This window comes from Crinia signifera, chromosome 2, assembly GCF_055691185.1.
Source record: "Crinia signifera chromosome 2, ASM5569118v1, whole genome shotgun sequence".
NCBI lineage: Eukaryota > Metazoa > Chordata > Amphibia > Anura > Myobatrachidae > Crinia > Crinia signifera.
This window is the reverse complement of record NC_139218.1, coordinates 208,975,664-209,047,752: the sequence shown is the minus strand read 5'-3', so window position 1 is coordinate 209,047,752 and position 72,089 is coordinate 208,975,664. Positions and strand designations below refer to the sequence as shown.

General features: G+C 42.4%; 1 protein-coding gene across 1 annotated transcript; it reads right to left on the bottom strand.

The window, feature by feature from the left end:
- Positions 1 to 27,434: 27,434 nt before the first annotated feature.
- On the bottom strand, positions 27,435 to 63,474 carry MACO1 (macoilin 1). Its single transcript, XM_083173639.1, has 11 exons — positions 63,156 to 63,474; positions 53,195 to 53,336; positions 46,311 to 46,437; positions 43,838 to 43,961; positions 43,185 to 43,363; positions 41,967 to 42,450; positions 35,214 to 35,372; positions 34,919 to 35,101; positions 34,704 to 34,824; positions 32,542 to 32,716; positions 27,435 to 29,434 (listed from the first exon to the last, which is right to left on the bottom strand). Exons 1-11 carry the CDS (start codon positions 63,233 to 63,235, stop codon positions 29,232 to 29,234), a joined length of 1,977 nt encoding a protein of 658 aa, XP_083029765.1. The 5' UTR covers positions 63,236 to 63,474; the 3' UTR covers positions 27,435 to 29,231.
- Positions 63,475 to 72,089: the final 8,615 nt, after the last annotated feature.

Genomic DNA, 72,089 nt, shown 5'->3' with positions numbered 1-72,089 from the left:
CATATTTGCACATAACGATTGCATAACTTGCGGTTCGTCTGGATCTACAGGTGACTGCTCAGGAGCTAGCCTTTCAGGCTCTCCAATGCCTGACACAAAGACTGGACATTCTTCAAACCAGGTTGCAAAAAGACCAGGGTCCTGTAGTTACATTGGCGCCATCGCCTAGACCTATGTCCCTGCAACAGGAGTTACCGCTCACCTTCAACTTCCTACTCCAGCTAAAGTTGTAGGGGTATCATCAATCAATGTGAGATTCATTTTGAGCTTCAATCCTCATATTTTCCTACTGAAAGGTCTAAAGTGGCCTATGTGATATCTCTCCTTACTGGTTCAGCCCTCAATTGGGCATCTCCCTTATGGGAAAAATCAGATCCTCTACTAACAGATTATACCCAGTTTATCGCCACCTTCAGAATCATCTTTGATGAACCAGGGCATCTCAGTTCCGCTGCTACCGAAATCCTAAGGTTGTGCCAAGGATCCAGGACAGTGGGTCAATACCTAATTCAGTTCAAAATACTAGCAGACACTGTATAGGCATAGGGAAGTATTCAGTCCGGTCTAGCAGATGAGTCGGCATGGAATGCGGAGACCTTTTTAGCGGCATTTATGAACGGACTCTCAGACAAAATCAAAGATGAGCTTGCTGCTAGAAACCTACCTTCCAAACTAGAAGATCTAATCTCATTATGTACTAAAATTGATCTGAGGCTCAGAGAGAGGAGTCAAGAGAGAAATCGATCTGACCCTAAACCTATTTTTCTTGCTTCCAAGCCATCTTCTTTATCAACGGAAGAACCCATGCAAGTTAACCGTTCTAAACTAACACCAACTGAGCGTAAACGTCGCCAAGATGAACGCCTTTGTCTTTATTGTGCTGATCCCCAGCACTCCATCGATTCCTGTCCTAAGAAGCCGGGAAACGCCAGAACCTAACTTGTAAAAGAGAGGGCAGGTTAGGGGTTGTTATTTCCTCTCTAAACAACAAAGACTGTATTCTTCAAGTTTCCTTGCAAGTTAAACATCAGCTCAGACAGTTGCCAGCTCTTCTCGATTCAGGAGCAGCAGAAAGCTTCATCATCACTGATGTTGTCAAGCGTTGGCATCTGAAAACAAGGTTTAGGATATGACCTGAAGTGGCGCGCTGCTGCCTGAGAACTGTACTCAACACTGGTTATCACCCGAATAACCCTCCAAATACCAAACATACAAACAGTGGGGATTTCCAAGTCTCTTGCGCAATACTTGAATGAAGTGAGTCTGAAGGTCTTTAATCTTCAGGTATTTTCACACTTTTTCAAGGGTATTCTCAGTTATACATAAAAAGAAAGAGGTAATCAATGGTTACACACAACTCAGTCCCAATTAAGAGAGGAGATGATATGAGGTAAGTAGATGTAAATGTATGGGCGTGCCCCCACTCACGGTAAGTAGGGAGATGTACAGACACGTATCGGTTTCTTTTCTTCTTTTCTTTTCTCTTCTTTTTCTTTCTATTTCTTTTTTCTTTCCTCTATTTTCAACTTTTCTTTTTGGTGATTCTCCACTGAGTGGATTGGTTTGTCTCCGTGAAAATGGAAGTGAAAATTGGAGGTTAATGAATAAATCTGTGAATTATTTCAAAGACACCCCTTGTAGATCGGATATAGAGAACAGTGGTGATCGTACCTTACTCACCCAAGAATAGAGCAAGATACATGTGTAAAGGTATCTTTTTAGATGTAACTGTGTCGACCAAGGTGGAAAAAATTGTGGGCGGATGATGGGTATATACCCGTAGCGTGTTCTTTTCTTGTGTGGAATTCTGTCTCACAGTGGAACCAGATTTTCCTCAGGTGCAAGTATTGAGTGAATGAAGATGATGAAAAAATTAATATTAGTGGATGCGTATTTATTATTTATCTATAACCTTATACATGGAAGGTAAGTATAGGATGCAGGTGCCTTTAAGTATTTAAAGGTGAAAATAGAGGTACTGATGGCGTACCATGACTCACACTCTGGTGTGTAGAGGGACACCCAAAAATGTTTCTTTTAGAGAGGATAACTGACTCCACCACGTGTTGTGCTCATAAAACTTGATTATGTATGTACCCAAATTTTAATCCAAAGGATAAGTGACATGCGTACCAAAACTTACAGCAGTGTAAGCTTTTCACCACCTATAGCGGTTTCTTTAGCTCTGAGTGGTGATCCGTTTGTGGGGCTATTTTTCCTCCCAGTTATATTTGAACCAGAAAAAGAGATTTTACTTCATAAAAATGTCTTTATTATACCATAGAAAAAATAAATAAAATGTCCTCCATCCCAACAATGGAAGGATCACAAGGAGTTCCAATTTGTCCACAGATATCCACAATAAAACCGAAAAAATCCCCAAAAAAAATTAAAATTAAAAAAAAAAAAATCCAAAAAATATAAAAAAATTTAAAAATACATACAGTATATCCAAAGTGTCCGGAAAGGAAGGTGATGGCTGCTCACTCTCCACAGAATAGTCGACGCGTTTCGGTGTCTAGGAACACCTTTTTCAAGTGGGGGTACGCCCATACATTTACATCTACTTACCTCATATCATCTCCTCTCTTAATTGGGACTGAGTTGTGTGTAACCATTGATTACCTCTTTCTTTTTATGTAAAGCGTTGGCATCTACCCACTACACCGCTTCACCGCCCTGTATACCTTACTGCAGTGGATGGGAGTCGTATACTGGGAGAGACTGTCACACAAAAAAAACAACCTTTAACTCTGCAAATTGGTCTACACACAGAAAAAAATACAGTTCTTTGTCATTCCCAAATCCTCCTACCCAATCGTCCTGGGACTTCCCTGGTTACGTACCCATAATCCCAGTATAAATTGGGTAACTTCTCAAGTCCAAACTTGGAGTACTAATTGTACAAAATCATGTTTTAACTCTTTGACACCAACCCATCAAGTCTCTCTTCAAGTACCAGAAGAGTTCTCTGATGTTTTTTCTAAACAAGCCACTGATAAATTGCCTCCTCATTGTTCATGGGACTGTTCTATCGAATTAGTACCACGAGGTCGTACTTACCCTTTGTCTGTACCTGAGACACAAGCCATGTCAGAGTACATTGAGGAAAACTTGGCCAAAGGTTTCATACACCCTTCATCATCCCCTGCAGGTGCGGGCTTCTTTTTTTGTAAAGAAAAAGGATGGAGGACTACGTCCCTGTATTGACTATAGGGGGTTAAACGAAATCACTATCAAAAATCGATATCCACTACCACTCATCACAGAACTTTTCGACAGAATTAAAGGAGCTACAATCTTTACTAAATTGGATTTTCGCGGAGCCTATAATCTCATTCGCATCCGTGAAGGGGATGAGTGGAAAACCACGTTTAACACAAGAGATGGACATTATGAATATCTTGTCATGCCTTTTGGTCTAAGTAATGCTCCAGCAGTTTTCCAGTCTTACATGAATGAACTGTTTCGTGATCTCCTTTAGAAACATGTGGTGGTCTATCTCGACGATATCTTAATATTCACCAACAGTGTTCAAAAACATCGAGAGATTGTCAGGGAGGTGCTTTCCCACCTCAGAAAAAAATTTCTCTTCTGTAAATTGGAGAAATGTACTTTTGAAGTGTCATCCATACCTTTTTTAGTTTACATTGTATCGGGGTCCAGTCTGGAGATGGATACAGCAAAAGTGGAAGCCATTCAGTCATGGCCTCGTCCTCATACTCTCCGAGGTATCCAAAGATTCCTTGGATTCGCAAATTATTACAGGAAATTCATTAAAGACTTTTCCACCATCGTTGCCCCAATAACTGCTCTCACTCGCAAAAATGCCAAACCTTCCAAATGGGATACTAGAGCCGCTGACGCCTTTTTGTTACTCAAGAAGAAATTCATCTCTGCACCAGTGTTGACTCAACCAGATTTCTCTTTGCCTTTTACTCTCGAGGTTGATGCCTCTGCCATTGGCGTAGGTGCAGTTCTTTCCCAGGTGAGAGCTGACGGACAGATGCACCCATGTGGATTTTTCTCCAAGAAATTCTCCCCGGCAGAACAGAATTATGCTATAGGGGATCAAGAAGGGGCAGTTCATGTTATTAACATCATTACTGATCATAAGAATTAGCTGTATTTGAAAAATGCCCAATGTCTTAATCCAGTCCTTTGAGAAGGAATAAAGGACTGGCACACTACTTCAACTACAAATGGGTGACTATTGACCTCCTGTCCGTATTATTTTAATTACCTTCCTGATTTTAATTTTTTTATTGATTGCTTTTTTCTTATAAAAGTGTTATTCATATTCACACCTGACCAGATTTCCTTGCATATATTATATCGTACACTTATACTTTAGTGTTTGCGCAATCGACCTCCTTTGTTTTTTCTTGTACACTCTAGCATATATCTTTTATATGTAATGCAATGTCTGTATGCACAATGTTATGTGTATTGCATATGTTTACCTTGCATTTTCCTATGTGCAAATTGTAATTGCATGTTTATGTTTGTTTACAGTTTTACCACTTCACTTCAACTATATGCAATTTACTTCAACTATATGCAATTCATTTCAACTATATGCAACTATATGCAACTCCACTTCATTTCATGTCTATTTATTTATTTATTATTTATTTACAGTTTCTTATATAGCGCAGCAGATTCCGTTGCACTTTACAATAGTAAACAGTGATAAAACAAACTGGGTAACAACAGACAGACTTAGAGGTAGTACCTTCTTTCTGTATTTTCTAACATGCACGTTGTCCTATCTGTATTGAAGTCATATATAGTGGATAAATTGACATATGGGGATCTATACAAAATTGTGCAAGTGATCTCTTTAGTTCTATCACCAGCCTATGGGCAAAAACACTGTATAGGCATAGGGAAGTATTCAGTCCGGTATTCCGACCGTCGGAACATTCCAACTGTTTGAACATTCCGACAGTCAGAATCCCGGGCTCAGCTCGATTAACACAACAGCGGGAATCCAATGTTTTCGGCTGGCGAGTGTCAGAAATTTGTCGTGTCAGCAAAACTGCAGAGGATTCTCGAAAAACGGTTGTGAATTCTATAATTCCATCTGTGGAAATAGCGGCTGAGATTGAATACCGCCTTTAGTTTGGTTGGTACCTATAAGTAAAGCATTTTTTTATTTGATAGAAAATTAGAAGCTAAAATATTCTTTCATTTTATTTTTGTTGTAACAACAATTGTAGACTTATTATTTAATTGCTTCCATAAAACAATATCTACTTTGAGAATATTGGTCTTCATTTGTTTTGACAATTTTAGGTTTTTCGGAGTTTGGTAACTTTGGAAATATAAGAAACTAAACAGTATTTATAAGAATTGCGAAACAAGCCGGCTTTGTGTCACGTGCTTTGATCACATGACCTATGTTAACAAATCACCGGCCATATCATACGGAAATAAGCCGGTTGTGATAGCCATCAAAACCAGGCGATCGGCAGCATCTAATATCTCCGCTCGCCCGGATCGTTGATGCCTGCTAATATGTGGCAAAACCGCTATTCTACTCCCTTTCTACATATGTGAACTATAAGATGAAATGCCTTCTTCACTTCCGGGTCATGTGGTCCGGATTCCGATTACATGACCCGAATCCACCTATGACATAATTGAATTCTCACAATAAAACTTTATTTATATTTACAATTATTATTATTCAGACCACTTTGACATATGAATTACCTTTTGATGTATTAACCCCTTCCCGACATTTGACGTATATATACGTCATGGCCGGGAAGTACTTCCCGACACATGACGTATATATACGTCATGACTTCTAACTGTCACTGCGTCTAGAGACGCAGTGACAGAGGGACGATGTCTGCTGTCCCTGACAGCAGACATGTCCCTGCATGCCCAGGGGGGGCTGCGATGCAGCCCCCCCGTCGGCGATCGCTGTGATTGGCTGTTCAGTGTGAACAGCCAATTACAGCGTTTTCTGTGTCACCGGCGAATAACGTTCGCCGGTGACACGGGATCGGAGGTGATTGGTGCTGTAAAGTACAGCACCAATCACCGCGGGGTGTAAGGGTGACACTGGTGTCACCCCACCTCACCCCGCCCCCAAAGGCCGTGATTGGTCCGTCGGACCGACGGACCAATCACAGCCATGGAGGGGGGTTTAAACTAACGGGGACTACACTGCAGACGCCATTCCGGTCTGGAATAGCGTGCAGTGCGGTCACCGTGCCCAGCTGTCGCCATTTACTGACCAGAACCTTGCTCAATACTTACCTGATCACTGCTTGGGATCTTGCTTCATCTTGTGACATCCTGTGCTGTGTTGTGCTGTGTTGTGCTGCTGCAGTGTCATCGAGTTAGAGAGAGAGAGAGATAGAGAGAGAGAGATAGAGAGGCCTAGTGACAGAGAGTGCTATATTTTGTGCTGCTGCAGTGTAATAGAGTTATAGATAGAGAGATAGAGAGAGATAGAGAGAGAGAGAGAGAGAGAGAGAGAGAGAGATAGTGACAGATCGTGCTATATATTTTTTATATAACTGACTGCTGCCCCCCCTTTTGTGCTGATCAGTATAAATTAACTGATCAGCAACTTTTTGGGGGCGCAGGGTATTTTTTATATATATATATATATACCTGTCAGTGCTGCTGCTGCAGTGTCATAGAGTGATAGATAGTGAGAGATAGAGAGATAGAGAGAGATAGTGACAGAGAGTGATAGAGACTGCTATATTTTGTGTCTGCTGCCCCCCTTTTGTGCACCCCCAGCAACTTTTTGGGGGTGCAGGGGTTATTTTTCATATATATAACTGTCAGTGCTGCTGCTGCAGTGTCATAGAGTGATAGATAGTGAGAGATAGAGAGATAGAGAGAGATAGTGACAGAGAGTGATAGAGAGTGCTAAATTTTGTGTCTGCTGCCCCCGCCTTTTGTACTGATCACTATATCTGAGGTGATCAGCAACTTTTTAGGGGTGCAGAGGTTTTTTTTTTTTATATATACCTGCCAGTTGCACTGTCAGTTGCACCAAAGGTTGTGCACCTGCTGCCCCTCACTGGTAATCAGTGTCGCATCACTGATCACCTTTTTTTTTTTTGTGTGTGCTGTGGGGTCTTTTTTTAATTTTTTTTTTACACACACTGTGATTTTGGGGGTGTCCTGTGGCCGCTGTGCGCTGATCAGTGACGTACATCACTGATCATCTTTTTCGGCACAGGGTTGATCTATTTTTTTTTTTTTTTTTGATCAAATTCCTGTTGCCTTTGAGCGCTGTTCAGTGACGGACGTTACTGACCAACATCTGTGCTCAATTTTTGGCGCAGGACCTTTTTTTTTATTTTTTTAACCCCTTCAATTTTTTTTTTAACCCCTTCAATTTTTTTTTTTTTTAACCCCTTCATTTTTTTTTTTTGTATAAAGTATTTTTTTTTTCTGCACTACATACACACTACACACTACATACCCCCCTGGTTGAAATAAAGTTTGTACCCCCCCTACACTATACACGTGTTGAAACATTTCACTACCAGTAACACAAAAATTAAAATGGCATCCCAAATGTCATCCCAAATGTCATCCCAAATGTCATCCCAGTCATCCAGAAGAATGTATTCAGTGGAGGAGGCATATGCCATGCTTGCTTCTGACTCTGACACAGCCAGTGATGCAAGCGGGCAATTTGAAGGATTCGCCTTAAGCTCCTCTTCCTCCTCTGGTGATGAGGGACCCCCTCAAAGACGCCCCCGTAGAGCAGCTGAGACCCACCCCCCAATAATTGATCTCGTATGGACCCCACCACCAGACAATTTTGAGCCCCAGGTTCCTGAGTTTTTGGCCATGCCAGGAATCCAATTTGATTCCACAGGTCTCAGAGAAATTGACTTTTTCAAATTATTTTTCTCTGATGATTTTATACATTTAATGGTGGACCAAACTAATTTATATGCCCAGCAGTTTATTGCTCAAAACCCCACGTCATCATTTGCTAGGTGGACCCCTGTAGATGCAGTAGAGATGATGACGTTTTGGGGTCTGGTGTTTCATATGGGCATAGTAAAAAAGCCAGAAATTAGGCAATATTGGAGTACAGATGTTCTGTACAGCACCCCATTTTACCGTATGGCCATGCCCCGGGCTCGATTTGAGACGATCCTTAAATTTTTGCATTACAACGATAATGCACAGTGCCCACCCAGAGATGATCCCACCTTTGACCGGCTATTCAAAGTCAGGCCGGTCATTGATCATTTCAGTGCCAAATTTGAAGAGATGTACATCCCAGATAAATTCATTTGCATAGACGAGTCCCTTATACATTTTAAAGGAAGGGTTAAATTCCGCCAGTACCTTCCCAGTAAGAGGGCAAGGTATGGCATAAAAATGTATAAGCTGTGTGAAAGCACCTCAGGGTACACTCACAGGTTTAGGGTATATGAAGGGAAGGATTCAAGAATTGAACCGCCAGAATGCCCCCCCTCCCTCGTAGGTGTTAGTGGAAAAATTGTCTGGGATTTAGTGCACCCCTTCCTGGATAAAGGTTATCACCTCTATGTGGATAACTTTTACACTAGCATCCCCCTGTTTAAGGACCTTGGTTCAAGAGGTACAGCAGCTTGCGGTACTGTGCGCAAGAACCAAAGAGGCCTCCCAAAAACGCACATTGCCCAAGTAATGAGAAGGGGTGAAAGCAGGGGAATATGCACCGAAAATATGTTGTTGGTCAAATATAAGGACAAGAGGGATGTCCTTATACTGACAACAATTCACGGAGACAGTACCACCTCCGTCCCTGTACGAGGTACCAGTACCCACACCTCAAAACCTAATTGTATCCTGGATTACAATAGGTACATGGGCGGAGTGGATCTTTCAGATCAGGTACTGAAGCCGTACAGTGCCCTGCGGAAAACAAAAATCTGGTACAAGAAGCTGGCCGTGTATATCATCCAGATGGCACTGTATAACGCTTACGTGCTATTCCGTTCTACCGGCCAGAGGGGGACATTTATGCACTTTCAAGAGGAAGTCATAAAGGGCCTAGTATTTGGGAACCAGCAGGCAGAGGGCCCCAGTACTTCTAGTACTGGCCCCCGTATTGTACCAGGGCAGCATTTTCCGAACGAAATCCCCTCCACTGCAAGAAAGGGCAGGACACAAAAAAGGTGCAAAGTTTGCTATAAAAAGGGAATAAGAAAGGAAACTATTTTCCACTGTGAAACTTGCCCCGACAAACCCGGCCTATGTATAAAGGAGTGTTTTAAAATATACCACACATCTATGGATTATTAGGTTCATCATTTCACCGTGCTTCGGGGGTCTTGCTAATGCCACATAGCACACACCAACATTCCACCAGAATCTGAGCTGCAAAATCCAAAAATCACTCCTTCCCTTCTGAGTCCTGCCATGCACCCAACTGGTATTTTTTGGTCACATATGAGGCATTGCCATACTCGGGAGAAATTGGGGCACAGATTTTGGGGTGCTTTTTCTCCTTCATACCTTATGAAAATGAAAAATTTTGAGCCAGAACTGCATTTTTGTGTAAAAAAAATGTAATTTTTCATTTTCACTGCCCAGTTGTATCAAAATTGGTGAAACCCCTGGGGGTTTGAAATGTACACTATACCCCTAGGTGAATTCCCTGAGGGGTGTAGTTTGCAAAATGGGGTCACTTGTGGGGGGGTTCCACTGTATTGGTGTTTTGGGGGTCTTGCTAATGCGACATAGCACCCACCATCATTCCACCAGAATTTGTGCTGCAAAATCCAAATATCACTCCTTCCCTTCTGAGTCCTGCCACTTTTTGGTCACACATGAGGCATTGCCGTACTCGGGAGAAATTGGGGCACATTTTGGGGTGCTTTGTCTCCTTCATTCCTTCTGAAAATGAAAAATTTTGAGCCAGAACTGCATTTTTGTGTAAAAAAATGTAATTTTTCATTTTCACTGCCCACTTGTATCAAAATTGGTGAAACCCCTGGGGGTTTGAAATGTACACTATACCCCTAGATCAATTCCCTGAGGGGTGTAGTTTGCAAAATGGGGTGACTTGTGGGGGGGTTCCACTGTATTGGTGCAACATAGCACCCACCATTCATTCCACCAAAATCTGTGCTGCAAAATCCAAAAATCACTCCTTCCCTTCTGAGTCCTGCCATGCACCCAACTGGTATTTTTTGGTCACATGTGAGGCATTGCCGTACTCGGGAGAAATTGGGGCACAGATTTTGGGGTGCTTTTTCTCCTTCATACCTTCTGAAAATGAAAAATTTTGAGCCAGAACTGCATTTTTGTGTAAAAAAATGTAATTTTTCATTTTCACTGCCCACTTGTATCAAAATTGGTGAAACCCCTGGGGGTTTGAAATGTACACTATACCCCTAGATCAATTCCCTGAGGGGTGTACTTTGCAAAATGGGGTGACTTGTGGGGGGGTTCCACTGTATTGGTGCAACATAGCACCCACCATTCATTCCACCAAAATCTGTGCTGCAAAATCCAAAAATCACTCCTTCCCTTCTGAGTCCTGCCATGCACCCAACTGGTATTTTTTGGTCACATGTGAGGCATTGCCGTACTCGGGAGAAATTGGGGCACAGATTTTGGGGTGCTTTTTCTCCTTCATACCTTCTGAAAATGAAAAATTTTGAGCCAGAACTGCATTTTTGTGTAAAAAAAATGTAATTTTTCATTTTCACTGCCCAGTTGTATCAAAATTGGTGAAACCCCTGGGGGTTTGAAATGTACACTATACCCCTAGGTGAATTCCCTGAGGGGTGTAGTTTGCAAAATGGGGTCACTTGTGGGGGGGTTCCACTGTATTGGTGTTTTGGGGGTCTTGCTAATGCGACATAGCACCCACCATCATTCCACCAGAATTTGTGCTGCAAAATCCAAATATCACTCCTTCCCTTCTGAGTCCTGCCACTTTTTGGTCACACATGAGGCATTGCCGTACTCGGGAGAAATTGGGGCACATTTTGGGGTGCTTTGTCTCCTTCATTCCTTCTGAAAATGAAAAATTTTGAGCCAGAACTGCATTTTTGTGTAAAAAAATGTAATTTTTCATTTTCACTGCCCACTTGTATCAAAATTGGTGAAACCCCTGGGGGTTTGAAATGTACACTATACCCCTAGATCAATTCCCTGAGGGGTGTAGTTTGCAAAATGGGGTGACTTGTGGGGGGGTTCCACTGTATTGGTGCAACATAGCACCCACCATTCATTCCACCAAAATCTGTGCTGCAAAATCCAAAAATCACTCCTTCCCTTCTGAGTCCTGCCATGCACCCAACTGGTATTTTTTGGTCACATGTGAGGCATTGCCGTACTCGGGAGAAATTGGGGCACAGATTTTGGGGTGCTTTTTCTCCTTCATACCTTCTGAAAATGAAAAATTTTGAGCCAGAACTGCATTTTTGTGTAAAAAAATGTAATTTTTCATTTTCACTGCCCACTTGTATCAAAATTGGTGAAACCCCTGGGGGTTTGAAATGTACACTATACCCCTAGATCAATTCTCTGAGGGGTGTACTTTGCAAAATGGGGTGACTTGTGGGGGGGTTCCACTGTATTGGTGCAACATAGCACCCACCATTCATTCCACCAAAATCTGTGCTGCAAAATCCAAAAATCACTCCTTCCCTTCTGAGTCCTGCCATGCACCCAACTGGTATTTTTTGGTCACATGTGAGGCATTGCCGTACTCGGGAGAAATTGGGGCACAGATTTTGGGGTGCTTTTTCTCCTTCATACCTTCTGAAAATGAAAAATTTTGAGCCAGAACTGCATTTTTGTGTAAAAAAATGTAATTTTTCATTTTCACTGCCCACTTGTATCAAAATTGGTGAAACCCCTGGGGGTTTGAAATGTACACTATACCCCTAGATGAATTCCCTGAGGGGTGTAGTTTGCAAAATGGGGTCACTTGTGGGGGGGTTCCACTGTATTGGTGCTTGGGGGGTCTTGCTAATGCGACATAGCACCCACCAAAATTCCACCAGAATCTGAGCTGCAAAATCCAAAAATCACTCCTTCCCTTCTGAGTCCTGCCATGCACCCAACTGGTATTTTTTGGTCACATGTGAGGCATTGCCGTACTCGGGAGAAATTGGGGCACAGATTTTGGGGTGCTTTTTCTCCTTCATACCTTCTGAAAATGAAAAATTTTGAGCCAGAACTGCATTTTTGTGTAAAAAAATGTAATTTTTCATTTTCACTGCCCAGCTGTATCAAAATTGGTGAAACCCCTGGGGGTTTGAAATGTACACTATACCCCTAGATGAATTCCCTGAGGGGTGTAGTTTGCAAAATGGGGTCACTTGTGGGGGGGTTCCACTGTATTGGTGCTTGGGGGGTCTTGCTAATGCGACATAGCACCCACCAAAATTCCACCAGAATCTGAGCTGCAAAATCCAAAAATCACTCCTTCCCTTCTGAGTCCTGCCTTGCACCCAACTGGTATTTTTTGGTCACATGTGAGGCATTGCCGTACTCGGGAGAAATTGGGGCACAGATTTTGGGGTGCTTTTTCTCCTTCATACCTTCTGAAAATGAAAAATTTTGAGCCAGAACTGGATTTTTGTGTAAAAAAATTTAATTTTTCATTTTCACTGCCCACTTGTATCAAAATTGGTGAAACCCCTTGGGGTTTGAAATGTACACTATACCCCTAGATCAATTCCCTGAGGGGTGTAGTTTGCAAAATGGGGTGAATTGTGGGGGGGTTCCACTGTATTGGTGCAACATAGCACCCACCATTCATTCCACCAAAATCTGTGCTGCAAAATCCAAAAATCACTCCTTCCCTTCTGAGTCCTGCCATGCACCCAACTGGTATTTTTTGGTCACATGTGAGGCATTGCCGTACTCGGGAGAAATTGGGGCACAGATTTTGGGGTGCTTTTTCTCCTTCATACCTTCTGAAAATGAAAAATTTTGAGCCAGAACTGCATTTTTGTGTAAAAAAATGTAATTTTTCATTTTCACTGCCCACTTGTATCAAAATTGGTGAAACCCCTGGGGGTTTGAAATGTACACTATACCCCTAGATGAATTCCCTGAGGGGTGTAGTTTGCAAAATGGGGTCACTTGTGGGGGGGTTCCACTGTATTGGTGCTTGGGGGGTCTTGCTAATGCGACATAGCACCCACCAAAATTTCACCAGAATCTGAGCTGCAAAATCCAAAAATCACTCCTTCCCTTCTGAGTCCTGCCATGCACCCAACTGGTACTTTTTGGTCACATGTGAGGCATTGCCGTACTCGGGAGAAATTGGGGCACAGATTTTGGGGTGCTTTTTCTCCTTCATACCTTCTGAAAATGAAAAATTTTGAGCCAGAACTGCATTTTTGTGTAAAAAAATGTAATTTTTCATTTTCACTGCCCAGTTGTATCAAAATTGGTGAAACCCCTGGGGGTTTGAAATGTACACTATACCCCTAGATGAATTCCCTGAGGGGTGTAGTTTGCAAAATGGGGTCACTTGTGGGGGGGTTCCACTGTATTGGTGCTTGGGGGGTCTTGCTAATGCGACATAGCACCCACCAAAATTCCACCAGAATCTGAGCTGCAAAATCCAAAAATCACTCCTTCCCTTCTGAGTCCTGCCATGCACCCAACTGGTATTTTTTGGTCACATGTGAGGCATTGCCGTACTCGGGAGAAATTGGGGCACATATTTTGGGGTGCTTTTTCTCCTTCATACCTTCTGAAAATGAAAAATTTTGAGCCAGAACTGCATTTTTGTGTAAAAAAATGTAATTTTTCATTTTCACTGCCCAGTTGTATCAAAATTGGTGAAACCCCTGGGGGTTTGAAATGTACACTATACCCCTAGATCAATTCCCTGAGGGGTGTACTTTGCAAAATGGGGTGACTTGTGGGGGGGTTCCACTGTATTGGTGCAACATAGCACCCACCATTCATTCCACCAAAATCTGTGCTGCAAAATCCAAAAATCACTCCTTCCCTTCTGAGTCCTGCCATGCACCCAACTGGTATTTTTTGGTCACATGTGAGGCATTGCCGTACTCGGGAGAAATTGGGGCACAGATTTTGGGGTGCTTTTTCTCCTTCATACCTTCTGAAAATGAAAAATTTTGAGCCAGAACTGCATTTTTGTGTAAAAAAATGTAATTTTTCATTTTCACTGCCCAGTTGTATCAAAATTGGTGAAACCCCTGGGGGTTTGAAATGTACACTATACCCCTAGATGAATTCCCTGAGGGGTGTAGTTTGCAAAATGGGGTCACTTGTGGGGGGGTTCCACTGTATTGGTGCTTGGGGGGTCTTGCTAATGCGACATAGCACCCACCAAAATTCCACCAGAATCTGAGCTGCAAAATCCAAAAATCACTCCTTCCCTTCTGAGTCCTGCCATGCACCCAACTGGTATTTTTTGGTCACATGTGAGGCATTGCCGTACTCGGGAGAAATTGGGGCACATATTTTGGGGTGCTTTTTCTCCTTCATACCTTCTGAAAATGAAAAATTTTGAGCCAGAACTGCATTTTTGTGTAAAAAAATGTAATTTTTCATTTTCACTGCCCACTTGTATCAAAATTGGTGAAACCCCTGGGGGTTTGAAATGTACACTATACCCCTAGATGAATTCCCTGAGGGGTGTAGTTTGCAAAATGGGGTCACTTGTGGGGGGGTTCCTAACTTTTAGCATCTTATGGTGCCTAGAAACCTACATGGTGCCTAAAAAATAATCTCATAAAAAGGAGGCTCCAAAATCAAGTAGGTGCTCCTTCTATTATGAAGCCTGTGGTTTGGTCAACGTGCACACTAGGGCCACATATAGGATATTTATGAAAACAAAAGAATTGGGGGAATCAATTTTTAGTCACATTTCTCTAGTAAAATGTACTGTATTCCTTAGAAAAATGTATTAAAATTGCAAATCTGCAAAAAAAATGAAATTTTGAAATTTCACCTACACTTTGTTTTAATTCCTGTGAAACACCTAAAGGGTTAACAAACTTCCAAAATGCTGTTTTGAATACTGTGAGGGGTGCAGTTTTTGAAATGGTATCATTTATGGGGGTGTCTCACATACAAGTCCCTCAAAGTCACATCAGAACTGAACTGGTCCCTAAAAAAATCAGTGTTTGAAATTTTCTTGAAAATTTGAGAATTTGCTATTCATATTGTAAGCCTCCTAGTGTCCAAAAAAATTAAAAGGAAGTTGAAATAATGATGTCAACATAAAGTAGACATATGGTCTATGTTAGTTATTAACTATTTTGAGTGGTATGATTATTTGTCTCACAAGCAGAAAATTTAACATTTTGCAAATTGCTAAATTTTCCATTTTTTTACGACATTTTGGTATTTTTCACAAAAAAACACAGACTGTATCGACCCAAATTTACCACTAATTTGAAGTACAATGTGTCACGAAAAAACAATCTCAAAATCACTGGGATAAGTGAAAGCAAAAAAAAGTTATCCCCACTTAAGTGAGACATGTCAGATTTGAAAAAAAGGGCTCTGTCAGGAACGCAAAAACTGGCTCTGTCAGGAAGGGGTTAAAGAATCTTAGTATTTTTATTTGACGTTTCTTTTTCTCTGTAGCAGCCACACAGCTGCACTCTATCCCTAATTGAAGTATGGGGGTATAAATATGGACACCAGTGGACATACACTTTTAACTTGCTCCTGATGAAGCTGGGGTTTCCTTCCCAGAGAAACGCTTAGAGCCTTTTTGAATTATAACACCCTTGACACTACAACTCCTGAGGATTACAATACTTTTCCAACATTCCAACTGGCTACGGGATAGACTTTCTCTTCTTGGTCATCCGTTTTTCCATCTTCACAAAGGATTGGACCAGCAGCAAATACTTCATTCCTACCCAGGTTTACTGGAGAATTCACCAGACTCCAACTGCTGTTATTGCATCATTTATCTGGATATCGGCCACCTGGTCATTTATATATCACTGCTATACAATATAGACATCCCTCCCAGTACATTTATCCTGGATATAGGAGATTACTAGTGTCTTAAAGGGGACATACACACATTTTTTTGAACCCAATAATTCCTTTTTTAAATGTGTCCACATTATATATGTTGTTTATTTTATTAGACTGTTTCTTTTATAACATAGCCAGCGCTGGTTATTCGTTTTGTTTATTGCTTACTTTTTAGGGATTGACTATCCCTCAACCAGCCGCAGTTAGCAGCGCACCTTACCATTTCCCAGTATTTATATGAACCCTTCTCCCTCCTATCAATAATCTCTCAGTTTTGTTGTAACATCTGTTCGTGTTGTCTGTCTAGTATAATCTAAATCTACAGTATGGTACTATTCCTAGTTTGTTGCTCCAAGTGAACCTTAGGGAGAACGTGAACCCATAGCTTCTAATTTCCACTAACGTTTTCTCAAATTTTCAGCTGGTTGAAAGAATAATTTCTTTCGGCATGATGTCGAAGAAGTTAACAGTATTTAAATCAAATAAAAATATGAATATATTCCAAACTAAAATTATTAGTGCCTACATGTAAAATGTCTGTCAATTTAAATCTCAGTGTTGGTTAGGAGATTTTTAGATGGTCATAGGGACCAATTTAGTACAGACAGATCTGGCCTTCCACATGACAGAGAGAGGGGGTGACTGAGTTAAGCTGAACTTACAAGCTACAATTACACCCAGATAATTGTACAGTGTATGCAGGCAACCAATCCAATAATATTGATTAGTAGGACATGCCAGATCATTCATTATGTCCATCCACTGCAATATAATTTTAAATTGCGCTGCTGTGGCTGACCAATGGTCAGCCACAGGATTATATGCATTTGCATATTTGCATATGCATTTGCATATTTCGCCCATTCTCACGGGTTATTGCATATTTTAGGAAAAAACATTTGGTATCCCAATTGCACACTGAGTGAAACATAACTACATATTAACCCCTACTCATTTTCATTTGTGTGCTGCCCTGGAGTACTCAGCCTGTGTCGGCATGTTGGGGGCCCACACCCCAGACCCATACCCAGTATTAGGGACCCCCAGTGACAGAGATGCCTTGACGTACGGCCTGGGGGCTTAGCTCTATATCTGCAGATATACGCAACCAAAATCTCTGTGTTATCTGATTAATATGTAGTTATGTTTCACTCAGTGTGCAATTGGGATACCAAATGTTTTTTTCCTAGACAGAATTGCCCCTCCCTTTTGGCACCTGAGTGACACACCTCTGATTGAGCAGCTTACCAACAAAAGTGTTGTGCAGTTGAGAGGCATAGATGGGTCAGCATTAGGAGGGATTGCTGACACCTGAGTGCCATTGGAGAAGCCAGGGGTAGCGCCAGGTAAGCTGGCTCTCAGATGTTATATGCCATTATCATGTGGCCTTATACTGTGCTATTAAGCCCAGACATATATGTTACTGCTTAAGGGATGGGTTTGGGAGTGTGGTCCCCCTCATGTTGATATGGCTGGTCTGCTCCAGGTTAGCACACCCTAACACTTTATTAACACTTATTTTTTCCTATCACATTGTATATATTTTGTATTTTAATCACACCTTCACTTCCCTACATAGCACCTATGTGCTTCTTATTAACCCCTACTAATTTTCATTTGTGTGCTGCCCTGGAGTACTCAGCCTGTGTCGGCATGTTGGGGGCCCACACCCCAGACCCATACCCAGTATTAGGGACCCCCAGTGACAGAGATGCCTTGACAAATGGCCTGGGGGCTTAGCCCTATATCTGCAGATATACGCAACCAAAATCTCTGTGTTATCTGATTAATATGTAGTTATGTTTCACTCAGTGTGCAATTGGGATACCAAATGTTTTTTCCTAGACAGAATTGCACCCCCTTTTGGCACCTGAATGACACACCTCTGATTGAGCAGCTTACCAACAAAAGTGTATTGCATATTTTACCTAAAATCTAGTGATGGTGCATATTTTAGGTCCCGCCCTCTTCCCACCCATGAGTTACAGCACTGCTTTGCCCTGCTGCTGCTGGCCAGTTAGTGGTGTGCAGGCTGGGGCAATATGTGCGCAGTGTGGGGAACCTTGGATGTACGCTATGTCTGACACTGCTCTAGGCTGCCAATCCATGTTGATAAAAGTCAGTCGGGCTGATGCCATTACGAAGCTCCTGAACCTTTGCCTGCCCCTGGCCTGGAACTTTACACCAGAGACAGACTTCTGCAGCAGATGAGGTGGGTGGAAGGGTTGTTACATCACGCGGCGCTGAGGAAATGCCGTGTCACAGTGAGTATGCGGCGCAGGGAGGAAGCCTTCCACTGCGCCGCACTCACATGCTATGCTGACATTTGATCCATCGGCGCTGGAGATGAGGGTCCGTGTAGTTGATGCAAGAAGAGCCTAGGACGCTGCAGTATGATGTAGCAGCCAGGAAGAAAAAATAAAAGGGGAACAGCACTAGACATCTGCAGCTGCTCTGGGCCTATTTTTGAGGTTTATTTGCAACTAATTGCATGCTGATTTTTAAATAAATAAGTTAAAAATATATATTTTTTTTATTTAACATAGCATATTTTAACACTTTTTAATGCATATTTTAAGTATTTTTCATGCATATTTGCATGCATATTTCAAGATTTTTATGTTGCATATAATCCTGTCTCTCATATCATATGCTTCATAGTCAAGGAACATGAAAAGGTTTCTTACTGGCTGGAAGAGTGCAGATATCAGGAGCCATACACTGGGAGATAACTGCAGGGTATCATCTCCTGACAGAAAAAATGCCTGTCGATCTGACAAGATTTTATTTGCAGGTGTATAGTATGCCCAGCTTTAGCGGTGTAGATATTAAATTCGATCATTAGCATTGCCATAGTGTATAAATTGAGATCAATTCGGAGGACAGATGTAGTTGTGCGGTTTGTTCCTGATTCTAGTCAACTAATAAAGTCAAGAGTTTTATGGGAATGACTTTTACAATGGATTGCCTTCCAGCTGCTGCTGCAAAAAAAATGCAGTCTCTCCCAAACAGACATTATGGCAACAGACCACAATTCCAAAGTACTTAGATCTTCTGTCAGCACAAATTTCCAATGACAGAGGCAGTGGGCAGTATTCAATGAGAATTTTGACAATGTGCAGCGAATCCTGTTTAGGATTCGCTGCACATTCGCCACTGCCCGCCGCGTTCCGGAGCCTCGCCGGCTCCAGTATTCAACGAGTCAGGGGCTCACTGCCCCTGACCGGCGAATTTTAACTCCTGCGGCGATGCCGCAGGGAGCCTGAGGACGGTGGCAGGCAGGGGGATGGAAGTCTCTCTGCCTGCCCCAGAACGTTTGGGGGGGAGGTGGGCTCCCCGGGAGCCAGGCAGCACAGGCTGCCCCCCGGGATAGCCAACAGGGGACCGGGTATTCACTACACCCCGTGCATATGTAATGATCGGGTGCAGTGAATATATGAATATCTAATGAGCGGCTCGGCTCCCGGCCCCCTGCTGGCTGCTCTGTGTAAAAAAAAAAAATATATATATATATATATTTTTTTTTTATTAAATATATATTCATGTGCTTACAGCACATGAATAAAAATAGCATGCCCCTTCTCAGAATAAAATTCCTGATTTTTTTACACCAAATGTAAAAACAAAACACTTTATTTTAAAAGTTCACATTCCACTTCACCATAAAAAGATAGCGATTGCTACTCAGTAAATCATGACGATAAAAACCTTGAAATGTATTCGCCATCTGGTCATTGAATAGGGTGATTCCCCGTTTTAGTCAAAAAATCGCCGTACAGCACGAAAATAGCACAAAATCGCCATAAAACATGGCGAATCAGCCTCATTGAATACTGCTATGTGAGTGCATTGGTGGTCTCATGGATGGATGCTCTTGCCAATATCTTTCCTCAAAATGAGAGAAAAACATAGCAAGTGTATACTGTACACTTGCCCATGTCTTTGCCATACCTTTCAACATTGGAGAGTCTAGGGCAGTAATCAATGCTCTGGATTCACCGAGTTTTTTTTCACTCTTTTCACTGAAAATCTGTTTCACCCTATTCAATGTTTACAGTTTGCCGAAAGTGAACAGTGAATGCCGGCCAGTTCTCCGTTTCATGCTCGCTGCAATTCGCTGGTGTGTTTCAATGGGGTTTTCACTGTGATTCGCCGAGAGTGTATTCAATGCCAGGATGGAGAACTGCTTTCACCATGATTTTCGCCATGATTCACTGTTTTGCATTCAACATCTTTTTAAGGTGAACTGGAAAGTGATCTTTTAAAATAAAGGTATTTTTTTTGGTGTCAAAAAATCAGTACTTTTATTGGAACTTGTTTCCTAGCACGGCGCCCGTCGGGTCCCATCGCATACTTTGACTTAAGGTATGCGATGGGACCCGACCGACCCGATTTTCTGGCTTTAAAGACGTTTTTAATACACTTTTGGTCGCATCACATGCCATTATAATGGCATGCGATGCAACGCGACGGGCCCAATTTTTACATTAGACCCAATGTTAAATGCCCCCCAGACCCTATTTTTAATTGTAAACCCACCCTCATGGTTAATTATGTGAAATGCCCCCCCCCCATTATTTAACGCAACGCCACGATCAACGTCATCCCAAAGTGTGGCGAGCGCAGCTAGCCTGCGAGGGGCGGCGGTACGCGTCCTCCGACCTTTTCATACCCCCACTATCCACGTCAGTGTGGAGTCGATTGTATATAGTGTGGCGAGCGCAGCGAGCCCGAAGCGTGGCGAGCGCCGCGTTTCCCGCGAGGGGACGCGTAATACGTCTGAAGTAATGCGCGTCCCCTCGCGGGGCTCCCCACACTATATAAAATCAACTCCACACCGACGTGGATAGTGGGGTATGAAAAGGTCGGAGGACGCATACCGCCGCCGCTCGCCACACTTCGGGTTGACGTTGATCGTGGCTTTAACAATGGGGGGCCATTTCACATAGTAATTACCCATCAGGGTGGGTATACAATGAAAAATGGGGTCTGGGGAGCATTTAACATTGGTACCAATGTAAAAATCGGGTCGGTCGCATCGCATGCGATTTCGGTCGGTCGCATCGACCCGATTTCATACAATTAAAATCGGTGGCACCCTGCTAGGAAACAAGTACCCTTTTATTATGTGAAGGGGCATGCTATTTGCAGCACATGCATATATATTTAATTTTTTTTTTTACATGACGTCAGCAGGAGGCGGGGAGCCGCTCATTATATATTCACTGCACTTGTCCCTCCACTGCCAGATTCTGCTGCCTGTGTCCCCGCCAGCCCTCCTTCTCCCCCACACAGTGTCCTTCCGCCGTCCCCCAGGCTCCCTGCGGCATTCGCAGGGGGGGGTAAAATTTGCCGTCGGGGCAACGAGCCCCTGACGTGTTGAATAGGGGGAGAGGGAGGGCTGGCAGCGAATCCTCCAGCCCTCCGGAACCCGGCAAATGTGCAGCAAATCCTAAACAGGATACGCTGCACATCGTGAAAAATATCATTGAATACTGGCCTAAAGTTGGACCTTTGTACAGATTTATTTTCTATAATGAGTGTCTCTAATTTTACAGATGCCAGGTGGCCACACTGGTCATCAGGCACTAATCTGTACAGGTGTAGTGGGAGAACACTCCCCACCCTTTAACCCAGGCATGTCCAAAATATGGGGGTTATTCTGATTCACTCGGAAAGGCACAATCACTGTCTGATGGACAAAACCATGTGCACTGCAGGTGGGGCTGACGTAACATGTGCAGAGAGAATTAGATTTGGGTGGGGTTTGTACTTCAAAGTGAGATCTATAATGCAGCGTAAAAATAAAGCAGCCAGTATTTATCTTGCACAGAAACAATAAAACACCCAAATCTAAATCTCTTTGCATATGTTACATCAGCCCCACCTGCAGCACATATGGTTTTGTCCATTAGAGAGTGATTGTGCCTTTTCTGAGTGAATCAGTATAACCCCCTATGGCCCTCAAGCTGTTGTGAAACTACAAGTCCCATCATGCCTTGCTACAGTTTTACTATTAGGGAATGCTAAAACTATGGCAAAGTATGCTGGGACATGTAGTTTCACAAGATCTGGAGGGCCATTGTTTGGACATACCTGCTTTAACTCTTTAGTGCCAAGTGAATTTGTCAAAATATGTGTAAAAAATTGCCAAGCAAACATTTTTATTCATCATAATGACCTGTAATGTTTACCTTATATAGGAAATATAATTTTTTTACACAACATTTGTTATTTGAGTTTATATAACAAATGTGAGAAACGCTGGTAATTTTTTGCAGATATTTTGAACAGCTCTCACACAGATGTTGGCACTCAAAGGGTTAAACAAGATCGAATAAATACCCCCATAGGGATAAGAGCAGCAATAGGTTTTCAATATATAAATAGAATACAGTATACAAGGCAGACATCATAGCAGCTTCAAGAAAGCAGCATACAGCAAATGCATTATAAAACTTGTATGATGCCTTGATGTATGCTGCTTTTTTAAAAGTGCTATGATATCTGTCTTGATAAAAGGTCAAGCATGAGCAAAACATTGACATATGACAAACTGTGTAATTAATGTAACGGTCTCATGACGCTTTGCTGAGTGCCCCTCCCTACTAGTCTTTGTTAATTTGGCTCCAGGGAAAGGTCTCAAGCTGGGAGCACCCCTTCATTTTTATTATTTCTGGATGAAGCCAAGATCAAGTAAATCAACCAAAATCACGATGAAGGCTGCAAAAAAAAGAGGAGGAACTTTTAATACAAGTTGGGGATGGATATGTGTATTTTGCACAAAGCTGGAATAAAGCAAAGTTATCGGGAAAACACTTAAAATGTTGACAGAACTACAAGGTGGTTGAAAATGCAAGGATTATTGCAACAGAAACATCTTGCTAAAGCTTGAAGTCTAAACTCCAAAGTATAATGAATAAATCATTTGTATATGGTTTGGCTAGTTCTGCTTTATTGTGAAATGATTGCCCCAAGCTAATACAGGATTACCATACACGGTCCTTCAAGTAGCTGACATCTTTGTTTTAAACTTTGCGGCAATGTACTTTAATACACAATTACTTCTGGAATTCAAGAAAATGTAATATAAGTTGAATGTGATATGTCCTTGGCAGCATTTAAATTGTCCATAAAATTAAGGTTAGGAGATAGCCATGTCTATGACTATACAGATTAATGTATAGAATGTGTTATGCAAGCACTGTCCATTAACACAACATATAGATAGAAATCTGACTTCAGCTGATCCTTCCATATGCTTTTAGGCATGTCGGAATTGAAACCTTGGAGAAATTAAAACAAAAAAACTTTGAAAGGTCAAGAGAACAATTAAAGTTATGTTTGCAAGATTTATTGTTTCTTTGGTGGTTGTTAAATGAGACTGAATACAAATATCTTATGATTAAAATAAAACCAAACCTGCTTTAATGGGCAGTATGTTATTTACAGCAGGGCCTTCTTCCACTGTTGTCATGGAAATCAGACTTTTAAAAAGGCCCCAAATTATTTTGTATAAACGGAAGCAAATCCCAGATGCTAATTGTTTGCACTGTAACAGTCTATTCAAGGCACTGAACAAGACCCAGTCCACTACAAACACCAATAGTAATACATTATTCACATCTCTACTGACCAGTACAACCTACACAATCTCACTCCCCATAACACACAAGCCTATCTTCACAATAGTTTGGTTTTTGGTCCATCACAACAGTTCCGGGGGCGACGGGACATTTTCTGATTTGTACTATAAAAAAAACAAATATTAAAATCTCTCACTGAAAATATCCCAATTAAAACAGATGGGTACATTTAGAACAGTTATTAGGTGAAAGTAGCACAATTAAATGTACTAAATAGCTCCAGAGTAAAAAAAATAAAACAAAATCTAAAAGGTGGCCATACATCAGAAAGATATTGTACCCAATCATACAATCTCAATTGATTGTATGCAGATTGTGTGCACATCTTATGTACACAATCATACAGCAGATGGAATGTATGACTGATTGTATGATGGATTGTGAGTAGATTGAGTTTCCAAAAATCACCAAGTACTGCCAGGGATTTCAAGGGAAATTGTACACAATCATGAGCGCAATCGATCTTAAGATCGATCTTTCTGATGTATGGCCAGCTTTAGCCAAATATAGGGGCGATTTACAGTATAAATTTAACTCTTCGTTGGGAGTTCGACAACTTCAAAATTACTTGAAGCCCAGATTCCAGAATAACTTTGTAATGTTCTAGGTATGACATCTATTTTGCAGAATAAAATTGCAATACTGTTCAAATCTCAATAGCCTTGCACCTATGTCATCACTTCAACATTTGTTGTTTGTTTTTATGTTGGTACATAAAGTGCAAAAAGAAAGGATAAAATAAACCCCACAGGGAACAAAACCACTTTTTTGAAAAATTTTAAACCTTTCAGCTACAGATCTGACACTTGTTCTCAACAATTTAATGGGAGAGTTCTGTCTAATCGCTCATGGGATGGTGCACTTATGGTTTTAATCACAATGTTACTAATGCAAAATCACTCAGCTGGAGAATTATTTTCCATCAATGTAAAACGGGGATAAGAAAAAGTTTTATTTTTTAGTTGGCAGACTAAAAATATAGCACTCCATAGCTCTATTTGATGATAGTGCACCAGGTGCCCTTCCTAAGCAAACCTTACTGCGTTTGCAATGTATAGCAGATGTATGGGCGGCACTCCTGTGTCTTGCAATAATGAAGACAGAGACCTGTTTTGGATAAAGAAATTGAAACATTGAGTTAAAAAGACAGCTTCTTTGAGTCTTATTTATGCTAAAAAACCGAGAGTGCCATCTGTTGGAACATGCGTGCATGAAATTATTGGAGGTCGCCCAGGACATATGATTTTTTTGAAGAGGGAGAGTGTCGAGTATACAAAGAGATTATATATAATCATAAGCGTACACATTTACGTTAAAATGCAGTAGATGCAACTACTCATGGGATCACCAATTTGTTCAACCTGTATTTTCTAGAGCAAAGCAGTAACTCTTTTGCAGAAGCCAAAAAATAAGGAAACATTTCTTGAATCACTGCTTTCATTACAATTATGAATGTGCAATCTCAACTGAAATAGATCCAAAAAGTGTACAAATGCGCAACACAATCAACCCATTTAAAATGTGAGAAGCCAATTTTCAATTGGTAGGATTACTTATCTTCACAGATTCAGTTTAAAATCTTAGCCAATACAAGTGTGTCCATAGGCTTGAAACGCTCAAAAACAGAATCCTAGCTCTTTATTTTTATGGATAAGTTGGAACAAAGTGCTTTTAGAATATGGTAGTGTAAAATACAATTCATGAGCATTAAGGTTTTTTTGTTTTTATTTGTGTTTTTAAAGTTGGTCACGGAGTACACAGCTGGAATAGAAGACTTATCAATGTGATTTTTCACACTGGTTTCTTGGTTTGATTAGAATACTATGACCCTTGAAAATCACTTGCATTAAAACACTGAAGTCTTGATGCAGAGTAAATACCATAGCCATTTGCATAGCTTATTTTGTGTGACAGAGTAAACACCTACAGTATGCACATTTGCTTGATGCTATTAAAAACTTAAAAAGGTGCCCATACATTTGGGATGATTTCACCAAATTCCGACAGATTGGGCTGAGAAATCAGCCCAAATCGGATGTTTTTGGCATCCCATCTGACCCGATGCATGGTCCCATGAGCATCAGGTCGGAACCTACAGATTGAACCTGCAGCAGGTTGGATCTGACATCAGCAACACATCGCGGGTGCTTTTTAGCACTCACGATGTGTTGGCCTGATCTGTAGGTGTGAAGGGGGCAGGCAGCATGAAGTGCCCGGGAGCTGTGGGTGCAGCGTTGTGGGCAGTCCGTAGTGTCCAGGAAACACAGACCGGATAGCAGTGGCAGAATTTGAAAAAATAAATAAATTCAACTCTCAGCCCAGCATTCCCTGGATACTGCGGACTGCCTGCACCACCGCTGCAACCACAGCCCCTGGGCGCTTCACGCAGCCCGGACCACATGCTGCTCAGTTTTGTTTTTCTCCTGCCCCTGCAGCTCCCCAGAAATTACATGGGATAAAATGCATATGATTTATTCCATGTAAAAAAAAAAAAATGGCCCATAAAGTGCCAAATTGTAGTGAGCTCTCCCAGGCAGCTGCTAGGGGAGCTCAGGGGGGAAATTAGGCCCTAATGTGTTGGGGCCTTAAGCCTGGAGAGGGAATATAGGGTAGGATGGCAGCCTTCTGACAAACATGTAGCATAAGGGTATGGATACAGATGCTTACCAGGATAGACCTATTTTTGTTAAGAGCTGATGCAAATACTGCATGATAGTTGGCAAGAATAACTTATGATTGGCTGTTTGCAAAAGCATTACTGACACTGATAAATGCTTGTATGGGCTAGAAAAAAATGTGTAATCCCATACACAAGACAGCCATATAAAGTATAAGAGTATCTATACATTTTATTAATGCCATGCATTTTCTGAAGTGTATGACATGCCTGGCATAAGCTACTTATGACAACTGAGATGTAAAATTTGATATGAAAACTGTAGCACCTTATCAAAAGGAGTAATGATAAAAGGGAGGCAATCTGTACCCCTGTCTCAGAAGGATGCATTAGGTGTAGGTTTTGGTCCTGCCTATTATAATTATATACGTTCAGTGCCTTCTTCTTAACCACTTCACTTGTACTACAAAATTTTATATATATATATATATATATATATATATATATATATATATATATATATATATATATATATATATATATCATTGAATGAGGTAAAGAACATTATAGAACAATGGTACAAAGTTTAGTGGTCAATATATAGGACTATTCGATGATCAGACATTAAAACATGGGCTGATTTTTAACATTTCATTACTGGCTGCTCATCTCTGAAGCTGTGGGATTGGGGGGGTGCTGTCTGATCAGCAGCATGGAAGGCGCCGGGGTTGGGGCGTAGGGGTGACAAGGAAGCAGATGAGCAGGGAGGGTCTATTTTCCAGCAGCCTCACTGTGGTCTTTCTGACTGGTGACATCTGATCCGACCATATCAGGCAAGTGGTTAAAAAGGTGCAGTGTATTATTTCAACCTAGTCACTGCCTATATGTTCTCTACACACAGAGAGAAGCCTTGACGTGGCATATCATACCCCTGCGCAAGTATAAGTAACCAATATCTCTGAATTCTATTATCATGTAGTGTTCAAGATTGGTTACGAATACCATTCAGTGTGCTGGGGAACCAATGTCTTGCTTTACTTACTCAGTATTAACCCCTCCCTTGCATGCACCTGAATGGTATTACTGAACTAATTTGAGCATCTACCACTATCTGTATGTTCTCTACACAGAAGTACAACTGGCAAAAAAAATAATTGAAAGAAAACTAAAAAAAATTGTAATAAAAATGCATTTCAGAGTTCAATTACATTTAATTTTGCATCAAGTTAGAAAAACACTGCAATACTTATTTAAAAAAAAAAAAAATATATTGAAAAACATGGAGACCATGTTTAAAAAGTAGTTTCCTGTTTGCCAAATGGCTGCTTTACAGTATGCTACAAAGTATGAGAAAGGCATTGCTTTTCTTTTTCATTTTACTGAAAAGGAGCCCATGCACTGCTCCGACTTGGCCTGTTTTCATTTGATTCAGTTGGATTGGATGAGATCTGGCCAAATTCTAGGTGTTTGACATCAGGTCTGATCAGATACGTTTTCCGGTGTGCATCGGAGACTGGAGATCTCATGTGCAGCTCGATACATTGGGATTGGATGTATTTGTGTATATAGCAAGTGCTTATTTTTTTTTTTTTTTCAAATGGGATGCATCACATCCGATCAGGTCCAGGTGTGTGCAAGCAGGGCCATCACTAGCACACCCCTATAGTCTGCAGAGTGGGGAAGAGACGGGCAGGAGAGGTGCTCTCCCTGCTTTGCATCAGCAGATTTGAAAACTCCCTTATAAATGAATGAGCAACCGTTGATTGGTTGAGAGCGATAAGCCAATCAGTGGTTGCCCATTCATATGTATGGATGTTTTAAAGTCTCCTCCCAGACCGCCACTACCAAATCTCCCCTGGAGTCCTTTAATATTTGATTTATTGCATGTGATAAACCGTATCTAAAAAATAGCCAAATCGTATGAAGTGCTGCTGGGGAGCTTCAAAGGAAATCAGGTCCAATTTGTCCTTTGGACAAGTCAGAACGTTGTATGGGGACCTTAAAACATAGTTTAGGATGTAAAACTGCTGGGGCAGCTTATGTGGGAACAGCCTCAAATCCTCAGGTGTTTTATTTTCACAGGCTGCAGTGCTATCTAATAGACAGTGGCTTAGACAATGCTGGAAGGTGATGCATGCTTTTGGCAAATCCACACCTATAGTAAGTAGTGATTCCAAACTGCGATGTTCAACAAATACAATGACGGCCCTTTGAAAATTCAAGTAACTAAAATGTCCATACTTAAACCTTATAAATTAAGAGTTAATTTGGTCAATGACTTTATTTTGTAGTTCAGTAAAATGAACTAGGTTTATGGTTTTCAGCGTATTACCCCAATGAAGGAAAGCCAGTACAAAAAAGTAACCTAGGGACCAGACTTACAATCAATATGTTGTAACAATAAAAATGGTACCCTAAGCTGTTATTTTTGAAGACCATGCACATGGAAATATATTCCCATGCTTTAAAATATTGGTGGGGGGGGTAAAAGTGCAATTTATATGGAAACCGCTAAACGGTAATGAGAAAAAATGGTCTGCATTTAAAGTCTAGTGCTCAATCACCCACTTTTGCTTAAGGATTAGGTGGGTGAGGGGGATGGGACCAATGAAGACCAACTGTTCCCTTAAAGCCTGTTAGATATGCATAAAATTCCATAGAGACCAAAAGGACTAACTACAGATGAAAGTAAAATGGTGGCCAATGGGTTAAACTCAAGTGAATCATGTGTAAATCGCTAAGAGATGAACTGCAAAATTCTGTGAGGTTTATTTTAAAAAAGTCCAAATGAAAAAAAAAAAAAAAAAAACTGCGCTCATCCCATTGCAACAAGATACTATCAGCTTTGCTTTTTCCATTTAAATTACAACAAATACAGTTCTTGTAATACAATTCCATCTTTAATTTCAACAGATGCTTTTGCATGTTGACTCCAGTCAAACAAAAAATGATGGGGGATTGGGTGGGCTGATGTCAGCTGGCATTCATTTCTTGAGTGGCTGGTAAACTGATGCATTGGGGTCCAGTCCAGATGAATTTGTTTCCACAAACTTGGAAGAGTAGTGTGGGGAAACAGGGCTTAGGGTACTTGTCCCTGCAGTGTATGTGATGCTGGGCATTACAGCCATTACTTCTGCAATCTTCTGTTTGAGGTCTTTGATTTCTTGATCCTTCTGAAGTATTTGTCCTAGAAAAAGGAGAGAAAAAAAAAAAAAAAAAGTTGTAAAAAAAAGTTAAAAATACAAAAAACTACCACCACCTGCACCTAACGTGTCATTATACTTTAAGAATGCATCAAGTGGAATACACAGAAGATGAACTCCCACCTCCAATCCTGCTACTTACCCCTCTGATCACCGCCGCCGGGACCAGCAGATCTACTTGTCTCTATCTGCGGCCCTGGCTCTCCTCCTTGCAGGCTTGTTAATAAAAATGACACACAAATAATGGCCGCCCCCTAACAGCAGACCATTTTTGAGGATGCTAGGAGGGGGCAGACACCTCTTCTAGCATCCTCAAAAAGTGTCTGCTGTAAGGGGGTGGCCATTTTTTTGAGGGTCATTTTCATCAACAAGCCTGCAAAGAGGAGAGCCGGGACAGCAGATAGAGACAAGTAGATCTGCCTGTCCTGGCTGCAGCGAATAGAGGGGCAAGGTTTATCCTGGGCCCACGTGGCAGTGTAGCGCATGATAGCCCCGCAGACCCCCGGCGCCCACAGGGTCTGCGGTGCTATGGTTAGGCCACTGACAGTCATGCTGCTTCATAGGTACCCTCCAGCAGCATGTAGATTCAGGTCATGCATACTGTGTTAGTGACAATACACACTGTAAAGCTTTGTTACTATTTATAACTAAAAAGGCAGCCGGATCCTCATTATACACTTCAATACGGTAAGCAACCTTGCATACTCTATAAATAGCTGTTCTATCCTGGGAAACCATTGCAATATTGGAATTAAGTGGATTTGGCATATTTACTATTCATGAAACTAAATAATCCAGATGCTTTGTTGTTGCATACTACACAATTACGCAGAAGCTTAAACCATTATTGTAATAGTGGTGACCAAAAAGATCCAGTATAAATGTCAAGGCCTAGATTTACTAACCAGTGGTTTGTCAAATGTCAATGATGACTGGCAGCTTTGAGTGATTGAATTCAACTAGTATTAGAGCATAAAACTAAATCAGGTTGTTTAGTATTGCTGTTTGAAATCCATCAATCAAAGCCAATCATCAGCGGCTTTGAAAAACCTGTAAGGCACTTGCCAACAACTAGTCTACTGACTATCAAGTGGTGCTTTCCCCTGACAGAAAAGGCAGCCACACAGTGTAATTACTCTGGGAAACATTAGATGTGAGCAATAGCCAATGCACAAGTCCTTGCTTCTATTTTCATATTTGTTGTGAAGCTTGCCAATTTTTTCTTCTTCTACACCAAGGAACAAGGGCTAGCAGTAGCATTACTTTTACATGTAAAAACCTTTTGCACAGTATCACTAAATATCTCCTGAATAGGGAGAATAAGATTGAAAGATTCAAGTTTAAAGTGTGACCCCCGATCTACGCTTTATTCTTTGGCCTAAGGAAAGGCCCATATACATTTCCTGAAGCTATTATATTCCAATCTACTGGAAATCTGCACCATGAAATCCTTGTTTTATTTTTGAGGTGTGAATTCCGATGGAGGACTTCAAAGGAAAAAGAACTTTAACATAGAAATTATCTTCCCAATCAAGTATCAGATACCCCAATAGGAAGCGCGGGTTCCTTTATTTCCCCCTTTCTGTTCATTGTATTTGTAGGGGGTGATCCTACCGGGTACCCTGCTGCATCCAAGTGGAAGTGCAGATTTTTTATCTTTATTAACAGTAATTATATACTCAGGATAGTTTGCCAATTAACTTAAAGAACAGCACGTATTGATTAAAATAGCAAAAGCAGCCATTTCCTAACATAAGCTTATTTACCACAAGGAACCCTTGTGATGATATTAGTTCTATCTTGAATACATCGCTTTGGTGGGCATTCAATTGGGGGAAAATCTATTTGCCCTGTAAAACCAATGCTACTACAGACGCTTCAAATACTTTGCCCAGAACCGTGGGCTATACGTATGAAGCAGGGATAAGGGAGAAGTGGCTCATGGTAACCAATCAGCACTGAAGTTAAGGGCCCCATACATCAGCAATTAATTGTGACAATTTTAAGATATGGAGATGATTGCCACAATTAATTTTAGATGTGTGGGCTCCCCCTTTTGGCAATCCCAATCAAAATCGCCAATCGATTGCTTAATCAGGTTTTTAAACATGTTTAATAATCTGGTATTATCTGCAGATCTTTTTTAGATGTGTGGGCATTCCCAATTCGTCTTCTCCATCTATTTACATTATGAACAGCTGAAATGACAATCGATTGGGGCAATTTCCAGATATGAAGATGCAATCTTTAGATGGAAAAATCTGCCGATCACTGAAATAAATCTGTAATGTGTGGGCAAAGTCAGATAGATTGTAAAATCCATTTATCTGGCCAAAATATCCCAATATCTGAAAATCCATAAATTGTGATTGCTGATGTATGGGGCCCATAACATCTATAACTTGCGAAATATATAAAATTATCCAGAGCAGCTGATTGATTGCCCCTCTATTTCCTACTAAGGGGGGTATTCAATCTTCGGGTCACGGCAGACGAGCTTGCTCGCCTGCCGTGACCCAGTCCCGTTCTCGGTCAGCTCGACCGAGAACATGCAGGCGGGATTCAACGTCCCGCCTGCAGCGGGACGAGAAGGGGGCGTGGCCGCGAGTTGCGGCCGGGAAGTGACGAGATGCAGCCGGCAGCTCGTCACTTCCCGGCTGTTCTCGGCAGAACGAGCCCGACAGCTAGAGATGTCGGGCTCGTTCTGCCAGGAAACCCTGTTCAATGCTGTCGGGGAAGACCGCAGTGAATAGGGCCCGTCGAGCATCTCCCCCACGGGAGATGCTCGACGGCGATTGAATATCCCCCTAAGAGTTAAACCTTCCACAAAAGTATTTAAAAAATAATTAGAACATGACGGACCAGGTAACAAAAAAAAAAAAAAACAAAAAAAAACGGTACATTAAAACCAGTTAACATATGAGTGGAACGTAAAAACACATTTATAAACTAGACTACTGATTAAATAGATGCTGAAAGAATTCTAAAATCTATATCTCGCCAAATTTACACAATATTGACAAAATGTAAAGGATATAATATCACACAAAGCTGCCTTCAGATAATTCAAATCCGTGAAAGTACCAGTTACCTTGGGCAATCTCCAGCTGTCTTTTTGCATCACCTAGTGCAGAGAACAAATCCAGCTTGATCCTGGTTTCTGCACTGAGGCTATTTTCTAAGTGCTGTGTTTTATCTTGCATGGCTGATAGTGCAGACATTAACACCTCTGTATCTTTTTCATTTTCTTTGTACTTTCTCAGCTCCTGAAACAGATAATACATTTACATAAGCTAACTTTCAGTCTCTAATTGCCACCATTATGCTCAATAAAATAAATATATTTGTAATGGTGCTATTGTAATAACATGTTACCCAAATGTCAGAAGCAACCAATGTAATCCACACATAAGAAGTCAAAAACGTAGAAGTCCATAAATCAAGTGTTAAGGGCAATATAAAAAAGCGGGAAAGCGGTTGGCAGAATCTGGGGGGAGAAAGTCAGGGTCCAGTGATGGCATATGTTTTTAAACTAGGGATGGGTTCAGAGCCCACCCACTTCTACAGAGATCCATGAAATACAGCCCTAAACATTTCACATTCAATATGACAATATGTTCAACTAGATGGGATCGTGTGGTGGCGAGAGCAGTGGTGGGAGGCGGGAGTAGGGGATTTAGATTTATTTCATAATATCAACAACAATATTATGTAAGCAATAAAAGGACACCATTATTAGTAAAATATAAATATTTAATTCAAAATATCGTGTGTTGTCCTAAACATCAGGCACACAACCCCCCCCCCCCCCCCCCCCCCGTTAAAAAAACAAAAACCTGCATGTATCTTCCTCACAATTTCAATTTCTAACTTAAGGTGTGTACACACGGCAGGATATACTGTGAGATGAGAGTCCCGACGCGATCAGATCGCATCGGAACTCGCATCTCACGGCATGCTAGAGGGGCACAATTGACACTATATAGTACAGATCTGCACTATATAGTGTTGCCTGCCCTCTCTATCTGGCTGCCGATTTGCGCTCATACGGGAGCGCACATCCGGCTCGCAAGCCATAAAAAAGCATGCGATTTGCATTCCGATGTTCCCTATACATCACTATTACACACTAGCATTCCGATGTTCCCTATACATCACTATTACACACACTGTATGATGTAACATTTGTTTTCCACAGTGGCTCCTATTTCTCCATCTCACTAACACAGAGTAATCAACCTTGTGATGAAGACTAGTTGTGAGGTTTAAAGGTATAAAAGGTGCCCATACACGTTACAATTATTGTATCCAACATTGGATACAAAATCGCATCTCGGTTTTGCGATAAGGGGAGATCTAGTACAAAAAGTGGTACTTATGTATTATCTGGGCGTCAGATTATTGCATTGCATCACATGCAATATAGTGGCATACAATGCAATTTTTCATTGTAAAGACCCAATTTTTAATTGTATAGTCAACCATGGGTGATTTCATACCCCCACTATCCAACTACGCATGGAGTTGATTTTATATAGTGTGGCAAGCGCAGCGAGCCACCGAGCCCCGCGAGGGGACGCAGAATACATGTAAAGTTATCCACGTCCGCTCGCCACACTATATAAAATCAACTCCATGCGTAGTTGGATAGTGGGGGTATGAAATCACCCATGGGTGACTATACAATTAAAAATCAGGTCTTTACAATGAAAAATCGCATTGCATGCTTTACAATTAAATAAGCATTTCATTGCATGCCTTAAGTAGTGGCATGCAATGAAAAAAAAATCGGGAGCCCAGATAATACATAAGTACCCAAAAAGTATGTGCAGCACATACTTTTTGCACTAGATCTCATATCATCTCATCTTATCGCAAAACCGAGATGCGATGAGATGCGATATTGTATCCAATATTGGATACAAAAATTGTAATATGTATGGGCACCTTAACTTGAATGCACACCTATTTAGAAACCTTTACAGCAGTGTAAACAGTTAATACAGACAAACTGCAATATTCCTTTTCCTCAGTTGTGCCAATTACATCGAATATATAGAATGGGTCATTTTTATTTTTTACACATAAGAAATAGGAATTTTCCATGCTTGATATGTGCATGGAGCAAAAAACATTTTTAAATTTGCTGCTGTTGTCACATGAAATTGAACCGGTCATACTATGGATTGTGAGCGCTCTGGATGGAGATGGCAGCGTCTTACAAGACACAATGATATTTATAGGGCACAATACCTGAACTTTTAGCTCAAATTCCCTTATCTGGTCTTCTTTTAGTTTCATGTCTATTGACAATTTTTTACATTCACTCTCCAAATCTCTGATCCGACTTCTTAATGTTTCTGTACATTCACCTCTGATGGAAGAGAGAATATCAGTACAAATACATGAACATAAAGGGGAAAAGAAATCATTAAGTCCACCATACAAATGTGTAACACCCACTCTACCTGTTAGCTGCAGCAAATGCAACAGCCCTGGCTGCTGTGGCTTCTTCTAATTTCTTCCTTTTTTTCTCCTCCATAAGCTGCTTCTCTACAAATGCTCGGGCTTCCTGCTCTGCTTTCAGCTTCTTCTCCAACTGACTGATCGTCTGCTTGTCTTTTTGTTTCATCTGAACAGCATTATGCAACCTGTGACAACAAAAGTAAGAGGTCATTTGGCCAACTAGATTATACAACATTATATATAAAATCTATCACAAACCCACACAAACATACGTATATACACTATAAAAAGACTTACTTATTTTGCAGCAGCTCGTTCTCCTGTCTGAGCTGCCCTATTTCGTTTCTAATTCCCCGCTCTGTGCTCGTTAGTACATTGATCTGACTGCGCAGATCCTGTTCAATCTGTCTGCTTCCCTGCAAGTCTGCTTTTAATTTCTTTACATCTTGTTCCAACCTAGAAATTGATATGATAAAATTAAACAACTCTCAAAACATTTAAAAACCCAACCAACTTTCTGTTCAATGTTAAACAATGCTGGCTTGTCCAGAAACTAAACCCCAAAAAAAAAAAAAATAATAATAATTTTTTAACAAAAATAAGTAAAGGCACAGGAATAATTTTGCAGTGATTCTGTAATCGATTTAACAATTTGGTTAACTATTATTTATAATTGTGTTTGCCCAAATATACCAATTGCTGCAGGAGTGTTTATCATAATAAATTACTGCTGTTTAGAATGGGTTTAATTCAGTGCTGTTACTGGATATAGGTGATAATTTAAAGGTTTACTCCATTTTTTTGTATTTTTTTTGTCTATGTTTTAGTGAAGCAGAGAAGGGTTACACAAATATAAAAAAATTATATATATATATATGAAAGTTTGATCCAGATGTGTAAGCCTAGGGAAATAGTCTTACATGATCAAGAAAAAAAAAAAAAAAAAGGAATAACGTAGTAAGGAATAGGTTTTCTCATAGCAACAGATCGATGGATAATCAGTTCTCAAAATCTGAGTTTACATGATTTAACAAAGAGCTTTACTAGACACAATTTCTAAATTGTTTTTTTTTTTTTCCACCATCATTGGGCTCTCTGTAGAACAAATATTTAAAAAATTACAAAGACATAACACGCACATTTAAAATTGAAAAATTAAGTTCAGCTGAAAGACCGAGGGAGTAGAGAATAAACTGGGGTCAAGTCAATTCGCCAAGAGGGGGAAGAGTTCCTGTTGCAACAGTGCAGAAACACCAGCTGATCTCACCCACCTCAATTTTTTTACATCTCATTCCTGTTGGGCTACAACCAAAAAAAAAAAAAAAAATAATCTGTGAGCTACAAACTATCCTACGTTCAGTATGTTAACCACACGTACCTGCGTGTAATTAAACCAACCCCACTGTTTCTAATAGCCATACTTCTTACAGTTTACAGACTGTGTGAGGGAAACGTTACTATGAAAGTTTGATAGACAACCGTAGGAAAATCATTTAGAAGAGTACAAAGTTAATTTTACCAGTTGCTTTGTCACTTCCTCTGCATTAGCAATTTAGAGGGGCATTTGATATGTGATCTATTCAGTCTGAATTTGGTAATACAGGCACTTCATCCCTCAGGCACTGACATTAAGTGCAGGCGGCTGGCTGATAGCGGGCTTTATTTGAATAGCCCAAACAGATCAATTAGCCTTTGCAATTAATCACGGCTTATTGAATCTGGCCTCATGAGTGCTGTGCAGGACTGCATAATAAGGAAACTAGACAGATCTTCTGTAGCCGTGTTCTGCATGGAAGATTCCCTGACTGTATAGGGTGCAATTAGTGTGGCAGGAATAAAAAGAAACAAGCCACAAAATCACAAAGTGATTTATTCTACTTGAGCAAATATATTACAGCAAGTGTATAGCTTTTTGATCAGCCTAAAGGTCCGACTGATCCAGCCGAGAAATCGGTCCAAATCGGATGTGTTTAACACCTTATCTGACCCGATGCCTGGTCTCCTAAGCATTGGGTCGGACCCTACAGATTGGACCGGCTTCAGGTTCAATCTTTCACATCGGACCCATCAGCGGCACTTTTTTAGCACCCACAATGTGTTGGTCCGATCCGTAGGTATGCAACAACACATGTATGTATAATTTGGCACATCAAGTGCCAAATCGTAAGCAGCCTCCCAGGTAGCTCTCAAGGGCAAACTGGTCGGACTAGTGTTTGGTTGCCTTAAAAAAATCCAACATGGTAGAGAGGGCTGAGCTAAGATGCATAGGATGGTATGGGGGTAAACAGGGAAATGTAATAGGGTGTTTAAAAGGTATAAACCGGCTCGACAAACCCAGTAACTAAGTCACCAACATGCCAATCTGATGTTTATTTAACAGTTTCTTACATAGTGCAGCAAACTCCGTTGCGCTTTACAATTGAAAACAGTGATAAAAACAAACTGGGTAGTTACAGACAAACATATAGGTAGGAAGGCTCTGCTTGCAAGCTTACAAACTATAGGGAAATAGGCTTGGACACAAGGATAGGTGCAACCTCTTGCATAATGGGCCACCAAATTGCAAAGGTTCTTGGTGGGACCTTGCTGTATTGGACCTTGAGAAAGACCCACGAGAAGGGTCAGAAAACGTGGGCCACCAGGAGCACAGTGGTGAGGATTCCGCTTTGCTATCTGCTTGCCAGAGATCCTTTAAACATCAGGAGCATAGATCAGAGCCAGCACCCGGGTTTTGCACTGCACTAAGAGTATGTGAACTGATCTATATGTCCGTTCATATCCTCTGGTAATTACTGATTGCATTGTCTATCCTGCCCACGGGTGTGTTTTTTTTTTTTTTTAATATATATTTTAATGTATTAAATAAACATCCATGGCAAGAACGTATGTAAATAAATTAACTGTACTTCCCCATACACATCTTTTTTATACTTCCATGTACCCATATGAAATTGAGGGGAACAAAGGAGGACACGTAGATAGCGGGCTTATGGGGTAAATACTATTGGTTCAGTGGAAATAGAATTTTGTTTTTGAAATATACAGCAGAAAGACACCCAGACAGATTAATACAGACTGTGACAAGTCTTTGCAGGAACGGTATATTGGAGTATCATCCACATACAGAGGATATGGAAATTCAAAAGAGGTGATTAGTTTGCCAAGAGAGGATATATAGATTGAGACCTAATGGAGCCTACACACTTAGCGATTTAAGGACATTTTCTATGTCTCACTTGATCAATTCGAAAATGCCCCTATATTGCTCTGGGTTTAGGGGCCATAGCGATGCACAGCCCCACACGTCGCTATCGCCCCGTGATTAATAGCCAGCATGCTGGAAAAATCTAGTAATAATCTCCGGGTACTCCCTGGTGAGAACACTGACCCCGACTGATTGGTCAGCACACAACGCTGACACATCGCTGTGCAATCTTGCTGAAGCATACTGCGCGATCTAGCAAAGCTCAGAACACGTCGGCATCTACCCATGTGTGGGCCCACTTAGACCGAGCAACGAGGTACTCCAACTGAGAGATCGCAAAGAGAAGGTGATGTCATAGAAACAATCCCTAAAAGTTTAGACATGAAGGAGAGCACTTAGAAAGGGCTGCGTGTCCTTAAAAGGCCCCCAATACACTGGACGATTTACCTGCAATTTGGGATATTTTCCTGTGATTGCAGCAATCAATCACAGGAAAGTAACCCAAATTGCATTTGAACGACAGCATGTCCAATGCAATGCGAGGTCCCATGCACACCACACCAGACCAACCGAGTCGCCACTACTGCAGAAGCAATCTCTCGGATTGCTTCTGATTGGCCTGGCTTGGCTGGATTTGCATGCAATATATTGCATGCAGAAGGACTGCATGTTCTATATCCCAGGCGACTCAAGGAAGCACTGCATGAAACCTCCAAGGGGAGAAGTCACCGCAGTGAAAAGGGGCCTTAAGACCTAGGGACTGTAGTGTTTGTATGAGAAGAGAATGGTCAACAGTGTCAAAAGCTTCCTCATCCAGTACCACTGAATCACAAGACACTCTGGGAAGGCATTGTTGTATACACCAGAGCAGTATGATGTCTGATGCACTAAACATACTGCTAGGCATTATGAATTACCAAAGTTTAATTTGCAAATAAGGATGTTACCAGTTCCTCCGACCAAGCTCATACTCCGTAGCTGCAAAGAAATACTCAGAGGGGAATGGATGCAGGATCAGATCACACAGTAAATACAGAGAAGTGAGTGTAACTGAAAGGAGTTGATTATAGAAAGGCAGATTGATGGAAGGGGGAGGGGGGGGGGGGGTGGAGAGAGATAAATCATTGATTTGAAGTTCACTTATTGGGTACTTGTGTAGTTTCACGGCGCCAGCATGGCGCCTGAGTCCCCTTGCGGGGCTCGGTGGCTCGCCACGCTATCTAAAATCAACTCCATGCCAACATGAATAGTGGGGGTATGAACTATCCATGTTGGTATGGAGTTAAGTTAGTTTGACGAGCGTAGAAACCGGAAGTAGCACGGCGCCATGCTGGCGCCGTGAAACTACACAAGTACCACTTATTGTAATGGAGAGATGACCGAAAGATAAGATAAGGAATGGGACTGGACGTTGTACAACTAACGGTACAAACTGAGTGGCATGTCGACAAATCACACGTGATCTGGGTAGGATGAATGACGGATAAGCAGGTGACAGCGGTCGCTAGCAACAAAGTTTAGAGGTGTTGCACAAAAAACAAAACAGCATTATACAGTATATTGTGCTAATGAAAGACTGAAAAGTGTATGGGCAATAAAACTCATCTCTCCAGTGTGTACCCAGTGTTACAGTAGACCTGATGATAATGCTATTGCTGAGCCCTGAGTTTTTACAACAATGGAGTGCATTGTACAAGATGCAGTGAACGAACACTGGGTCCACATTAGGCCAGAGGTGGGCATGCCCTGCAACAATCTTAGCATGGCCAAAAAGAAATACTGTAGCAATGCAGGCTGGGATGTGTAGTTTCACAGTAGATGGAAGGCCGCTTATTGCCCACCCTAACATTAGACAATGTGTACCCAGCCAGACATCGCTGCCTATTGGACATAGAATGCGGCAAGTGCACACACATACTTTATGATGGAGTCCAGTGAAGGGTAGCCACATGACATGCAGCATTCTGCAGTACATAAAGGCTAGCAACATCCCATTGGCCCTGCTGCAGGGCTGATGGTGAATGTCACAAGCAACCTGTGGGAGCATGCATATCAAAAATAAACATTAAGAGCAGGGGTAGCCAACTCCAGTCCTCAAGAGCTACCAACATTTAACGTTTTTTCCAGGTCTCCTCACAAAATCATAAGTGAAGTAATTAGCTCCACCTGTGGATCATTTATAATGTGTCAGTCAGTAATGAGTGCAACTGTGAGGTGATCTAGAAATCGTGAACCGTTAGTAGCTCTCAAGGACTGGAGTTGGCTACCACTGCATTAGAGGATGTACTTGAGATTTCACTTCAATCTACAATGTAGGGCAAAACATCACCTTAAGATTTCAAAGTGGTATATTTAAGGCTAGATACTCAAAGGCCCTTATCCTAGGTTCATTTGCAAAGGCAAATTCCTCCTCAAATGGAAAAAAAAACAAAACAAAACATGTGCACTGCAGGTGGGGCAGATGTAACATGTGCAGAGAGTTACATTTGGGTGTTATTTTGTTTCTGTGCAGGGTAAAAACTGGCTGCTTTATTCTTACACTGCAATATAGATCTCCCTTTTAAGTAAAACCCCACCCAAATCGAATTCTCTCTGCACAAGTTACATCTTCCCCACCTGCAGTGCACATGGTTTTGTCCACAATTGTAAAGTGCAATGGAATATAAGAAACTGTAAATAATTACTTTTGAGAAGGAATTTGCTGTTGCGAGTGTACCAGAATAAGGGCCAATGTGCCTTAATGGGTAGGCCCTTAGATCCAGATTTAGGATAAAACTACATCCCACAAACATACATAAACATCTGATGAAGGGAGAGAAAACAAAAACAAACACATGAGTTTTGGGGCAGATTCACTTAGCCATAGTGATTTTGCCGAATTAGTGACACATGCAGTTATCCCTGAGGTGGTGCACTTAAAAATTATCAATGTTGCATCCTCAGGATAAATTGCACCTGCTGATGATTACCATGTAGCAACACAGAATCAATGGTTTATAGGGGTGTGGCATGGCGCCCCGACGGTCGGAATCCCGAACCGCCAGGGCTCCGACAGGGGGGCGAGCGCAAAGTGGTCCCTTGCGGGCAGGATCCCCCCTGTCGGAGCACCGGCAGTCAGGATCCCTCCTGTCGGAGAGCGTCATCTGACACCAGTTTATAGTGTGTTACCTGTAATGCATTTAACCTGTGGGTTTACACTCAGAAAAACGACATGATAATATACAGTAAGAGCCACACAAAAAGTTAAGAGAAGCTGCGCCTTCAAAAATGAAGAATCCACAGAGATCAACATTTTATCTTCCCCCCTACTAGAATTACCATTATCCCTCACCACTTTCCGCAGCCTCCCAAATCTGCTCTTGGTGTGCGTTTCACCAAGTCCTATAGGATACGAAGAAATCTTATCAACTCTCACATTACAACCTCTACGATTTTGTCAATCCTCTCACCCATCAGTCCATCTTACAGTACATGCCACTACACAACTCCAATACCACTTTGTAAATCCATACACTTGTTTTCTCCATAACAGTTACTCTCACCCTGATGTACAATGAAGGCTACATTTCCACTTGCATATGTATCAAATCACTTATCAAAACAAAAACTCAACCATCTCACCCACTAAGCTCTCACTCAAAGGATGGAAATTTAGCATATTTTAGGATTACACAACCAATGCACTTTTTGTTTACATCAAGTGCTCCAAAAAGAAGGAAGACACTAAAGGTATGCAACAAGCTAGCCAAAATATACTTGAGAATACGTTAAGGATATTCAAACCCAAACGAGCCTAAAGACTAGTGCAACATTTCACAATTAAGTAGAACTTGTAGGTCGCTTACCTTACTAAAGTATCTGGCTTGCTAAGCTGGTTGTTTGGGATACAGTTCTCCATCGGATCTTTGTGAGTGCTTGGGCTTTTACTAGTGCATTTCTTCTTGTCATTTTTATTGGACATGGAGGGGATACTCCCATTAGATGAGCTGTGGCTCCGAGGAGAAGAATTAGCTGTCCCTGTGGTGTTCTTGTAGTTCTTAGAGGAAGTGGTGCACGTGTCCTCTTTTAAGAGGTTTTCTGTGCTCCCTAAGTCATTATTCAGTCGCTTACTGTTGATATGATTCTCCATATATTCGATCTCCTGTACTTTAGAGTCTGTAGTCTGCAGGATGTTGTTGTTAATCCCTAAATTGTGTCTTTTCACATCCTTGTCTTTGCTCTTTTCTTTGTATTCCAGCTCTGGTAATGTGCTGGAAATCTTTTTATTTGTCGAGATCCCGTTGTGCTGTAACAGTATTGTAGAATCCATTTCCGATAAACCCTTGGCCGCTGTAGTGTGAAAAAAATTAAAATAAGTTACTACGGTGAAAGGCAAGTTGCCCTAACCATGCATACCACTAATTCTGCGTTCTCATTGCCGCCCCTGCAAAATCCCGAGTTTTTTTTGCTGGATATTTGGCGGGGCACAGAGCTTCTCAGCTCAACAGACCCCCTTCATACTGCACCTCAGACCCGTGAATTTCCTGTTTCCGCCCCTTTCATACTACTTTCCATGGTCTGCCTTCCAACAAGTGTGTGGAATTTGATTGGGTGTTCGGAAATTTGTACAAATTGTTGTGATTGGCTGTTTAAAAAACAGCTTTTATTCGCTGGCTGTCACATATCACATGATTACATCCCCCAATTAACTTGCTTTTTTGCATTTTGTGAGAAAAACCCGGGTCTGTGCTGTTCAAACTGCCATACACCCGTGTATTACCCAGGAAAAACCTTGCAAAAAAACGTGTCTAATTCACAGGGCATAACACCCGGGAATTTCACAAAGACCCTTTCACACTGAGACAGGACATGGGAAATTACTGCTTGCCCTGGCAAATACCCGGATTTTTATGGCAGTGAGAACGGGGTATAAGTGACACTGACAATTCCATGTAGGAGATGCAATGTTAACACTGTTAAGAGATTTTCATTTCTGATTTTACAAGGTTTATAAACAGAACCATATATGTAGAACTCCCATACATTAAATGTTCGGCCTGAGTCCAGTTTGTAGAAGTACCTACCTTCCTCTGCTTCCCTTTCCTGTCTCTGTAACATCTGCTGTTCTGGGGGCAGTGCTTGCTGCAGAAGCTGCATATAAAACTCATTTTCTTTCTGGACCTCCTTCTGTTTTCTTAACCGCATTTTATAACTGACGTAGCTTTTGAACCCGAAGCCTAAAGTGACTACAGGATACCCAATACTGTCAACAAGAACAAAGAAATTAAAATTAGACATTGAGGTTTTATACTTCTGTGGGTTTTGTTTTTGGTCCGGGCCACAAATATTTTAATATTGATCAACCAACCACACACACACACACCAAATAACATACGCACAGCTGTACAAAAAGACCGCGATTTATACCATGGTCAAAACGCTTTGGTAAGCTTTACCAAGGAAAATTCACTGCCAAAGAAATGCAGTGCAAATTACTTCAAATAATGTGACCCTCAAGAGCATTGTTTTAGCAGCTGAAGTGCTCCCTATGCAAAAATGATACTGCTTTGAAGATAAACCTAGAGTTTACTATTTTAGAACATGCTTTTCCAGAAAAACATGCTGTTCTCAATGCACACAATAGTAGCTTAGTCAGTGATTTAATCATTATATTAAACAGATGACAGAACAGTTAAGATACTTTCAGTGCAAGAAAAAAAAATGTCAGAGACGTTACCAGTGTGCAGCAAATGGACGACATAGATCTACATGAAAATTCTTCAGATCTTTAAACCTAATTGCTGCTTCGATATATACAAATAATATCCACAGCGATACTGTAGGTAAACATACGCCTCTTTCTGCGGAAAGAAGAGAAACAGATTACAAAAAAAATAAATAGGACATGAAAAACCATTTATATAAGCAAATGTTAAAACCGCTATTTCCATGTAACTCATTTTACCCAACTGAAAATGAACGGTCTCAAAAACACTGTTTTAGTCTAGAGATGGTTTATTCCTCCAGCCTCTGCAAGAATGTGTAAAACATACTAAAATGGTTACCTAAATTAAGTCAGTTTAGTTGCCATGTCTGAAGTGGTCCACAGAGCATGGCAGAAAGGCTGGGGTATGGGTCGACTTGTTACCAGTGAAAAGGGCGACAGTAATTAGGATGATAGGCCAAATGTCAAACACCAAGAAGGTCGACATGCATTAGGTCAACAGACAAATGGTGGATACAAGCTAAAATTTGACAGGAGTTTTTTTTTGGGTGTCTATGTCGACATGGACGCTGTATAAGTGTACAACATCCCCTTGCATGGCTCATTTTGGGAGCAGTACCATTATATTCCACCTCCATGTCCACTGGGATGGTAAAGTACGAACAAGTAGTTTTTTTTGGGGGGAAAAATAGTGAAAAACTCATGTCAACCGAATGACTATTGACCTTTTTACATTCAACAGCATCCCAGAAGGCTGCAAAGGTTCTAATTTATTATGTTTAATACACCCTCGGCATTATAAAATGATAATGTGTGACACTCCTCTCAAAAAGAGGTAGGCCCAGGAACCAAAATGGCCATATTACCACTAAGCATGAATAGCTCATTTTTTTTCTAAAGTTCCCATGAAAAAGGGAAATTCATTTAGCTGTGGTAAATCCCATGGTGCTACTCAAGATTTCTCAGCTGCCCAGAGAAACAAAATAAAAAGATATTCAACATCTGATCCATTTTCACAATATCACAGTAACCTATCACGGATCCATGCATTTTCACCTGAAAATTATGCACCCCCACCCAAAACAAAAAAGGGAGGCCTGCAATTAAAATTTATCACAAACCACCATCGGGTAAAAAATGCATTAACAGACCATTTCTGACTGCCTAAAAATGTAATCAGGCACAACTGATTTCCCCCTTAAGCTAGTAACTATGTAGTTAAAGAGAATTCGACATGATAGAAATTTCATCTAAACATTCAAATTACATTTGATTTCCATTTATACAAATGTGCTACAATATCTTCCTGAAGAAAAACCTCACCGCAAAATTCAAATTCAGAAGAAACTTATTATATTATATCTATACACACACACACACAGGGCTATCTAATGGTCCCAAATGCCAGCACTAACCAAGCCCCGATAAGAATGATCCCCCCCCCAATCACAGCTGTGAAAATACATAGGTACTCCGATTTAAAAAAAAAAAAAAAAAAAAAGAAATGGGGTTTAATTTGGATAGGGGAAAACAAAAATGCAAAAAAAAAAAGGGGGCTATGGCACCCCTTAAAGCAAGAGTTCACTGAACTGCTCCATCAGCCCACGGTTTATTGCCAAATGGATCAATTAAGCCATTTAAAAGTAAAAAGGTTTCTGGATTATTTTCTCATTTGCATATTTTTATGCTGTCCAATCGAAAGCACTGCTACATAGAGCTCAATAAATCTCTTGGTGGTATATGTGAATTGAGCCCCACATGATCTCAACTCTAACATTCAAGTCACGTGCATAAGCACGAAAAAAATATATGTAAAAATAAATAAATAAAAGTAGAATCTGATGTTAAAATAAAAATGGAGTACGCAAACAATGTAAGCTGCAGTTATGCAGTTAAAGTGCCAAGTGCAAGGGTTTACGACATAGTAAAATATGGGTTTTATTCCTTTTGAAAGGGAACATGTAACTCTACACAAGTGCTTTACATTACGTACTACTCACAATTGTATCACATAACAGGCAGCAACTTAAGCTTTTATAACAAGAAAAAGTAAATTTAAATTTGCCAACAACCCATGATGAAACATCTGCATTAGATTATCTCTTTCAGATAAAGTATGATAAAGGAGACCAAAGTCACATTTTTCTTCTGTGTGTAATGTGCATTAAGCACAAATGTACAGTATTTTGGTTCTGACTGTTAAGTGTGCCTTAAGACTAGAATACACTGGTGGGAAAAACATGACCAAGTGGACGACGGTGCAGGTGTCCCCTGTTTTTTTTAGAAGTAGAGTGGTTTGTTTGCACCATATGTACATCAACACTATGCACAGGGAGATGCATAGTGATCCATGTGAAAAGAGGCAAGTAATATTGTAAACCTTAACTTATTCAAGCTTCGGAAATAGCTGTCAAATGCAGGCAAAAGTCTGTTCATAAAACACTTTATATTTTTATACACAAAGAAATACATACATAATTCTTACCTGTATGCCAAACATATTGTACCCAAACATAGGTACTGGCTGCAAAAAATAGCCATTGCACTGGTATAAATAGGAGACATATTATGTCCGATGTGAACGCTACACACACAAAAAATACTGAGAAGGCCTGAAACACAAACAGAGTAGAAAAGCATTAATAAACAACCCAACAAATGTTACTGGTACAAAATGCATAATAAAAAAGAAAAAATACAACACTGGACAACATTAATGCCAGGGGAGTATTAAACTAGAGTACTTTATACACCAGGTCACACTTCACAGAATCATGACCAAATCCTGAAATTGATATCCAATACCAATACACAGTGCGACAAACAGGTGCGATGAGATCAGACAGCACATAAATTATGTGCTACCCGTACCTTTTTTTGAACTAGATTGCATCGCATCTAGTTCAAACACACATGGGCCCTTATTCTGCTTCGTGCGGTACGGCCCGCGTGCGGCCGTACCGCCGATGTTTTTACTCTGCACATGCGCAGAGGTCAATCTGCGCATGTGCAGCCCCCTTCGCCGCAGACGTATTTCGTCCGCCGCAAAGGGGGCGTATAGGGGCGTGAGAGGCTTCATGCCCTCATTTCCCTATGTGTACGCCCCGCGTTTCATGGGCGTTCCCATGCAAACGCGGGGCGTATGCATGGTAATGAGGGCATGACGCAACTCATGGGGGCGGAAAGCTGACGTCGCCGGATGTCAGCTTTCAGCCCCCATACAAGCTACCACACGGACGATTGTCCGTGTGGTCTCAGCTTGCGGGAGCTGCCGGGGCGTGCGGACCTGCCTTCGATGGTCGACGACCATCGAATGCAGGGGGCAGCTCCCACCATGGTGGAGGCGTACGCCTCCACCATTTTTATGCGGATCGCCAGCCGTCCGTGTACGGACGGCCGTGGCGATCCGTAGGGTGGGCGGGGATTGGTTTGTGCGGCCGGAGCCCCGTGTGCGGCTCTGGCCGCACCAACCAGAATAAGGGCCATGGTGCTTTAACTGCGTTTTGAACTAGATATGATGCGATCTAGTTCAAAACACAGGATGCACATCGCACCATTGCACAACAGATTTCATTTGGTTGTTTCTACCAACATAAATGTACGCCTGAAATAACTCAGCTAAGGTTCCAAAATCAAGAGATAATTTGAGCCTGGAGCCTCTCTAATCAGTCCACTTTATATAGAGGTAAAAACTTCCTGATGAAATAAAAAACAATCCTTTGTCTAGTCTCGGACAATCATATCAGAAGCATTCACTGCAGATATGCATTTTATTTACAGTAGAACTGAGAAGCCTACAAGTCACACTACTGGACAGAGAACTCCAAAGAATAGTAGTTTGGTCTGACAGTAGTATTTGTAGAAAGCCAAAAAAAATATTGGTAACCACTTAAATGAATGCCCTTACAATATTTACATTCCTAAATTACAATGCAAGAGTTGGCTAGATTCTTAGGAGTACTCAATGTGTGCAGATAGTTCCAACCGTCGGAAATATCGGAACACATCTATTCAATGTAGACTTTCAACCGCGTTCAAGTCTGCAGATTTTACCACAAAAGTCGAATCTGCATTGACGAAAATGCCAGCTGGATTGCTGAATTAGTGTTAGTTTTCGACAAAATGCATGTAAAGTCAACAATCTATGTGTATTGTGACTGTCCGAATGTTTCGGACAGTCAGAAGATTGAATTCCGACTGTTGAACTAGTCGATATTCCAAAAGTCGGAAACATCGAATACCCCACTTAAGGGGGTTTACTAAAGCTTCTAAAAAGGATAGTTTGCCCATCGCAACCAAATTCTGTCTATCATTTTGTAGGATGCAATATAAAAAAACAATAGAATCTAGTTGCTGTGGGCAAAAAGCACTTTTTTTTTTTAGAAGCTTTAGTAAATTTAAAGTTATTGCTGCTAATGTTAGTGTTGTATGCTAACCAAATTATGGGGTGTACTTTTCATACACCGTTCCCACTTTTCACTCCACCCAATAAAGGAAACAAACAAAAATAAATTTGCTTTGGTGTATCAAGAGCTACTACTCATGAGAAATACTGCCTGTGAAATAAACCTCTAAAGAAAAAAATGTAAACGAACGGAAAATGTAGACATTGGAAGTCTAGGCCAGCGGGTCTCAAACTGCTGGTCCTGACCCCAAAGTGGGTCCCGACCCCCTCAGCATGGGGTCACGACTCCATGATAATGACCATCAAATTAATGTGTCTGTGGAGGGGGGGTCAGGGGATAACTCATTAAGTAAACACCCTCTGCTTCCCTCTTCCATCCACCCTTTCCCCCTTTTACACCCCCTCATTTCCCACTGACTCCCTATTACAATAGCGGTCACTTCACTGACCACACATGTGGCGGCCATTATGTGGTAACTTGCTGGGGTCCTGTAATAATTTTTATTGTCTGACGGGGTCCCCGAGCAAAATAGTTTGAGAACCCCTGGTCTAGGCGCCTCCATATAAGTTCAAAACCCTCAAAAGATATCCACATTTAAAAAGGAAATCTCAAATAAATAGGAAGCTAATTTTATAACAGATATTTAATAAATATTTAGGTATAACATCTGCAGCAGTCAAAGAGTTTGTGAAACCTCATTTAAATACCTCAATGACCTGTAGAATTGACAAAGTGATAGAAATGAATTAAATCATTTTCATAAGCTGCGCTATTAAAAACAGTTTACATCCATTACCACAATCATCCTGTTAAAGCAAACGTTTGGTAATGCACCTTGTAATTAGGTCAATTTTGGAATCATTAAGAATATCTGCCTTTGAATAATATTAAAATCTCGGGTAAAGAATAGAATTGGAATCCTTTTATATATTGAAGTTGCTGCTGAATAGGAACCCATTGAGGCAAGTACTTCGTAGGGGATTCTACTTTAATCTGTTCACACTACAATATGAATAATATGCTCACTGCTGTAATAGTTTTCCATAGGATATAAAAAAAGCAGATATAAATAGCCACTGCAATGAGCAGCTGTACCAGTACCTTCAATGGAATATGGAACACTGGCAGCTTAGAAAAGTGCTAACGAAGCTGCATGCTGGATGTGCACACCAGGTTAGAGAGATTGTGGCTAGCAGGTGAATAAAGTTCACATAACCAGTGCTATAGCAAAAGATAATAACACAGACTTGCATTTAAAGAGTCAGGAGCGCGAATCCTAGTTGGAAACTTTTTTTCTTCCTTTTTTATTCAGTAACGTCAATAGATCTTATTACTGCAGCTTTCATAAATAATTTGTTTATTGGCAATGAGAGGAGCATTTACATAAGCAGTTTGGATGGAAGAAGTTTTCCCCAACCAAGAATTAATAAAGCTGGATAGACATGCAAACAATTAACCTTGAACTTCCGGACAAATGATAGTGTATACACCAGGCATGTCCAAACTGTGGCCCTCCAGCAGTTGTAAAACTGCACTTCCCAGCATGCCTTGCCATAGATTTGGCATTCCCTAATTGCAAAACTATGGCAAGGCATGATAGGACTTGTAGTTTCACAACAGCTGGAGGGCCACAGTTTGAACCTGCTTGGTATACACACTATGGAGTAAATTTACTAAGATGGCAATTCTATTTCACAATGAATATTGCTATGGGCAACCAGATACTACTATCTTCACAATGGTGCTAAATAAATAGATTTTGATTAGTTGCCCATAACAAGATCCCATGTGAAATAGAGCTCCCATCTTTGGAAATTTCCCTTCATATTTTTTGCAAGAAGGCGCAGTCAGTGGCCACATCCAAAAGTATGCAGTCATTGACTAGAGCAGATAAAGCTGCATGCAGGGCAGACTAAGGATGTCGCTCACTATGCATAGTCAGCGACACTGTTTACACACTGGACAATTTTAAATTGCTTTTTTTCAGAGCTGTTGGAATTGATAAAATTGTAAAAAAAAAAAAAAATTGACATCTAGTGTGTACCCCGCTTAAAACAACTGGCTGTACACTACTGTTCGGGATGGCAACCGGCTAGGTTTACACACCTTAAGACTAGAACCTACAAAAAGCTAAATTTGTGCTTCAAAAAGGACTTTCCCCTAAATTGGAGCCCATTACATTAGCCACAAAATGTCCTAAACAAATATACAATTCCAACAAAAAGTGTAAGAGGGTTTACCAGGGTCGGCAACCCGGGTTGACCCTTTAACAATGAAGAAATACCTGTGTAATTAAGCAAGTTACTGTGTTGACATTCTTAACCTGGTAATTTGCGGTTCATAAAAGGGAGTCAGACTGCACCTGGCAAAATGTCCTGTAACTCGCAATGGCGGATGGCATAATGGGTATAAGTGACACAAGAGCAGCCTTACTTGCTGAAGCGCAACATAAGTAGTTATTTGTCCAATTGTTTATTACAAAACTATTCCCATCACTGCTAATCTTTGTGTCTTCCACTAAAAAGGTACTGGTGGCTTACTACTAAAGTAATGTTACAGTTATGTACTTCACTGGGGGAAAAAGGTAGTTATCATTATGGTAATATTGAGCAAACCATGTACTTCAAAAAGGTTACAACTGCGAAGTGGTCATGGCTGCATGCTCTTTAAAGGCTTGCCTATCAGATCTATAGAGCAGATAAATGCACAATCCTAATGTAATGTATGATCAAAGCATGTGAATGACAAGCTGGAATCCTTTATTATTCAGTCAAGTCCTGTGCTGTGTGACATCTATTAAAGGATATGAGCCAACAACTGCCTGTTAGCAATATAACTAAACTGTAATATCAGTACCGTAGTTTCCCAATTATCGTGCGCAGGACGTGTTGCAGTGCAGTTTAGTGAAAACCTGACTGATTAACAGACAGACATTCTGGCAGAGACAAGACCGGCGTTGCAAAAAAATGGGGTGTGTTGGCCCCTCTTTTTCCAGGTGTGACTTGGCCTTGCAACGTGCCCTGTGACTAACAACAATATATATATCTTTTTTTAATATGGACTAATAACTCAGCAATATACACATTTATTAAAGGCTCCACCCTAAAAACCTAGACCTATCGGAGCGGCGTATGCCAAGTCACGCCTTCCCAAGTTATTGTAGCTATTGTAGCTTCTCTTGCGCATTACATGACAGTATTTCATTGCAGATTCTTCAGCATAACAAGTTTCTACTGTAATGGTTTAAAAATGTGATGTTCAGGCACACCCTTGCAGGCGACACATTAATCATCGATTCATAAAAATTCAACTCAATAAGTACACGTATAGTTTTCATGTCTTTTTATGCCATTTATCTGGCCCCAACTCATTTCTGATGTCTGGCTCAAAAATCTAGGGATTTGTTTGAAATAAAAGTAGATTTTTGTTACAACTTCTTATTTATTAGTTACTGTAAGACCAAACAAAGTAACATATATACAGAGAATACAGTAGCTTAATCCTTTTAAGAAGACTAGGGTAACTGCTAATATATCACGCAGGTGATGTTGGAAAAGGTTCAGAGTTAAATGTTCCTAGGTTTGCTTCCAGCTGGACCACTGTGGCTCTCCTGCACTTGCAGGGTTCTGTCCTGCAGTAAATTCACATTTATACAAAACTTTCTTTACTACTCTGGTACACAGATGTTAATGAAAGAGGACATGTGTGAAAAATGTAAACAAATGTGGTTTGTATTCAAGAAGCTGTATTTAAATACTTAAAAGTACACCTTTACACATACACAAACATTTCCATGTAAAAAATTCCTGCATTCATTTGTTTAGACATTATAGCAGTTTATGCTCCTTTGAGATCTGCATACACTATTATATTAACAGCATGCGGCTCAGGTGTACATTAATGACTGGTAGGGAACTGACCAAAATCAATAATCATTTTGGTAACATTAGTAAAAGTTGATGACTTATGGGCCTGAGTGCATGTTCAGCTTATATAAACACTATGCTCAAAAGGAGCAGTCAGAACCTCAATGACTCGCACTCAATTGGAGGCGACTACTGACAGACAGAGCCACCAGAAGCTCATGCTTACCAGAATCATCCCATGTATGGGCAACTCTAAAGGTGACCACACACTAAAAAGATCTCTGTGATCTTCAGATGTGTGCATAAATTAGCCTTGAATCTTCTATCCATCCTGAACTAAAGATTTTAGGCAAGCGCACAGCTTTACCAAAGACTTCTCTTAAGATCTTTATCAGAAGGCTATGGATCTTTTGCTAAATCTTCTCTTTCATGCAGCATGTAAGATCAGAAGATTTAGCAAAAGATCTGCGGGAGCGTACATCTGACCGATATTCACCGATTATCGGTAAAAAAAAAAAAAATACACGGCCGATCGGTGTAAATTGGCAAAAAAAATAAAAACCTTGTTCTAGTTTGTGGGCACCTTAAGATATCCCCATTTATTATTGTTACAGCTATACAAGAAGTGTCAATAAAAAGAAACAACCCAAGTGTTTTTACGAATTACACCATAGTGCATACCTACAAAATGCAGCATAACTGGCCAATCTGGGAATTTTTATCACTTAACAAGTAAAGTCTCTAATACATAAGGTAAAATAAATCACTACATGCTACACATCTATGCACAGTGTAATAGCACATTTTAATTAAGAGCTCATTAGAAGGTTGAAAAAGGTTTTGCTTGTACTCATTTTCTGCTTCTTGGGCACAAATATCTGCACATACAGTATAAACTGTTTTTAATGTCATACTACTTGAGAGCACAAATTACTAAATAATTACTGCAGTTATTTTGATTTAACCGTATGTTCTCAAGCATTGATATTGCTAACCCCTGGACTGTTCGTGTGTCTTGACTCTTGAGCACTGATGTTGGGAAACACGGCTGTAGAAGTAACCAATGAAAGGATCATAATAGCTTAACGCATACATACCAAGCCTTGATATCGGAAGGAGTCATACACGCTTCTGATGAACAGCCAGAATGGCCACAGATACTCAAATCTGAACTCCAGCACAAAGTCTGCCAGCAATACAAGGGCCCAGACAACCAGGAACTTCAGATACAGGAAGGTGCTGCAAGAAAGAGAAACAATATAAAGTTGGAAATATGCACCAAAATGATATGTTTAAACTTCTTCACATAAGCCAATGTACATTTGTAGAACTTTACTAAATATTTAGAACTCTGTAGAAATCAACAGCAAACATTTTGATCAGATAAAGGCAGATAAAGTAAATCTAAATAGAGTTAGTATAAAGCTAGGCATCCTCATGTCCAGGTTAGAACTCTTCTTGCCACATGGAAGCTGCTAGAGATAAAGCAGCTGCCAACAGCAGCCCACATAGGGGTCTAGAAAAAGGCTATTAAACACCGCCAGCAATCTAGGTGCATTTTTTGTTTTACAAACTGTAGGGCAGATTTATTAAGCTCGGTGAAGTGATAAACTGTCTGGGTTTTATCACCAGCCAATCAGCTCCTACCTGTGAAGTTACAGGCTTGGTTTGAAAAATGACAGGTAGGAACTGATTGGCCGGTGATAAAAACCAGACAGTTTATCACTTTACCGAGCTTAATAAATCTGCCCCTGTATTTCCGGCAACATATTTTGGAGTATAACATTTAGAAGATCAGGCATCTTTTCTATCTACCTTCTCATACTGGCTCTATGGTAAGCACAATAATGCAGATTCACATTCTGAGGTGCCTTTGGTATGCATTTCCTATAAAATCTTAAAAAGTAGAGAACAGTTTTGAAATCGGTTTAAAAAAACGACCTGATTAAATTGCTTCTGCTGCAATTCAACTGTAGTTCTGTTCAGGAGGGAGTGCCACAGGGGTACATATTTCTTCTCATAGCTTCCAGAGATTGCAATAAGAAACGTGCAAAAACTCTGGTTTGTGCATCCCAATGGCTGACTGCAGCCTAACCAGGATTTTAGATATGTACGTGGCTATCCCCACTCTACTTGGGTACAAAGAAATGTAATAATTAATGGGTACCTGGAACAACAGAATAGCTCGGTCAGCCAATTGAATCAACCCACTTAGGTAACCATAAAAATTAATACCCAGGAAAAATTGATACCCAGGAACAGACGGGGAGGGGGATCAAATTGTTCACTATAGCTGGCACCATCAGGGATTTAATTTCACCTGCCTGGAGGCAAGGAGAAAAATTCTCAAATAAATAGTCTTTTTTCACGGCCACAAAAACCCATGGGCCGGGGAACTTATCCCGGATCCATGTGATTTTTGCAGAGAAAGGGGTATACTATTCAGTGAAAAAAGGACATTAAGCTCTCACAAGCACTAATGTGCTTTTCCATCTCTTATTCAAAACAACTTTGATGGCATCAAATCCTGCTGTTTTCGAATACTTATCCCAGTGTCCTCTGCTGATGCAGCAATGTATATGTACCCGTCCTCTATTGTATTCAATCAGTCATTGTTTTGCTTATTTGTTTAAGTACTCTGTAAGTGGGCACTAAGGACCCCTTATGGTAACATATAAATAAAAATTATATTAATAAAAAATTGTGAAAAATCCAGGTAGTATTTGAGGAAGTCATTTACCATGACTAATTGAACTCACCCCTTAGTGTGCAATACCGTTTTTATAGTTATTGTGGGGTAGATGTAAGAAGCTGCCATCAGGGGTATATATTCTATCCCTGTGTGTTATGGCAGGGGATAGTGCTTCATCTGATACCTGCGATGCAGGTACTACAACGGCAGCACTATGGGGCAGGAAGCTCATCAGCGCTGCTATATTTTAAATAGCACGCCAGGCTCTTACCTGATGTACCATCACGTGCTGCGTTCTTTATGCGACCCTGCTGCTGATCGCCAGCTTTTTCTGGTACTGCGGGTCTCCAACCTTCTAATGTGGTGAAGCGCTTACTGGTCTTCGGTGTCTTCAATTTAAAACAGAGCATGCATCTGGTAGACCGCGCCATCCATTTCCCAGCATCCCATGTGAACAGTACCTGGTGCATGCACTCTTAATTTGAAAACACCAAAGACCAGCAAGCGGTGCAGAACATTAGAAGGTTGGAGACAAAGCCGATATCAGTTATGGAAGGATGCATATCCCAGTCGGAGGTAGGAGAAAACATTCTCATAACAATAATACATGCTGCCGATAACAGGACCGGCTTCACCTCAATCATATGGTGAAGCGGGTCCTGTCACTTAAAGAACCAAAAAAGCACAATGATACATCTACCCCTGATTTTTTGTAACAGTCAAACACAGGAAAGGGAAATTTTTAAATTGTAGAATGTTAATTAAATATACACAAACACATCACTACTTTTTTTTAATCAAACATTTAATTCTAATTATTTCAAAACATGCACAAAACTCAAACAATACTACAAGATACAGGGCACGATTCAGACCAAATCGCTCGGCTGAGAATGTTTGGAGCCCAGAGATCAGGTAAACGCCGCACCGCCACAGTCTCCCTCTGCCCCTTTGCATGGCTGCAGATACGTTCGAAGCCAAGCACACAGGGGAAAAACCATTCGCAATCACTCAGCCTTCTAATGGTTTCCCCCCTGTTTGTAGCCACCAAGTCTAGAATTACTTGGTGCCGACATCAGCGGTCCTCCCTCCCCATTGCCGTGCCCATATGTGTTTTTAGACGACTCGGGAAATGCCAGGGTGCTACAAACACCTCCCCGTCTATACATCAACTTGCGAACAGATGACATTGGCTAGCCATCGCTGGCTTTGTTAACAAGGCTATCCCAAGCATGGGCACAGCGTACAGTGCACGGTCATTCGATGATCGGCAGTGATAAGATCTGAATTGGGCCCACAGACAAGGCAAAGAAACCATCCTGGTAAAATTGCTGCCTGAAGTAGACCATCAAGTAGTAGCCTGAAGTAGTAATCAAATTTTTTTTTTCCTATGTGAAAAACACCAGTGGCTGGGAATCACTCAAGGGTGTTTCACAGGTCTCAAACTCTCCAGACATATTTAATTGTTTGAGTGCCCTCCGGCAGCTTTTAAATTATACTGTGAGTACCGCAGGCTAAGTGTCCCCATTTGTGATGCAGGCATGACTTTATTTGGATTTAGCCACTTTATGTGGTGCTTTAGGCATGTCAAAGTGAATGTGCAACCCAACTGAAGCAACAGTTGAACTGTTCCTATGGGCGCCAAAAAAGCAATTCTATGGGTTGATTCAATAGTTTTTTTGGGGCAGCCATAAGTACTTGGTTTAGCAGCGCAAAAAGGTTAAAACCAACTGAACTCCAATTAGTCACCCAAACAAGACACTTCATCTTCTAGGGAAATAGCAGAAATATACCCCTCCACAGTTATTTGCGCGCTAATAAAAAAAAAAACAGATTGTTAAAAAGAAAAGTCATCTAAATAGCTAATTAAAAAAAAGACTGGATAGTTTAATTGTTATACTGAGAAGAAATTATGTTAAGTCCATGGGGTCAATCCAATTATCCGCAATGATCTTGCAAGTGCGATTCACGGCAAAATCTGGCGCACTTCACAGTGGCCAGAATATGCACAATTTAGTGAGAATTCAGGCAGCAGAAACAAGGGTGAGAGATTGGGTGCCGTTGACAGCTTTAAAATGCTGTCGCAACAGACTTCGCAGGTAATAGGATTGACCCATATGTATAGAAGAACTCAGACTAAAAATACATTGTATGTATTACAAAGCAATAGCCAAATATAATTGTTTTTTTTTTATGGTGTCCAGCCAGACTAGATAAGGACAGGAGCCATATCAGACACCACCACTAGCATCTGCTGATTCCAGTCAACTGTCAACCAGGAAGGAAATTCTCTTGATAGTTGCCTAGTGCCCATCTATATAATCACACTGAAAAGGGGTAGTCATAACAAACAGACTGCAGTAAGTGTAGTATACTATTGCTGCTTGTCCCTGTATTTTGCCATAGCATCTATGACCATATCCACTTTGTCATAGGCTAAATCTTAATTCTCTGACCCATTTGCATTTCATAGATGAACAGGATTCAGTTTTTACCTCAAATTCTGCAGTTACCTTTGGCACATGAATCCTTCACCCCGAACCAAAATTATGGAAAACCACATCAATTATACAAGAGCAGTTTGCAGAAATGGTATCTACCACGCCATGTTAGAGATGCATTTAAGTGTTTATTAAAAAAAAAAATGTTTCTATCCCATAGAGAAAAAAAAAAAAAAAAACACATTGGACCGGAATATTTGGTAAGAAATGTGAAGAACCTAGACAAAATTAAGCACTTTGTTTAGTACGTGCCTAATAAAACAATTCAATTATTCCCCTATAGTTTGCATGTGATGCGTGCGCGCTCCCAGTAGTACCGGATTTAGCCCCCAAAGCGGCTAAATCAGTTTAAAGTACGGGACTGCAATCTAGAATGTCCCCCCCTCCCCCCATCTAATCACTGTCAGGAGCATTCTAGCAGCAGACGTGAAAAAAGCTTTTCAATTCCCCCCTAAGTTTGTATCTTATTTAAGTTCCATTGCTTAACTTATCGGCAAGACAAATATTTTTAATATAAAAAAAAAAAATGGTATTTGTTTAGTTGCAGATATCGCATGCGATTTGCATAAGATTCGATGTGCAATGCGATTTATTACCTGTTCAAAAGCCCACTATCCGCTACGGCATGGAGTTGATTTTATATAGTGTGGCGAGCGCAGCTAGCCACCGCTCCCGCGAGGGACACCGATTACATGTATTCCGTGCCGAGCGCAGCGAGCCCCGCGAGGGGACGCGGAATACATGTAAAAGTAATCCGCGTCCACTCGCCACACTATATAAAATCAACTCTAGTGGATAGTGGGGTTATGAACAGGTACTAAATCACACATCGAATCGTATGCAAATCGCATGCGATATATCTGCCGCCGTGAAACTAAACAAGTACATAAAAAATAATTTCAGGCCATTGAACATTCTATTTTAAAGCACAACAGGCAAAACCATGAACAAAGTATGGGAAGGCATGGATAAAGGATCCTTCTGTAGCAGTGGGCAGGACATGACGTTACAAAGGTACAGCACCTGCAGGCTGAAGTAGCTCAGTAACAGTGGGGGCCCTGGAATTCAGACCACTAATGCTATTCTATTTGAAGAAAGGATTGTAACCTTTAGATCATTAGTATGGGTAGATATTCGCATTAAAGAGGTCAACTATTACAACAACGTCAAAGGCAGTTCATTTTGTGCTCAGAGAAATCGGTTAATCTTATTGAAAAATTGATAGCAACGATTTCTGCATGTATGTTCATGCACGGTTTACAAGCAGAATGTATGTAAAAAAAAAAAAAAATTGTTATAATAGTATATGCATAATTAAAAAGTTTTTTTATTCACTTTATTATACAAAAAACGGTACTTATGTAGTATCTGGGCTGCCGATTTTTTGATTGTATGCCTTAAGTTAAGGCATACAATCAGATGCGATGCGATGCGATATCGCATCGCATCGCATACGACCATGCGATGCGATGCGATGACCCGATTTTTCCATAGGATTCAATGTTAAAATGGACTGAGTCCATTTTAACATGGAATTCAATGGGAAAAAGGGGTCCTTTTCATACCCCTACTATCCAAGTGGGCATGGAGTTGGATATAAACCTGTGGCGAGCGTAGCGAGCCACCGAGCCCGAAGCGTGGCGAGCGAAGCGAGCCCCGCGAGGGGACGGTATTCTGTGTCCCCTCGCGGGGCTCGCTACGCTCGCCACGCTTCGGGCTCGGTGGCTCGCTACGCTCGCCACAGGTTTATATCCAACTCCATGCCCACTTGGATAGTAGGGGTATGAAAAGGACCCCTTTTCCCATTGAATTCTATGTTAAAATGGACTCAGTCCATTTTAACATTGAATCCTATGGAAAAATCGGGTCCATCGCATCGCATCGCATCGCATGCGATATGGTCGGGTGCGATGCGATGCGATGGACCCGATTTCAAAATCGGCAGCCCAGTTACTACATAAGTACCCAAAAAACTAGTTCATTATTAGATTTATAAAATATTTCAACCTTATCATAAATAAAAAAAAAAAGGATCTGATATCTCTTGGGAGACAAGTGCCAATCAAAAAGGTTGGCAAGTACCATTATAAACATTCAGGGGGGTATTCAATCCTGGGTAGCGACTGTCGGTACGTCCTGACAGCCGTGACCATGGACCATTTGCATTTTGCTCACCTGTATATCAGCAGGCAGGATTCATTGTCCCACCTGACTATCTGCGAAAAGGGGGCGTGTCCGCATAAACGGTTGTGGATTGTCGAGATACAAACTTGACAATCCACACCCGTTTTCGGCAAACCGTGCCCAACAGCTTTTAAAGTCGGGTCTGTCCTGTCAGTTTGCCTCTTCAATGGTGTCAGAAAGACCGCATTGAATAGGTGCCCGCTGCTTTTTTCCCTGTTGGAAATAGTGGCGACGATTAAATATCCCCCTCAGTCTGCCAACAGAATACAAATTAGCTGGGGGGAAAAGGAAGCCACAATTTTCTGATCCTGAAGACCATTTATAAAAGCGGTACATTTGTATGACCCTGAATAGCAGGCACTAATGAGCATTGTCATTTTGTTCCCACTGGCAAAGAACAACGGAATATGCGTGTGCTATAGAAGTAAATGTTTAGAAAGCATCTTACAGTAAAATAAATAAATCTCTTGTCACAAGGCTGGGGAGGAGGCAGGGCAATGGTTATGTCATTGCCACTTCTGTATTCCCACTAAATACAGTAAATTCGTGGGCACAACCTCCCTTATCCTGGTACCTGGCGACTCAGGGCACACTTGTTTAATAAAAAGTAGTTCCTTCTTTCAAATGGAGTGCCCAGCTTATTAGTTATTGTCTGGTTTAATCAGACAATAAGCACCTCTGCTAAAGAAACATTAAGCAGTCCATGGCTGTGGAATATGTAAAACCAATATTCAAACAGAAAGACTCATTTGCATACCAGATATAAAGATTAAATTGCTCTAATACCACAGAAGTTCCGGACACCTGCAGGTGAGAAACACGTTATTCTTCTGGTGCAGTACTTATTTAATGTATGTAACAACTTTATTGAAGGAGGTACACAAAAAAAAAAACCCTAGTACTACCTGGGGAGGGGGAAGCCAATAGAAATCACCCCCAAACAGTTCATTCCTTTTTTTTTTTTTTTTTTTTTTTTAACAAACTTTTGTAAGCACATTGAAAGATTTCTATAGACGTTTTTGTGTAGTCCAAAGTGCTGTAAAAAACGTCCATTTGATGAAAAACACTTACTATCATTTAAACCATTAAAAATAAATAAAAAAAAATTATATATATATATATATATATATATATATATATAAAGCCGGACCATAGAGAATTAATACCTATCTCAGTTTTCACTTTTTGGAGATCCATGTTGGTTGCTCCACTTTTAGCATACACATCTCCCAGGTTGTATTTTGTACACAAGTTATACAACATTGCAGCAGGATACATACGATAGGATGCCGGCAGTCATAAGACTAATCTCAGCATCCCAATACCGACAAGCCTTTCTTCCTACCCCCTCACCCCAACACCCTTGCAGCAGCCTAACAACAACCCACAAGTTAGCCCAACCTGCATACTTTCTGATAGGGATGCCAGCTTTCTGTATTCCGGCTTTGGCATGCTGATCCTTGAGGTTCCGGTGCCATATTTTGAATGTGGCATTCTAATTGCCTGTAGGATGATCATACAATGCACTGCCAAACTAGTACAGTACATATATGAATAGATACCTCTTGCAAGTTATAGTCACTTAAGACTAGTGAAGATAAATGCGACTTTAAAGGTTAGAAACTACCTCTAACTAGTGTATAATAAGACTTCACAAAATGACATTTTTTACTGATTTTGTGAAATGTTACTATAGTGTACAGCAGAACGCCCACATACAGCAGCTTTTAGACTAATATTATTCACAGCAATTGAAAACTCATAAGCTAAATACACACAATATTTCTCATGTCAGCTTTAAAAACCTGGAGAAAAAAAAAGTACTGAAATGTTAATTACGAGACACATTTAGGGGTACATTTATCAAATCATGGTCACCAAAAAAGTTTACAAGTTACCCACACGTACTGTATTGGTTTTCTAGCATGGCCTGTAAAATGCCAAGCAGATTGGATGGTACCCGATTTATCTCTCCAAGACTATAAAAACATCCCCCTTAAAAGACAGTTGCATAAAATATGTACCTGACAGCAAAGGTGTTCAAAGGCAACGGAATTATTAACAGTTTCTTATTATATAGCGCACACATATTCCGCAGCACTTTGCAGATAATATTTGAGCAGTCAAATCAGCCCCTGGCCCAGTGGCACTTACCATCTATATTCCCCACCACATGTACACACATAACTCTTGGTAAACCTACTAGTATATTTTTGGATTGTGGGAGGAAACCGGACCACCCATGCAAGCGGCAGAATAATATCAGCATGGCCAATGTCAGGTAGGACCTAATTGATGCTTTTGTATGGCCAATGTCAAGTAGGGCCTAATTGTTTGATGCTTTTAACTACTTGCATTAAAACTATGTTTTTAATTCTATTGAAAATTAAAAGTTCAACCAGACCACACATTTGTGTTTATGCATGCACGGATCATACATTGTAATATGGTGAATCATTTTAAACTCTTCCAATACAGTTTGTCGTAGGTTAAAGCAGTTTATTAAGCACAAATACAAACCATGCCCATGAACAGTCAGGTTAATATGCAGGTACAGGGATGTGCACCCATAGATTGCTATAAACAAAGAACAGCAGGGTATAAACAGAGGGCTATTCTAGACCCATTTCTAGGTGATCTTACTAGATCACTTACAAATGGAGCACTGATCGCTCTGTATGTATGCTCTACAGCGATGGCATTGCGCAGGCCCGTGCATCGCTATTGCCTGCAGGGAAAGACTGCGCTTGCACAGTCTTTCCTGCTAGATCGCAAGGTTTTGCCTATAAACAATAGGTAAATATTTGCTCATCACATAACACCACCGGGTGCATCGCTTGTGCCGCGAGATGTGCTGAGTGATAGTGCTTAATTCCGATGCTCAGCACGGAGGCAGCAGTTGCCCCGTATGCATGGGGCTTAAGGCATACATACGTTGAGATGTAGATCTTAAGCTATTAAGGGTAGGCAAATTCCCGTTGTCTAGAGTTCAGGATGACATTGATCACGATCGCTATCGCTCATTCTGTACACAGAGATATTTGCAGTCTCTTGCTAAGCAATTTGACCAGATTTGGACTGCATGCACTGAATTAACTATCGGGCAATAGCGACGCGAGGCTCTTCGCATTGTCATCTGTCAGGGGCATACACATGGAGTGATAGGTGTTTACTTTTAAGTGATCTAGTTAGATTCAACACTTCAAGTTTATAAGTTTCCAAACTAGCAGCTACAACCTGACAGCCCAGGCTGAGGCTAGACACCATATGAAAGCTAAAGGGTCAGGAAAGTGCAGTGAAGTAGGCCACAAAGTGTCCACCAGCTGTGACAGGTGACAGAAAATGACACCTTCCCCTAACCACAACCAGAGGGATACACAATGGAACTGTGCAGCCGGGTTAGAACGTTCTATAGAACAACAGGTTCCACTAGATCTCACTAGATCTGTCCCTAGTACCTGTGCAGCTGAGAGGGCAGATGGCACAGGACACTACAGGCAGCACAGCAATAACAGAGCACTGCAGCAACGTGAGGAGGAGCAGCAGCAGCAGCTGAAGGGAGACACAGGCCTCTCAGTGACACTCAGCGATAGTACAAGCAGGAAAGGCCGCGGCTTCATTTCCGGCCTATGTCTCCCGGATGTCGCCTGTGTACTAAGGGAAGCGGACCTCCGCACTTACCTTCCGTAGATCCCATCCGTGATTCGGTTTCGTTTTAACGGGCGCCGGAGTTTGCTGCAGTCAGCATTCCGCCGCTTCATTCTCCCGGTGTCCGCCTCCTCCGGCCGCCTGAGGCCTTCCCCGTCCACCGAGGCACCGTCCGCACCTGCTCCGGTGATCACCAGGGGCCGCCCGCCCGGAAGTACACCGGAACACACATGAAATGAATGGGGTTGTAACGAGTTTGAAGGATTTGAAACAAAGAAATAAAGATGGAGGCCCCTCCTCCTCCTCCCCTCAGCAGCGGCGCAGCCAGGGGCGGACAGCGGGCAGCCACGCCCACTCCCTGACTGACGGCACATACAGCCAACCAGGGCCCGGGATACGTAAAGGGACAACGACAAGAGCCAATGGGGGGCAAGGGCAAGCTGCCAATAATGACGCAGGGAGTTTTTTGGAGCTTTGCTGGCCTTAGAAAGAAAAGCCGAAAGAGTAGGCGCGGTCCTGGGGTAAGTGACGGGGTGGTTGACCAATGGGGGCCATTAGAGAGCGAATGGGGCGGAGGAAAGCGTTTGGCAAGTGCGGCGCGCGGGAAAGGGTGACAGCGGCGTAACCAATAAGGAGGTGGGAGTGGTGGGGCGGGGCCAACGTTGACACTGCAAGCTTAGCGTTGGGCGGGTTTGTTTTGGGTTCCACGTCCGCAGGATGAAGGGCTGGACCGAGGAGCCCGCCCACTGTGAGATCGGGGAGGAGGAGAATGGGCCGGGTAGCGGCGTAGCAGCCACTTAGCGGTATTGTTAGCAGAGACAGCCGATGTGTCAGCCGCAACAGCATGTCCCAGGCCCAGAGACTAGGGAGAGGGCGGCGTGTGAGGGGGCGTGTGGGAGAACGTGTGCTGTACTAGGAAAGCAAAGCGCTGGGTCAGGGTGTAGTTAGTACACACGTGCAGTTACTGCTGCAGCATATAGCATGGTAGCAGAGACGTGGCTCTAGGGCAGTAGTAATGTTCACTGTGAGCAGTATCATGGCTGTGCAGGCTGGGTATTAGGGTTTTATTTTGGAAAATCATTTTGTCAAGTTGGTGTTCCCTGCTCTGCACAGGTGGTGCCCAGCGCTGCTTTGTGGGGGCCACACGGAACCAGTACTCCTGTGCTCTGCATAGTGTAGCATGGCCGAAGATTGGTTTTCGTTTTGTAAAAGTTACGGGTGCACTGCAATGGCCTTGTTGCTGTTTGATAAATAATAAGGTCTCCTACATAGAAGCCAAATAGCCATACTGGTACTTATGTAATATCTGTGCGTCCCATTTTTTCATCGCATCGCATGCAATATAGTGGCATACAATTCATGCAATGCAATTTTTCATTGTAAAGACCCGATTTTTAATTGTATGGTCACCCATGTGTGATTTCATACCCCCACTATCCAACTACGCATGGAGTTGATTTTATATAGTGTGGCGAGCGCACCGAGCCCTAAGCGTGGCGAGCGGACGCAGAATACATGTAAAGTAATCCGCGTCCCCTCGCAGGGCTCGCCACGCTTCGGGCTCGGTGGCTTGCTACGCTCGCCACACTATATAAAATCGGTACTCTTTACCTAGAAGGGCGCCCGTCGTGGTGATCACGGGTACATTTATGTCTGGACGCGACCGACGCGATGCCCGCGATTTCCCATTGAAACCCATGTTAAACATGGAAATCGCGTCGGTCGCGTCGCGGCCGTCCATAAATGTACCCGCGATGCCCGCGACGCGATGCACCCGATTTCCCATAGGAATCAATGTTAAATGGCCCGACCGACGCGATTTTACTGTTAAATGCCTCAATGGACCCGATTTGGCCATAGGAATCAATGTTAAATGGGCCACAGAGCCCAAATAGGCACAATTAACCCTTAAATGTCCCCCTAAATTTTTAACGCCACCCCACGATCCACGCCAACCCGAAGCGTGGCGAGCGGCGGCGGTACGCGTCCTCCGACCTTTTCATGCCCTACTATCCACGTCGGTGTGGAGTTGAGAATAGAATAGTGTGGCGAGCGCAGCGAGCCACCGAGCCCGAAGCGTGGCGAGCGGACGCGGATACCTTCACAGTTATACGCGTCCCCTCGCGGGCTTCACAGGTGTCCGTGGCGACGCGGACACCTGTGAAGCCCGCGAGGGGACGCGTTTACCTGTGAAGGTATCCGCGTCCCCTCGCGGGGCTCGCTGCGCTCGCCACGCTTCGGGCTCGGTGGCTCGCTGCGCTCGCCACACTATTCTATTCTCAACTCCACGCCGACGTGGATAGTAGGGCATGAAAAGGTCGGAGGACGCGTACCGCCGCCCCTCGCGGGCTCGCTGCGCTCGCCACGCTTCGGGTTGGCGTGGATCGTGGGGTGGCGTTAAAAATTTGGGGGGACATTTAAGGGTTAATTGTGCCTATTTGGGCTCTGTAGCCCATTTAACATTGATTCCTATGGCCAAATCGCGGGCATTGAGGCATTTTACATGAAAATCGCGCTCAATCAGCCTTTTTAACATTGTTCCCTATGGGAAAATCGCGGGTAGCAGATTTTTATGTACCCGTGATTTGCCCGCGATGCCCGCGATTTTTACCCCCGACGCCCGCGATTTCAATCGCTGGCGCCCATCTAGGTAAAGAGTACCATAAAATCAACTCCAGCATTGTTGGATAGTGGGGGTATGAAATCACCCATGGTTGACTATACAATTAAAAATCGGGTCTTTACAATGAAAAAATCGCATGCCTTAAGTAGTGGCATGCAATGAAAAAATCGGGCGCCCAGATAATACATAAGTACCGCCATACTTGCCTACTTTTAAAAACTACTTTCAGGGAGATTATAGTTGGTAATAGAATTTTGCACAATGCTCCATTGAGGGGGTGTGTCTAGTTCCATATATGGAGATTGTGAAAAGAGATTGTGCACATTGCACCTAGAAGCATGGGTCACCCATGGGTGTGTACAGCTATATCTGAGAGGAATCTTTAAAAATGTCTTCTATCCAAATGTAGATGAGCCCCAAAGCAGTTAATAAGAGCTAGTATACTGTAAAGTAAATGTATCTATCTCTCATTCCTTTTTTCCCCAAAAATGTAACTGCATTATGTGGGTTAGGTGAAATGAGGGAGATTGCTGCTATTTCAGGGAGTCTCCTGCAGAATGCAGGAGGGTAGACAACTATGTAAATAGCACAAAGTGATATATAGATATACTGTATATAAATACAGTGGTTGAAGTGGAAATTTTGAAGTGGGGTTATGAAAAAGGCAAGGCTTTAGGTATGAGTGTGCTCCAGAAAAGGGGGTGTGGCCACTCACATTATAACACACGGAATAAGCCAAAATATAGGGACAAAGGTAGCAGGGGCACAATGACAGCAGGTACACAGAGAGAGCAGTGACAGTGAAAGACAGCAGCAATACAGGGAGGGGTGTAGTATAGGGGTCTGACAGTCGGGATCCCGACAGTCATTATCCCTACGTCGGGATCCCGACTGGCCGAACCCAGACAGTATGGCGAGCGCAACAAAGCCCCTTGCGGGATTGCTGCGCTCGCCCCCTCTATGGGGGTTGTGGACCCCCATGAGGGAAAATAGCCAACGGCCGTCGGGAACCCGGCTGTCTGTGTTTTGATAGTCGGGATCCCGTCCGGCACACTACAGGGAGAGTGACAAAAGGGACACAGCAGGCCTACCAGACATGATGGGTGCAGGGCTCCAGTGACAGCATGGATGATAGCCAGGTGTAGGGGTCCCGTGGGCCCCAGCGATGGCTTTCTGGGGATCAGGGGCACCGAGCAGGCGCCAGTGGAGGCTGTGAGGGGACCAGGAGCTTAAAACTACGTGGACACCAATGCAGAGCAGCTTCCTGTATGTTTAGCAGGCTGGTCATTGTCCACGCCTCCTGCTGCACAGCTCCCTCTGCACATCTTCATTCAATTAAATTTGGGATCAAGGGGACTGGCCTTTGGACCACTGTATAGAGCTAAATTCATAATTGTAGGTAGCAAACACTCCCCCCACACATACCCTCCACCCCACACACATAATTACAATACACACACAGCTACACAGGGGAGAACAGAGAAGCTTTGTACCAATGGGCAGTGGGAGTGCAAGGGGGTCCCTGATGCCGGGCCATGCTAGGAGGTGAGGGAAAAGGCTGGTGCAGGCAGACATTGGCGGGCATAGGGGGATTGGAGACACATAGGCCCAGCTGTATGAGAATGTGACAGGTGCTGGATGGGTGGGTGGCTGGTGCAGGCAGACATCGGCGGGGGCGGGTAAGCGGCATAGGGGGATTGGAGACACACAGGCCCAGCTGTGTGAGGGTACAGGTGCCGGGTGGGAGGCTGGTGCAGGCAGACATCGGTGGGCGGGTGAGTGGCATAAGGTGATTGGAGACGCAGATGCCCTGCTGCGTGAGAATGTGAGGGTACAGGCGAGGGGCTGGAGCAGGCAGACCTCGGCGGGTGGCTCGGAGTGCAAGAGGTGAGCTTTCAGGGAACAATTGAGTTGGGGAACTAGGGGCCAGATGTATCAAGCTTCAAAAAGTGATAAAATGGAGATAAACAGCCAGCCAATCAGCTGCTACAGGCTGGGTTTGAAAAATGACAGGTAGGAGCTGATTGGCTGATTGTTTATCACTCTCTACTTTATCACTTTTTGAAGCTTGATACATGTGGCGATAGAGGAGAATCTTATTGTGTGTTGGAGGGCATTCCACATACATACCTCCCAACACTCACGATTTCAGCGGGACAGTCCCGATTACCGGGTCCTGTCCCGCTGTCCCACCCGCGGCCGGAGGTGTCCCGCTGCGGGGGGCAATTGGGAGCCCCCCCAATTTGACAGAATAGACGCTGTGCGCATGCGCACAGCGTCTATTCCCGGCCAAAAACGTGGACGCGGCTCATTTGCGTAAGCCGCGCCCCTCATTTACATAAGCCGCGCCCCCTTTTTGGACGCTCGCGCGTGTCCCTATTTCTGCAGCTACAAAGTTGGGAGGTATGCACATAGTGGGTGCAGCCTGGAAGAGTCCTGCAATTGTGAATGGGAGAGAAAAAAAATCATTTTTGTGTGAAAAGTGGATCTTGTGAAGAGGTGGGTTGGGAGATATTTTAAGACAAGCAAATAGATGTACATTGGTGTAGTTTAATTAATGGCCTTGTGTGTGAAAAAAAGTATTTTATACCCCTTTCCCACTGCAGCTCTTAAACAGTAAGTTACCGTTTTTTTATCCTTTTTAAACGGGTAGAGCTGCAGTGTGAATGCTCCAGGTATTTGTTAAATGGGTAAAAAGCAGTGTTTTACCCGTTTAAAAGCCATTTTTTCGGCAGTGGGAAAGGGGTATTCATTCTACCCGATAAAAAAAAATGTCATGGGACCCCCCCACTGCCGTAACCAGCACCAGGCTGTAAGAGCCGGGGCTGGTATTAAAAAATCAGGAAACCCGGCCAATAGGGGCTCCACTGATTTTTTTAATACCAGCTGCAGGCTCCAGGGCTGGGGCTGGTTCCCAAAATACGGGGGACAAAATGACTAGGGGTCCCCCGTATTTGAAGAACCAGGCCCAACCAGCCAGCAGGGTAATGCCACATCCGGGGCGGAGACTTTTTATACAAGTCCCCCCAGCCAAAGCATTCAGCCCTGTGACCGGTCAGCCTGGCCCGGCGTCCTGGGGAAGTGGGGACCCCCCCCTCCAGGACTTACCTGGCCAGGCCGAAGCCTGGTGCTGTCCCAGGTGACCCTGGAGCGGTGGTCACCGGGCTGATTAAATGGTGTAAAAAAAATAATAAACTATTGTTTTATACTGTGGAACTATGAGTCCCAGCAAGCCTCCCCCACATGCTGGGTCTTGGAGAACCACAAGTCCCAGCATGCGGGGCATTAAAGGGCCCGCTGGCACTTGTAGTTGAAATAGTTAAATAAACACACACTGACAACCAAGAACAATAAAAGTTTAATACATAAATTACACACACATACTGATTCTTACCTATCTTGAGCCCGTAGGTAGGTCCAGGGGTCCAGGGCTGCAGAGTCTGGGCTCCAGGGCTTCAGGATCCGAAGAAATCGATAGGGGTACCTGTGGAAGAAAATCCTACTCCCCAAGGTCCTCTGGCGAAGATCCCGTCCTCTTCTTTCCGCTGTAGTCCAAGTCGCGTATCACCCGGCCGGCTCGGCTCCTGATTGGCCGCTAGGCCAATAGAATCATTTGGAGGAGAGGTACTGAAGATGAAACATCAGCGTCTCTCCTCAGTCCGTGAGCGGGTATCGGCCGGGTGATACGCTACTTGGACTGCGGAGGAAGAAGAGAACGGGATCTTTGCCGGAGAACCTTGGTGAGTAGGATTTTCTTCCACAGGTACCCCTATGGACTCTGGAGTCCCAGACCCTGGACCCCAGATCCAGGGTAGATAGGTAAGTATCGGTATTTGTGTGTAATGTATGCATTAAACTTTTATTGTTCTTGGTTGTCAGTGTGTGTTTATTTAACTAATTCTTGTACTGTGGAACTACAAGTGCCAGCGGGCCCTTTAATGCCCCGCATGTTGGGACTTGTGGTTCTCCAAGTCCCAGCATGCAGGTGAGGCTTGCTGGGACTCATGTTCCATAGAACCAGGCCGAACCAGCCAGCAGGGTAATGCCACATCTGGGGCGGAGACTTTTTATACAAGTCCCCCCAGCCAAAGCATTCAGCCCTGTGACCGGTCAGCCTGGCCCGGCGTCCTGGGGAAGTGGGGACCCCCCCCTCCAGGACTTACCTGGCCAGGCCGAAGCCTGGTGCTGTCCCAGGTGACCCTGGAGCGGTGGTCACCGGGCTGATTAAATGGTGTAAAAAAAATAATAAACTATTGTTTTATACTGTGGAACTATGAGTCCCAGCAAGCCTCCCCCACATGCTGGGTCTTGGAGAACCACAAGTCCCAGCATGCGGGGCATTAAAGGGCCCGCTGGCACTTGTAGTTGAAATAGTTAATTAAACACACACTGACAACCAAGAACAATAAAAGTTTAATACATACATTACACACACATACTGATTCTTACCTATCTTGAGCCCGTAGGTAGGTCCCTGGTTCCAGGGGTCCAGGGCTGCAGAGTCTGGGCTCCAGGGCTTCAGGATCCGAAGAAATCGATAGGGGTACCTGTGGAAGAAAATCCTACTCCCCAAGGTCCTCCGGCGAAGATCCCGTCCTCTTCTTTCCGCTGTAGTCCAAGTCGCGTATCACCCGGCCGGCTCGGCTCCTGATTGGCCGCTAGGCAAATAGAAATCATTTGGAGGAGAGGCACTGAAGATAAAACATCAGCGTCTCTCCTCAGTCCGTGAGCGGGTATCAGCCGGGTGATACGCTACTTGGACTACGGAGGAAGAAGAGGACGGGATCTTCGCCGGAGAACCTTGGTGAGTAGGATTTTCTTCCACAGGTACCCCTATGGACTCTGGAGCCCCAGACCCTGGACCCCGGATCCAGGGACCTACCTACGGGCTCAAGATAGGTAAGTATCGGTATTTGTGTGTAATGTATGCATTAAACTTTTATTGTTCTTGGTTGTCAGTGTGTGTTTATTTAACTATTTCTTGTACTGTGGAACTACAAGTGCCAGCGGGCCCTTTAATGCCCCGCATGTTGGGACTTGTGGTTCTCCAAGTCCCAGCATGCAGGTGAGGCTTGCTGGGACTCATAGTTCCACAGTATAAGACAATAGTTTGTTCTTTTTTTTTACACCATTTAATTAGCCCGGTGACCACCACTCCAGGGTCACCGGGGACAGCACCAGGTCCTGGAGGGGGGGGGGGGACCCCTTTATTGGGGGGTTCCCCCACTTCCCCAGGGCTCCTGGCCAGGCTGACCGGTCAAAGGGCTGAATGCTTTGGCTGGGGGGGACTTGTATAAAAAGTATCCCCCCAGCCGTGGCATTACCCTGCCGGCTGGTTGGGCCTGGGGATGGTTCCCCGTATTTTGGGACCTGGCCCTGAGGTTGGTGCGAAGCCCCTATTTGCTGGGTTTCCTGATTTTTTTAAATACCAGCCCCGGCTCTTTCAGCCTGGTTCTGGTTATGGCAGTGGGGGGGACGACCCCACACCGTTTTTTCAATTCCCCCCCCATCTTTACTATGGGTTAAACAGGTTTTTAAACGGGTAAGTGTGAATGTGACAAAAACGGCTTTTAAACGGTAATTTACCGTATAAAATCTGCAGTGGGAAAGGGTCCTAATGGCTCTTACCCATTTAAAGACCCATCTAAGCAGTGGGAAAGCAGCATTATATTGAATAGGGTAGAATACAGGTAACCAATGGGAGCAGATCAGCAGACGATGAACATCTAGCAAGAAGAATTAGCCTTGCAGCTGCATTCAGGATGGATTGTAGTGGTGAGGATCTTTTTTTTTTATTTGGTAAGAACCAAACCCTTGAGTGGTGAGTTTTGCTGGGGCAGGACAAACCTACCAGGGCAAGTTTGTCCTTCCTCAGCAAAACCCACCACAGATCATAGGAAGCCCCCATCACCTTCACTCCATTGTTACTACGCCGGAGCTACCCTGCCGCCGCTGCCTCAGTCATCACACAGCCGGCAGGCTCAGGGATGTTTCACGGACTCGGGCGTCTGAACTCTCCTGAGTCCCCCGAGCATCCCGAGCCTGCCGCCTACGTCATTGCTTGAAACTGCATGGCGGCTGGGGAAGAGTGAGTCAGGGGAGCTCTGGTGTACGTTCGCCGGAGCAAAGGTGATGAGGGGGTTGGGGAGAGAGACGGGGGGCTCTAGAGAAGGTGCACCAGTGTAAAATTTCCGGGCATACCATGGGGGCAGGAATACAGTGGTCCCTACTTTGTCTACCCTTTATGCTTGTGAATGGGAAAACATGTACAGCGCTCTATTAACTAGAGGCAGTATATGGCTGTGATCATTATTTCTGATAGGTTGCAGGACTCTTCTATCAGT

Excerpts from the sequence above, each read along its gene's own strand:
- MACO1 (XM_083173639.1), bottom strand. The coding sequence starts at position 63,235 with ATGAAGCGGCGGAATGCTGACTGCAGCAAACTCCGGCGCCCGTTAAAA. Across the intron at positions 43,962-46,310 it reads ACAATATGTTTGGCATACAG|AAAGAGGCGTATGTTTACCT; the intron begins GTAAGAATTATG and ends TTCTTTCCGCAG. Across the intron at positions 42,451-43,184 it reads GGAAAGGGAAGCAGAGGAAG|CGGCCAAGGGTTTATCGGAA; the intron begins GTAGGTACTTCT and ends TTCACACTACAG.